This window comes from Neodiprion fabricii, chromosome 1 (assembly GCF_021155785.1).
Source record: "Neodiprion fabricii isolate iyNeoFabr1 chromosome 1, iyNeoFabr1.1, whole genome shotgun sequence".
NCBI lineage: Eukaryota > Metazoa > Arthropoda > Insecta > Hymenoptera > Diprionidae > Neodiprion > Neodiprion fabricii.
In genome coordinates, this window is record NC_060239.1 from 15,860,398 (window position 1) to 15,932,486 (window position 72,089).

The 72,089-nt window shown below is 39.7% G+C and overlaps 2 long non-coding RNA genes across 2 annotated transcripts; one reads left to right on the top strand and one right to left on the bottom strand.

Annotated features, from left to right (window-relative positions):
• Positions 1–26,587: 26,587 nt before the first annotated feature.
• LOC124188027 lies at positions 26,588–41,513 on the bottom strand. Its single transcript, XR_006872223.1, has 3 exons — positions 41,363–41,513; positions 40,282–40,291; positions 26,588–26,597 (listed from the first exon to the last, which is right to left on the bottom strand). It is a non-coding gene; the product is annotated as an uncharacterized LOC124188027 (long non-coding RNA).
• Positions 28,041–51,283, top strand: LOC124188028. The gene is made up of 5 exons (XR_006872224.1): positions 28,041–28,051; positions 32,271–32,273; positions 50,118–50,122; positions 50,697–50,701; positions 50,957–51,283. It is a non-coding gene; the product is annotated as an uncharacterized LOC124188028 (long non-coding RNA).
• The last annotated feature ends 20,806 nt before the right edge of the window (positions 51,284–72,089 follow it).

Sequence of the window (72,089 nt, forward strand, 5' to 3'; positions counted from 1 at the left end):
ATATCGATTGTTTTTCGGTGTCATTTAAATGATCAAGATGTAAGCCGCTTTTCAGGACGTCCAATCTTTCTGACTTACTGTCAGTCAAGAGCACTGTTGCGGCCACGGGACAGGGTGTACTGTCGTCAGCGATAGGAGGATCGGATTGCAGTTGCGTGAGGTCAATGGACTGGATAGGGGAGGGGGAGATTAATAGTCGGTCGCGATGTACGCTTGGCGGCAGAAAGAATTATTGAGTTGCTGAGGAGAGGGCCTGGGTGCGAAACGAGGGTTTTGGCGCGGGCATCGCTGTGGTGGTTACTCGGTACAGTGGGCGTAGCGTTGGACATGACTGTACTCAGTGGCTCGTTGAAGTCGTCTAGGGTTAGTGTTGGGAGTCTTATCTCTACGGCAGATTCGTTACAATTGAACGCGTACGAGTAAGCGATGCCGTTCTGGTTTTCAACTAACGCTTCACTACATGAAACATTGTTGCCTGAATCGATGCGTTTAAGGTAACCTACTTTAGTGTCTGGGTTCGCAACTGTTGGTGAAATGGCTTTCACGGTACGGGCCTGTATTGTAATTACGCGCGTTTTTTCGGGTGCGGACGAGGGTTCATCAAATTTATGAAAGTAAATTGGCGATGAGGATCCAAGCATCACCGAGTTTGAGTTAAAAGAAATAGTTGCTTTCTCTTTTCGTAAGACGGGCTGGCCTAAGATACCGTCGTGCGGAATCGGAAAAAAGTCAGGAAATAAGTGAAAGGCATGGGATTTATTATCAGAACGTATTCCAGATTTTGCGATAGTTTGAGTCTTTTTGTCTGTTATACCAGTCAGCGTCGAACTTTCATCGGTTGTTCGTCGTACGAGGGGCCTAACGGAACGTTCTTTGAACAAGTTGACGTCTGCACTGGTGTCAATAATAAATGTAGATATTTTCATTAGCTCGGGGGTGTCGATCGGAATTAGTGGAGGGTCAGCTGAAGCTGTTATGAGGATATGACTCAAAGATCGGAACGCTAGTTTTTTGCATTGCTTGCGGGCGCGTTCTCCCCGCGGGCGATGTTCCCGTTCAAATGTTTGTTGGAGCCCGCATTGCCTTGATTATTACGCGGAGAGGATCTACATCGGTCTACTGTGTGGCCTCTGCGATTACAATTGTCGCAGTGTAGTTCTTAGTTTATGTTGCATTCATTGTGGAAGTGGCCCATTCCGCGACATTTGGTACAATATCTTTTACTTTGCAGACAGTGACATTTCGTGATGGAGTGACCATGGTGGTTACAATATTGACAACTGCTGGGCAGAGCATTAACGTAGTCAGAAGAACAGGTGTTCGGTTCGAGCGCTTGGGCGTAAGGTCTGGGTTCGGTAGGAGGCGCTGGTTGATGAGCGTATCCAGGTGCAGGCAATGACATCAGGGGGGGGGGATAAAGGAGGCCGCGGTGGGCACCTGAGACGAAGGAGCAGTATGGGGGGGTAACGGCAGGCACAAGGGTGTAGCGGGGGTAAAATATTGTGCAGAGAAGTGCATCTGACGGTTGATTAGCTCGGCTTCTTTACCTTCGGGGATAGTAACGGCAGTTTCGAAGGTCGGTAATGGTCCGACAGTAGCGATTCTCTACTCCAATTCTGGCCGAAGCCCTCTCATAAACGATCTAGAGGTATCCTTCTTCTGATCATTCAAAAGAAGTGTTGCTCAGTCTGGTGGGTGCTTGGCTATGATTGCTGTGCTTATTTCGTTTGATATTGCTCTTATTCTGCACGAATAATCTTCTATGCGCTCATATGGTTGTTGTGTAATTCCATCCAATTGAGCAGATAACTTGCGTATCGGGATATCCGGGTGGTATGCTCGGCAGAGGGCAGTTATGAGGCCCTCGACGTCATCACAGTTAATGCCTATTAAATATTGAGAAGCGGGGCCTGTAACCTTTGATTGCGCAAATTTGGTGAGAGTCATTTCATCCGAATTTTTTATAAGAGTCTCTACGTGACGTAATTGTTTTACAAATGAGTCAAAGGGCATGTTGTGGCCGTCGTAAGGGGGGATTGTCGGCCAGACATCTTTTACTGACCATAAATTTGAACCGGTTTCGTCCGTTCCTGCCATGTTGAATTGAGCAGGGTATTGCAAGTAAAGGAATAAAAATATCAACTCAACACTGAGACTTAGAATAGACTTACAGGACGAAGGTAAACGCAGAAACAGAATACAGCATGGTTGTAGGCAGCTTGACGCAGGTTAAACTAAAAGAGGCGATGCACGTCATGCGTGGGCATGAGAAGGGTATAGATGAGGTACTCCGTGGCGTGTTGATAAATAATTGTGGTACTCCAGGTCTTAGGGCGATGCCACTTTTGGGTCCAGATTCTCGTCTGAACAGGGTTGCAGGAGTCCGAATGAGCGAGAAGGGTCCATTCAATATTTGTCGGTTCGAAAGGTGATGTGTTCAGATGCGGAGTGCGGCTTAACTTGGCTATCGCACTGGATTTCCACTCGATACACAGTTATTCGACGTCGTAGGTATCGATGAATTTCAATAGTACCAAAATGTGACGGAGTTATTGAATTGGGGACTCTTTATAGAGCCTATGTCCGTGGCGAGTTAAATAGGTTCTGCATGCCTATCACAGTACTTTGTGGGCTAGAGTTCGTTCGTAACACAGCTATCACTGATTGTTACGGTGTTAAAAATTTTTATCAATGAACACCTTCGTAGAAAACATGCAGCACTGCACTGACGGGCAGGTCAAAGGGCGAAACCGCTGCCACCACTCACTAACGTCATCATGCCCCCCCTTCCCCTGTCGGGCCTCCGCGTCCGGCGAGGAGACACCCCCGCTACTTCCATGCCGACAAACGCTTCCTTACACTCCTTTTCCCCTCCCCCCTCGCATCTCCCGCCCACCTCTGATAACGACGACAGTTCCAACTTGCTCACGGACACTGAATTCTATACGTGCACTCAATAATTCGACTCATATACGAAAATGACTGACCTTAATCATGACAGTGCTCTCAACACTAATGATGATCAAATTATTGACCCTTACAGTTTCGCATGTTTTATTGAGAACTTGGACGACATTCCAGTATCAGACAATGTCAAAGATACCAATGATGGACTTTTGATGCTCAAAACCAACTATGCGCACGTCATATCAACAGACTGCGCTTGGATTGAGGGTCTACTAGCCCAACTTGCCGACGAGAATATCGTTGACCCACAAATAGTAATGAGGCCTCGTCTGAGAAAATTGATTATCATTGAATCTGAGCACTATAGTCGACGTATTTTCACCCTTGTATTGAAAACAAAACGCTCAGATGAAAGCAACCTATACGATATCTTCAAGCTATTGTCCAAACTCAAACCGGCTTCAGCCGATTCAAACCTAAAGTCTCTTGCCCTTCCGATAACCGATGATAGTTTAGACGCTCTGGATCCCGGCGTTTTTCGAAAACTTCTATCCTATATTTTCGCAGATTTAGAAATTCAAATCATGCTCTGTCAAAACACGACTGTCATCCCAGACGAATGTTTACGAAAAGAAATAATCAGATACTGCCACGAATCGTTAGTCGGCGGTCATCAAGGTGTCACTCAAATATATAACCGCATCAGACAAAAGTATTTTTGGCCCCGTATGGAAGAACAAATCCAAGAATCCATAAGAACTTGCGAGAGTTGCCAAAGAGAAAAATTGGTTAGAGTAGAAACCATATTGCCATTGATGATAACGGACACGCCTGTCGATGCATTCGACAAAGTGGCATTAGATATTGTTGGACCTCTACCCCTTACTCAATCGAACAACAAATATCTTTCGACGATACAATGCAATTTGACAAAATCCTGGACGCCATCCCTTTACCTGAAGCCACCGCCAAAACTATAGGCGCAGCATTCGCAAAATAATACTTGACACGTTACGGTGCTCCTCGAGCAATACTTACAGACCAAGGACAAAATTCTACGAGCACAGTCATCAATCAACTTTGTAAACTTTCCAAAATTAAGCAAATATGAACCACAGCTTACCGCCCACAGTCTAACGGATCGCTAGAACGCAGTCACCTTGTTCTGACTGAGCACATCAAACACTACACGGATGCTGATGAAGACTGGGACGATTACATCCACTTTGCAATTTTTTGTAATAACACCGCGAGGCACGAAGGTACTAACTTCACCCTCCACCAACTAATTTTTGGCTCTGAAGCCAGACTCCCAACAGATGCGAACCCTGCCAGCTCGTATACTCGTTCTTACGATTCCTTCCTTCTAGACTCGATCGCTACCCTATCCAGCATACTAAAACACGCCGCGTTCAACCCACAACAAGCTAAGCATCGTTCCAAGACGTATTACAACCGTAATGTCGTCAACAGCCAAACTTTCGAAGCAGGTCAAAAGGTCTATCTACTAAATGAAACCCGATTCAAATTCGACGACAACTATGAAGGAGTGTAAACGATTGAACGTATAATTGACGATATTAACGCTGATATTTGGATTACCCCTCGAAAAACTAAAATCGTCCATTTCAATAAACTGAAATTGGCACACTGAACCGACTAATTGACCTGGACCGACGCTTGAACGAATACGAACTTGACCTGTCCAGCTTCGTAGACGCTTTCCCCTTCGCCCAAAAAGGTATCGTTCAACCTAAAATTCTATCACCTGAACAAATTATTTCCGGCCTTGAACATATCCCTCACCAGCGTCGTACAAAACCCCAAATTCCTACGCGCCATGCCATCCACCACCCGCACCTAGAAACAATACCATTTCCCGATGACCTGCGTCCTCGCTCTTCGTCGCTGCTCCGGACCCAATCGGAAATTGAAATGATGGAACTAGGCATACCTAAGCCGCGTCAATTGCTCCCCAAGCGAAGCCTCAACGATAGCTCCGAACCACTCTAAGTCTGGCGCTAAGCCCTCTGCTATTAGCAATCATATTCTTTTATTGCCTAATTCTGCCCGTGATAATCTGCAGCCATAACATAATCATCAGCATGTTGCATAAGTTTCGTTTATAATATACACAATATCTATCATAGATACCACCACATTTATAAGATGTCATTCAGAGAAACATTGTTCAAATGTATACTAACCCACTTAAACGCGCACTCACATCTAGGCGTTATATTTTGAGACTCTTCTTTGTAATATTCTGTGAGTGAGTCAGTACAATAAGATGTCATTTCGAAATTTTTCTTATTCAAATGTATACTCACCCACTTAAACGCGCACTCATATCTGGGCGCTAGATTTCACGACTTTTTTTTGTAATATTCTGTAAGTCGGTCAGTACGTTTCATTGCATTTCACTTCCTTTTGAACATCCTATTCCGTACCCTCTCGGAATGTTCTTCCCCAAGGGGGGCATGCTACGTCCGCCGGACTTCTTATTCCTTTCCCACACTCTTAGTAAACTTACGCTCTGTGGTCTAATCTAATCGTCCGCGAGTCAGCAGATTCTTCTGTAACTCGCGGCTAGCTTGCCTTCTACATCCCGCTCAACTGAGCAGATCCATCTCAGCGCTTGAGCAAGACACCAATCCCTCTAAACCAAGACCATACCCTTTTTCCCCGACCGATACCGTTGCATTGACTACTAATAAACAATCATATACTTCAAATCGTTTATCTTTAGTTAATACCGATCGCTTTCTATTCCATTTACTTCCTTCATTGGGAGTAGTAGCACGCTAGTGCATAGTCGATGTGAACGAACCCTATAATAGCCAAATAACACCTTCGCTGGGCGTGGAGTAAGCTCTGATTACCGCTTATATGAGCCTACGCAATCTACCCCGTGACAGATTGGTGTCAGCGGTTTTGCCCGTCGACCAACCCGTCAGTGGAGTGCTGCATGTTTTCTACGAAAGTGTTCAGTGCTCAAAATTTCTATCGCCGTACCAATCAGTGATAGCCGTGTTACGAACGAACTCTGGCCCACAAAGTACTGTGACAGGCATGCAGAACCTATTTAACTTGCCACGGACGCAGGCTCTGAAAAGAGTCTTTAATTTCAATAACTCCGTCACATTTTGGTTCTATTGAAATTCATCGACACGTACGACGTCAAATAACTATGTAGCGAGTGAAAATTCAGTGCGATAGCCAAGTTCATCCGCACACCGCATCTAAACACATCACTTTTCGAACCGAGAAATATTGAATGGACCCTTCCCGCTCATTCGGACTCCTGCAACCCTGTTAAGACGAGAATTTGGACCCGAAAGTGTCATCGCCCTACGACCTGGATTGCCAGACTTATTCATTAGCACGCCACTTAGTACCTCATCTATACCCTCCTCGTGCCGACGCATGACCCGTATCGCCTCTTCCAGTTTTACCCGCGTCCAGCTGCCTACAACTGTATGCTGTACTAAGTTTTTGCGTTTACCTTCGCCCTGTAAGTCTATCCTGAGTCTTAGTGTTAAGTTGATATTCTTATTCCTGTACTTGCAATACCCTGCTTGAATCAACATGGCACCAACTAACGAAACCGGTTCAAATTAGTGGTCAGTAAGAGATGTCTTGCCAACAATCCCCCCTTTCGACGGCCACAACATGCCCTTTGACTTATTTGTAAAACAATTACGTCACGTAGAGACTCTTACAAAAGTTTCGGATGAAATGACTCCCGCCAAATTTCCGCAATCAAAGGTTGCAGGCCCCGCTTCTCAATATGTAATAGGCATTAACTGTAACGACGTCGAGGACCTCATAACTGCCCTCAGCCGAGCATACTGCCCGGATATCCCCATACGCCAGTTATCTGCTCAATTAGATAGAATTACACAACAACCACATGAGCGCATCGTAGATTACTTGTGCAGAATAAGAGCAATATCAAAAGAAATAAGCACAGCGATCATAGCAAAGTACCCACCAGACTGAGCAACACTTCTTTTGAATGATCAGAAGAAGGATACTTCTAGATCGTTTATGAGAGGGCTTCAGCCAGAATTTGACTGGAGAATCGCTACTGTCGGACCATTACCGACCTTCGAAACTGCCGTCACCATTGCTAATGGTAAAGAAGCCGAGCTAATCAACCGTCGGATGCAGGTCTCGGCACAATATTTCACCCTCGCTACACCCTTGTGCCTGCCGTTACCCCCCCCCATACTACTCCTCCGTCGCAGGTGCCCGCCGCGGCCTCCTTTATCCCCCCCCTGATGTCATTGCCTGCACCTGGATACGCTCATCAACCGGCGCCTCGTACCGAGCCCAAACCTTACGCCCAAGCGCTCGATCCGAACACCTGTTCTGCTGGCCACGTTAATGCTCTGCCTAGCAGTTGTCAATTTTGTCACCACCAGGGTCACTCCATCACGGAATGTCACCGTCTGCAAAGGAAAAGATATTGTACCAAATGTCGCAGAATGGGCCACTTCCACAATGAATGCATCATAAACCAAGAACTACACTACAACGATTGTAATCGCAGTGGCCACACAGTAGACCAATGTAGATACTTCCCGCGTATTAATCAAGGCAATGCAGGCTCTAATAAACATTTGAACGGGATCATCGCCCGCCGGGAGAACGCGCCCGCGAGTAAAGCAAACAACTAGCGTTCCGGTCATCGAGTCATATCCTCATAACAGCTTCAGCTGACCCTTCACTAATTTTGATCGACATTCCCGAGCTAATAAAAATATCTACATTTATCATTGACACCGGTGCAGACGTCAACTTGGTTAAAGAAAGTTCCTTTAGGCCCCCCGTACGACAAAGAATCGACGAATGTTGGACGCTGACTGGTATAACAGACAAAAATACGCAAACTATCGCAAAAACTGGAACACGTTCTGATTATAAATTCCATACCTTTCTCTTAGTCCCTGACTTTTTTCGGATTCCGCACGACGGTATTTTAGGCCAGCCCGTCTTACGAAAAAAGAAAGCAACTATTTCTTTCAACTCAAACTCGGTGATGCTCGGATCCTCATCGCCAATCCACTTTCGTAAATTTGATGAACCCTCGTCCGCACCCGAAAAAACGCACATAATTACAATACAGGCCCGTACCGTGAAAGCCATTTCACTAACAGTTGCGAACCCAGACACAAAAGTAGGTTACCTTAAACGCATCGATTCAGGCAACAATGTTCCATGTGGTGAAGCGTTAGTTGAAAACCAGAACGGCATCGCTTACTCGTACGCGTTCAATTGTAACGAATCTGCCGTAGAGATAAGACTCCCAACACTAACCCTAGACGACTTCAACGAGCCACTGAGTACAGTCATGTCCAACGCTACGCCCACTGTACCGAGTAACCACCACAGCGATGCCCGCGCCAAAACCCTCGTTTCGCACCCAGGCCCTCTCCTCAGCAACTCAATAATTCTTTCTGCCGCCAAGCGTACATCGCGACCGACTATTAATCTCCCCCTCCCCTATCCAGTCCATTGACCTCACGCAACTGCAATCCGATCCTCCTATCGCTGACGACAGTACACCCTGTCCCGTGGCCGCAACAGTGCTCTTGACTGACAGTAAGTCAGAAAGATTGGACGTCCTGAAAAGCGGCTTACATCTTGATCATTTAAATGACACCGAAAAACAATCGATATTCAGCTCGTAACAGAATTCAACCATCTCTTTTATCTTCCAGGTGATAAATTAGGCCACACCAATTCATCTTATCACACTATCCCCACGACGGACAATACGCTCATCCATACCAAACAATACCATTTTCCCAAGATTCACAAAAACGAAATCGAATTCCAAGTTGATAAACTACTCAAGCAAAATTTTATTAAACATTCCTCATCTCCGTATAATTCCCCGGTGTGAATCGATCCCAAAAAACCGGATAGTGACGGCAATAAACGATGGCGTATGGTAATCGACTACAGAAAACTTAACGAAAAAACAGTCAGCGACGCATACCCCATGCCCGATATCACGGAAATCCTTGACCAGCTTGGTTCAGCTAAATACTTTTCCACATTCGACCTTGCTTCCGGGTTCCACCAAATTCCCATGCATCCGGATCACAGCACGAAAATTGCATTTTCAACACCTAGAGGCTATTATGAATTCTCTCGTATGCCCTTCGGACTAAAGAACGCCCCCGCCACCATTCAAAGGCTCATGGACCAAGTCCTCCTAGGCCTACAAGGCAACGAGATGTTCGTATATTCAGATGACATAGTTATTTACGCTCGAAACTTGCAAGAACACGTGATAAAATTTCGGAAATTATTAAAGCGACTAACCGCTGCTGGTTTCACTCTACAGCCAGTCAAGTGCAAATTCTTGCGCAAGGAAGTCGTTGACCTTGGACACCTCATAACTAAGTCAGGAGTAAAATCTGACCCCGGTAAATTATCAGCTGTAAAAGAGTATCCTGTCCCCAAAAGTCCCAAAAATGTTAGACAGCTCCTTGGCCTTTGAGGTTACTACCGAAGATTTGATCCAAGTTTTGGAAAAATTGCTTAATGCCTTAACAATTTAACAAAGAAGGATACCCCTTTCATCTGGACGTCTAAACACCATTCCGTCTTCGAAACCTTACGCGATCGTTTATGCAAAGCACCAATTCTACAACACCCGGACTTCAGCAAACCATTTGCACTCACTACAGACGCGTCAAAATTCGCGATGGGTGCAGTTTTCAGTTAAGATAAAGACGGTTGCGACCTACCGGTAGCATACGCGTCCCGAGCCCTCAAGCCCGCTGAATTAAACTACTCGGTACCTGGTAAAGAATTCTCAGCCGCCTACTGGAGTATGAATCACTTCCGCCCCTACATCTATGGTCAGAAGTTCATTTTAACAACAGATCACGAGCCACTCAAATGGGTGAAAAGCGTCAAAAAACCTAATTCCCGTTCAATACGGTGGAGCTCAGAACTGGCAGAGGACGAATTCGGTACGAAATACAAGTCCGAAAAATCTAATACCAACGGTGATGCTCTGTGCAGGAACGCACCGCCCGACACCGCTCAAATTCTTTTTATAGATGCAAAACGCCCCCGTCCAACGACTGAAGCCTCTATCGATAAACCAAAAAAACGCACCAAAAAGACTCATTAGTACTCCAGACGCCGTCGACAGACCACAGACGAGTCCAACAACCCAGCTTCGCTGAAACACCCTCATATCTCACAACCCTCTAAGATGATATACTCCTCTGATTCCTCTGATTCCTCTGATCTCTCCGACGATGAGTTCAGCGATAAAGAAACTCCGTTACTCCTTGAACTCTCCCTCGTTACCCCGGCACCGATCCCAGTACATCGCCAAACTAAACGCCATCGAGATACAAATTCTTCAACAAATCCTGCGCCTCATAGAAGACCACAACTGACCTATTTTTCAGATTCTTCCCTTGGCTCGGATAAGTTACAGATCCCAGAAACTGAATCCGGAACTGATGACTTTTGTCCAGCCACTGATTTACCGGGCCCTTCTTATAGCAATTTCCTCATAGAAAGCGAAACTTTTCCTTCCATGCGTATTCGACATATCAAAGAAATAAAAGCTGACCTTTTACAGCAAAAGGATAACTAGGCTCATTGCATATCGGCTGACTGCCAACTGTCAAAAGGAAAACTTCAAAGTGACAGAACGTAAATTCATAAACCTCGAACAACTTAAAGAATTCGACCCGACTGTGACCGACGTTATTTCTGTGGCACATGGAAACCGGAAAATCTATAACCTAGTCACGCAGCCCAAATACAGTGACAAACCTTTGCCCAACGTTTTCTTCAACACCTTGGTTAACTTTAGGAAAACCTTGTAAGAGGATGGCGTAACATCCGTCTCGATACCATTGATGGGTTGCGGACTCGACAAATTAGAATGAAGCGCGGTACGCAGAATGATCCATCATGCTTTTAAAAATTTGAAAATAAGTATCACCGTTTGCCGCCTCGACCCTTCGCTTCCTGCCGCTGCGCGCCCCTGCATTACACCCCCACCCGTTCATACTTACCCCCCTGACCCTGTCCCTTCCACATCTGAATTACCCTCCCCCCTCCCCCCTTACGTCATCTGCAAAAGAAATCGGAACGTCCGACTAAACCTGCAGCACCTCGTCCGATACCAGGAACATTGGAACATCTATACAATGGATTGAGACTTATTGAAAAGTTCAGAGAAAACATACAGATAAATTAATAATTGATTATATAATTTAATGTTTTCAATTTTTAAAATAAATCACCCATTTATTGAGGAGAATGATATATTGAAATTGATAACTTTGTTTATCATCAAATTATTCAATTTAATTACTTCCATTTATGTTCTACTATATTAATGTATAATTTATGTATCGTAACCAATATTATTAATTTTGTGTGTAAGGGTTGAAGAATAAGTGAGATTAGATTGGTCACCCTACGGCGCAGTTACCAACCTGAATAATGAGATATTCGGAGATAATAAGAGAAAAAGATATGATTGTTGGGCGCCAGACGCACATGCGTCAGAAAATAGATAATTAGAGAAAAAGACATAGATAAAGACAAGATCAGGTTCTACGACGGTTTTGCACAGCTTGCTCAGTGTAGACAAGATAATGGTAGAGGGGAGGGGTTATATCCAATAGATAAAATAAGAAACAGGTGAAGCAGAAATAGTATTGAATATATTGGCTAAGAAACGATAAATCCTAATAACAAGCAATTAACTAAAGAGATTGAGATACAATTAAGATAGATGACATAATTAATTTACAGCCGGAGAAAAGTTAAGCGAGAGATTTTACAAATAACAGAACGATTTCAGAATAAACGAGAGATATGCGTAGGCTCGCGATACTATAATTCGAGATTACAATTAACACGGTTTCATAATGAATATGCAGAACAGAGAAAGATATACGGTACTGAAATTAAGCATTGATCAAGCAAACCATAAAATATGAGAAGCGATTATGAGGAACATGCGAAATACAAAAATTGTAATAGTTATCACATTATCAGAATTATCAGAGATATGACAGAGGCAGGGAATCATTAATAACGAGGTAAATTCAAGTAGAGAATCATTACAAATTAGGAAGGGAGATAATATTCGGTACGATGAAAGACAATTTCGGAATTAAGACAAATAATACTCAAGAGAATTAATACGCAACATACGACAAACCAAAGAGACTACGGACAACTACGATCAGCGGTACTAGCGGAGAAAATAATGAAAAAGATGTTATTGGATACGGCGCAATACTCCGAAGTCTAAAGAACGACGAGCGAGACCGCGCGGCGATGTGAGATCGCTCACGCGGTACACTCACTAAGATAAATTAATCAAAGATAGTAGGTAAGGGAACAGTTATGAATTAATCAGAAAAAGTATAACAAAACAGTAATGCCCAATAGCTAAGGTTAGAATTGATAACTCAACAGAACACGCTACTATACAGCGATATTAGATATTTAGGTATTCTAGAAGATAGAGATAATAAAATAAAGCAATAGTCACTAACAATGCGTAAGTAAGAGTCAATCAGTCGCGAAGTTACTTGCAATAAGAAATAGAAATTGACAAGATAAGAAATAGTAGAGAATAAGGTACGAGCGCAAGTGGCTCACGCAGACCAACTGCAAGATAGAGAGAGAGACACTGAGAGAAATTGAGTTCGATTTTCGGGTATTGTAAGCCCGAAATCAAGGTTTTCATTACCCAAATTTTTATGGCAGTTGAGGGACACATAAATATTCTGGTAACATATGACATACACGCGCAGCCATATTTCCATCAAGGTTTTAGCGGATTGTCCTTATATGTATGGCAAACGATGCATTGCAAGACATCAGACATCACTTGAATGAGTATCTGAAAGTGTACAATGCGTACTTTACCGAGATGTAGAACTGTGAGGGAATGGTCACATATTTGATTAGCATCATTCACTGGTTTAATAGGATATACTTCGCAGTAGTGTATGTCATTACACAGTATATAAGTATGTGACTTAATACGTCTCTCACTTGCAGCAATTGCCTTCCAACGGTGAACTATCCGTACCCACACCTTGTAAATATACTTTACGTTGCATGGAAATATCTACGTCATTAATATATGAGGCAACACATTTCTGGTGATAGTAAGATTTGCTATATGTATGTGGAGTAGTTCCTCATATACGTAGAGTGATGATTGATATTCTTCGAATAGATATTATTAATCGGTCTAGTAATTACCATTTTTCACTATTCATATTATTCAAAATTTAGTCATCCAAGTCTAAACAAATATTCGATTGATGTATATTTCATAATCATCAGAAGTTTCAATTGAAACATATATCAGCAAATATTTAGTTAGAAAATTTATTTCTTGACGTGTTTCCAATCGCAAGCGTTATCGTCGCAGACAAAAACAAAACTTGTAATTACATATGCCTTAAGAATGTTATATTTTCTCTTATATAAATTTGAGGAAGTGAAGGCAGAGATCAAAATACAATTTTTTTGGCGTAGGGTTCTATTTATTTATAAAAAAGTCCGATGCGTCCAAAATAGAACCATTATCTATTGAACAAGCTGTATGTGTATATATACTATGCAGGTACGTGTTTGCAATACTTATACTATTTTTAAAAACTAATACCAGTTCTTTATAACATAGGAACTGCCATTATTTGTCGCAACTATATGCGATATTCGAAATGCATACCGAAACTGTGACCATGTAGTACAACACCATGAATCTTCATCTGTAGGTATGGCCTTATAGGCTTGATAATGTACATCGAAAAAGCATTGTTCTAAAGTTTTAGCCACCGCACAGTGGTCCGAAAGCCCGAATTCCTGGCCAAAACCCCCAAAACCGAAAGTTATCATCCGAGGTAAAGCTTCACATATTTGTCAATAGAAAGCATTAGAGCTTTGAAATCCAAAACGACAGATGTTTATATTCATTCTATGGCCTGTGGTAAACCCTCGAAAGTGACCTTTGTCAAGACTCGCGCGGGACTGTGGTGTGTGCACGCTTTCGAGCGCGGGATAAGAAAGGCTATAGTTTTTTCAATTTGCATCAAAATCGAGTCAACCAAAATGGATATTATTCCTCAAGGTAAGTGAATTACATAAATTTTGTGAAAGAACCAAGTTTCGGAATTTATGGCGATGATATTAATGATGCAATACGAGTGCTGCAAAATAACCTATTTCATTGAATTGCATTACTATCTGTAGAGAATTAGTTATGATCCCCGGAGATCCTGCGGAGATCTCAACGATTCCTAGTGTGAAAAAGTATAGAGAATGTGAAACCGTTGGCATCGCCTGCTCGTTTTTGCTCCATTGGTCAAAAATAAGCATTCTCTGAAGCAGTGTTTTGTCGACTCGGTCGGAGCCTCGTGTCCCGCCTCGTGGGATTAGTGTAGCGCGGCGATGCCGACTTTTTCTTTTGTTTACATATACCTGAGGACTGTTACAAATGTATCTGATGTAATGTACATAGTGTCCAATTTGAATTTCATTGGACTCGCACTACTGAATATTATCACGAAAGTGAATAATTCTAATTTATAAATTATTAAAAGTAAGTAAAATATTTGCATTTTCAATGATAGGATCCAAGATGGAGGTTGTGCAGTGGACACGACAGCAACTGTTTGATGCCGTGCATGAGGAATGGGACGAAAATCTCGATGATCTTATCGAAAATTTGGGCGTTAAACTGCTCAATAAAGCACCACATTTTTTTCGCATCGAAGATCGTTCGCGACAGGCGTTAAAAAAAGTTATTTGCAATTTCAAAATAAAATGGCAAAATGCTTGCCGCATTAAGGATCGTTTTCTGAAAAATAACAAAAGCTGGTTGGATCAGTCGATAAGCGTTACGGTAAATATTGATTATATACAAAGTAATGTACCTAAGTGTAACAGCATATGAAGTAACTAATTTAATTATTCACAAAAATAGGTCACCTTTCTGGATCAAGAAGCAACTGCAAATGAAAGTGAGGATTCTACAAAACCAAGACACAGTGGTGGGCGTCCGCAAATTTCTTTTTCCGAATCGAGCGACCGTTCCAAACGGAGAAAAACGCAGAAATTGCGTGAGAGTTACAGCGCGGGCGAGCTCTCCTACGCTGCCAAAATGAGTCTTCGCGAATCTGGAGCTGTCTCAGCAGCTAGAGTCATCGACGATGTAACCTCCAAATCTCCCACGCGAGCAGTAAAGTACATATCTGCCATGCAAAAGGCCTCTAAAACGGAAAAACAAATGTCCCCAAACACTGCTTTAGCCCTCGTTCTTGATTCAAATTTAACTAAGTCGCAGTACATGAATATCAGGCATACTACACAATTATGCAATAGTAGAGTTTTTCCAAGTTACAATTCCGTTTTGGAGGTCAAAAAACTTTGTTATCCACCAGATATTTCTATTTCTGAAATCTGCGCTGAAGTTAAATTACAATCTCTTCTCCACCACACAAGCAAACGAATTTTGGAACTTGAAAACGATGTTTTGGATTTAATGAGCGGCAGTGTATTGCAAAATTTGATACTCGTTGTTAAGTGGGAGTTCGACGGAAGTTCTGGACAAAAGGAATACAAACAAAAATTTTCGGACGAAGGTAGCTCCGATTCGATTGTTCTCCTGACTTCCCTCGTTCCCTTACAACTTATCGGCCACGACGGAGATGAAAATTCAGAAATTGTAATTTGGAAAAACCCTAGGCCTTCTTCTCCATGGTATTGTCGACCGATTAGGCTTCAATTCAAACCCGAAACGGAAAAATCAATAATCGAGGAAAAGCGCGTCATTGACGATCAAATTGCAACACTTGAACCTTTGCAGACGACAATTGACGGCAAAGATTGTAAAGTGAGTTGCAAATTAACTTTTACGATGATTGATGGAAAGGTTTGCAATACTGTAACTGGTACGAAGTCCTCAATGAGATGTTACATTTGCAATGCAACGTCGAAACATTTTAACGACCTGCAGGCTATGCGACAAATAAGAGTCGATGATTCGAAATTGATACACGGAATATCAACTTTGCATTGTTGGATACGATTTTTCGAATGTTTACTGCATGTTGGATATAAACTAAAAACCGAAAAATGGCAGTCTCGTGGTAAAGAAGCTAAAAATGCTTTGAAAGAACGTAAAAATTCCATCCAGAAAGCATTCAAAGACGAACTGCACCTCCTCATAGATCAACCAAAGCAAGGCATGGGCAACTCAAATGACGGCAATACGGCTCGGCGTTTTTTTGAAAACACTGAAACGTCTGCTCGCATTCTTGGGGTCGATGCTGAGTTAGTGAAAAGATTTCACGTAATTTTGCAAGTTATTTCATGCGGGTTTAACGTCAAAGTAGATTCGTTTGAAAAATATTGCAACGAGACTGCTGATCGATTCGTTGAATTATACCCATGGTATTGTATGTCCACAACTGTACATAAGGTACTTATGCATGGCCCACGGATTGTCGAATTAGCCATTTTGCCAATAGGACAGCTCTCTGAAGAAGCTCAGGAGTCGCGAAATAAAGACGTACGGAATTACCGTGAACGTTACTCACGAAAATGCTCGAGAGAAAAAAATATTGAAGATATATTTCTCCGACTTCTAGCTTCTTCAGACCCGCTTATTTCGAGTTTGCGAAAGGCACATCCCAAAATGGGAAAAAGTTTGTTTCCTGAAGCGATCGCGCTTCTAAGTTATGAAAAGTTTAGTTTTGAAGAAGGCGACGCAGACAACGTCATTCATCAAAATGACGTCGATGATGAGTATTCAGATAGCGATTAGTATGTATCTTTAAAAATTAAGTTATTTTGTTTTATAAAAAAAAAATCTGTAAGAATTAAAGAAATTAATTTACAAAATATCACTTTTAACAAAGTTGTATCATTTTTCACGGAATGTTCCCGCCATTTTCGGTCCACCATTTTTAATTTCGCATTTTTGCATTCGTTTTCGGAATCAGCGACCCCAAAAACATTACTAGTATGAATTTCAGCGAATTGGTATCATTTTTCGCGAAAAACATCCGCCATTTTGGGGCCGCCATTTTGAATTTTGCATTTTTGTTTTTTTTTTCGGAATCAGCGACCCCAAAAACATTACTAGTATGAATTTCAGCGAATTGGTATCATTTTTCGCGAAAAACATCCGCCATTTTGGGGCCGCCATTTTGAATTTTGCATTTTTGTTTTTTTTTTCGGAATCAGCGACCCCAAAAACATTACTAGTATGAATTTCAGCGAATTGGTATCATTTTTCGCGAAAAACATCCGCCATTTTGGGGCCGCCATTTTGAATTTCGCATTTTTGCATTCATTTTCGAAACCAGCAAGCCAAAAAACTATAGGTATAGTAATACTAGCAATTTTCACTGAGAAATATTTGAGTTATTAGTTTTGGCCAAGAATTCGGGCTTTCGGACCACTGTGCACCGGAACAACTTGATTTTCTTTTTCCAGGAAAATAGTTTTAATAATACAAAATTTCGGACCAGTTTTGGAAGCGCTCACTAATACCGAATTAGTCTTTAACCGTTGGCCTGAAAATTCTATCCATTCGGTAACATTCACATCTTGACTGATATTTAATGGCAATGCGGGACAAAAATCTGCATAGTTGGGCAACTTGGTCAAAAGGACATTCTGCGTCAGGCCATGGGCATATTCAGCGTAGGGAACATAATTCATTAACCGATGATTTAGTTGAAGTTGATGTTTAATAGCTATGGTTCTACAAACATCAACCCGACTGATCGAAACGTGAGATGTGATTTTTCCCTCTCTATGCTTACTTTCGTACCGCATTGAAGCCAGTTTCCATAATGGACCCATTTGAGCATTAATCCGAGGGTAATGAAGTAGGAAGTGGTGTTTTGGTGTCAGAGAATTCGGAAACAATTCGGAAACTAGTCTCAAATATTCGGTGATCAATGTTTCCAAATAATCGTGTGTTGTCGGTTGGTGTGCTTTGCTCAAAATAATTTCAATTATGGCTTTTAATTGTATGATTATTTGCCAGTGTATATTTCCTTCCGGAACTAAATCACCGATAATAAGTGGTAAATTTCGAATAAAGATGAACATTTCTGAAGAACTCATCGGCAAAGAACCGCTCTTCAAACGTGCGAGAGTAATTTAAGGTGGTTTGTTTGACTTGTCGTGAAAACTATAATGGAATCCATTAATTCTCGAATGGAGTTCTTCCAAGGTAAATAATTTGACAACACATACGAAGTAATGTAATACCTTTGAAACGTCACGTGGACATATACCTTCACCAAGATCATGCATTGGATCTACAGATCTTTTGCGAGTTGAATGAAAATTACCTAGTTCGTGAAAAACACATTCCTCCACGATTCCTGTACGACTTACATCATTTAATGTCAAACCATACTCATAATTACAAATATCTCGCAAGGCGCAGGATCGTTCATCAAAAGTGCTGTTGATTTGATCTCTATGAACCAAACAAAACCTACACGGAAAGTTCGCTCGGAAGCACTCCACGAAGCCCAACATCCCATGCATACCAAGATTGTCACCTAATATTAATGCCAATTCAAAGTACATGTGTATATTTCCAATTGGAGTAAACACCGTTATACCCTGCGCTCTAAGAAATTTAAGTTCATCAATAGCTCGAGAAAAAATTGTTTTGTTTTTGAACACTTTTCTGTCAATGGTATTGAATAGAATGAATAAGAAAATATTTTCAAGTTTCGATTGATATTCAGCTGGCAAACAAGGTATACTCAGATACACAGCACCACACTTTCCTATCCCAGCATGGCTCCCGAGAGGATTGTTATTTTCATAATCATCAAAGTATAGGAACAGAGGTAAAACAATTTTATTTTCAAATGCTGACATTTTCTCTTTTCAAAATGAGCCTTGCACAAAATTTGAAATTATGTCCGAATTTTCGTGAAGACGTTGAAGGTAATTCACCGTGTCCCGAAACACGTTTGGCATCTCAAAAAACTTTTTGAATACTTGGTGAATGGGTACGAACTCGGCAGTGACAGGAATATGTACCAATTTTTGTACACCGTTCTCTTCTCTATATTCATTTCTTTGACCAAGTAGAACTTGTTCCGGTAGAATTAAGTTTCCAGATGAAATAAAGTATTTGAAACGAAAGTACTCAGTTTCGAAATTTTTGAATGGATTTGCCAGTTTATCGAACAAAGCAGTTATTTCGGATAAATTTTCAGGATTTTCATTCAGAGCTTTCAAACGACTTAGTACATGGTCTCGTACCACATATGCAGCACTTCCATCGGCTAGGTTAGTGACTTCCTCTACTATGAACTGTACTCTCTTTCTTGGTAAATCGGACAAATTGTATAACTTGCTTACGAAATGACTTGCTTGTTCCATTAAATATTTATATAATTTCTCTGTGAGTGTGTCCGTAGATATACTAGGAGTGACAGAATTTGAAGGTACTATCAAATCGGGTTCTTCATCATCAGACGTTCTGGATGAACAGTCTGAATTGTCTAACGCATGCAATACCTCCGCAATACTATCATCACCTAATTCGTTCGACGCACACTGTGACTGGAAGTTCAAATTTTTTGAATCAATCTTTGATGTGGAAATTGAATCGTTATATTGATCGATCGTACCTTTTAGGCTACTGACTGAAGGAAAGTTATTGCGCACTGTTACAGATGAGGAAGGCGTACTTGCCAAAAAATGTGTTCTATGTCTGTGTTTACGGAATGAATTAAATAAAGAAAAACCACGCTGACAAGAATCTTCGTTACATCTAAATACAGTGGACGCTGGATGTGAAAGTCTTGTGACGTTGCACCTAGAGTGCAAGTCATAACAAACCCCAAACCCGCGGGGAAGAGCCGAACGGGTGAGTCCCGTCCCGTCGGGAAAGACCCGAAGGTAACCGAAGCCCACCGACGCTCGGCAGAGCCGAGCGCCAGGAGCAATACGATCACGGCCTTCAAAGCAGCAACCACGAGAAGCCAAGAGGACGAGCGAGAGAGAGAGAGAGAGAGAGAGAGAGAGAGAGAGAGAGAAAGAACGAGAGAGACCCATAACCACACACACCGATACACCCCGTTACACACACGCCGACGACACCAGGAGAGAGAACCAGAGAGACCCAGTTACACTCCGCTACACACCGATACACACACACACACGCCGACGACACCAGGTTAGCCTGCAATCTACAGCCGATCTGCTCCTCCTCTCGCAATACCAACCCTTCCTACCTCACATTCCCCGTCACCCTACACACTCTCCCCCCCCCCCCCCCCCCCGCGCGTATCTGTAAGTTAGTATTAAGCAGCGCTAAGGGCTGAGGCGTGATCAGCCCCCGTTGACGTCTACAACCCCTCTGTACCTTTATTAGTTTTAAGTCAAGCCCCCACCCTCACAAATATATACACCAAGTTTTACCTATTCTATCCGCCCCGTCTCTAATTGTCTCCCCCCCCCCCCCACATTATTAGTGCGGACTCAAAACCCGTCACAGTCTTATGTGCCGAAGTAGTTCGGAGTTACTAGGAAATATACACTGGCACACAAAGCACGACATTACGGTATGTTAATCTAGGGGGCGTGATTATAAGAGAGCACTTCTCCAATGAGGATATTTATATTGGTACCAAATTTGTCACCCGTGTTTGTGATGTCATATGCTACCTTTTGAATGAAGAGCCAAATGTGAAACGCATGGATTGGATACTGGCAATCAGTAGCGTAAAATGTTTTAAAGGTAAGATCTAGTGCCCTCAGCGGAGACGTCGTCGTGTACCTGACATCATCTACCACTACATAGCTGGCTTGAATATTATCCAGCGGTCCGACAAGCACTATGTGGGGTTGCGCCGTTAGTCTTTGCTGTAGTGGCTGTGCCTTTTTATTGGCTATTGCCGGCTCGATGGACGCAGCATTCTGTAACCCGTTATAAATGAAAATTAATAATCAAGGTAATCATTACTTATAAATGACATGTAAAAATCAACTGCCTCAAATTTGTGAGTTACACACACATTATAGCCAAATTCATAAGAAGCACTCGTGTGTAAATTCAGTAACATTCCATGTCCCGGTAAACATCACAAATGCTTGTGCCATGACGTTGTTGGAATGTACCCTTTCGTGCGCAGCAATATACTTACATAGACATGTAAAACAAATGCTTCCTGTGACTCCAAGGTTGACGGTTTTTTGTCTCGTCCTTTTCCTACGCTGTTGCAACTGCTTTCTGAATCCGCGATTTTTCATTTCTTGGTCACTGGCTGGTATTTAATTTGTGTCGCTTTAACCAATGTTGGTAGAAGGTATAATATCACGGCATCTTGATGCTCTGCAAATATTTATAATAATATGCTATTTGGCGAATTCCACGCTAAAACGACCTTCCAAATTGAAAAAGAAAATTCAGACGAACACCAAAATACGTATCTAATGGTTTTATATTATACATTTCATGTAAAAAAGAGTGTGAATCGATATAAAAGATATACCAGGTCATTTCTTCGACGATTTGAAGTGAAATTCCCCGCTTATTATACCTATGTATGTGTATACACCTGCATCGTATAGTGATTCTATACAGACTTTTAATTCCACACTTGACTAATTTCACTGTCCACGTACCATTTAGATACATTACTTACCAGGACTCAACGTTTTCAGTTTATTAACCAGCAGTTCGTTATCCAAACCTTTCGGTTTGCGGGGACCCTGTGATAATTTAGAAAGCCGTGTGCGAATAGCATCCCGTCTGTTGAGCAGCGAATCACTTTTTCCAGGATAAAGTTTTTCAAAATCACGATGTATCTAAAAACTCATTCGATATTTATAGTTGTTATGTGTGCAGTTCATAGATATATATATATATATATATATATATATATATATATATATATATATAGCGTGACTCTTATAACTTAAAAGGGTTGCGGAAATAATAATTCCTGAGTCTCAACGACTTGGGTTGATGTAGAAACGATACTAGAACATTATATTAACACCAATCACAAATAATTACATAAATAATAACAAAAATAATTATAACACTTATAGTCACCTAAATCAACAACAATGTCGGTTTTGACGATCGGGAATGTAGGCTTAGTTAACAGTGATGAAAAAGAATAATTTACAATATAATTTGCAGAGCATTCACTATGACGCTAGTGGATGTCTCGAGCGTCTGTCAATCACTCCCCTCTCTCCCGAGGCGATGACTCCGCGATGGTCACTCTTGGTTATCCTTTCAGTAACCCGTTCAGCGTGTTTGTTGTTTTTCATGGATAAGTTTGGGTAAACAGGCCACAAACTTACATATATATATATAGATAAAATATAGGTGTATATATATATATATATATATATATAGATCTTTGCGTAATGTAATAGATATAAATCGGATTAACGTTTTGGCTTTCCAATTGATTCATACTAATTCAGCTCCCAGCTCTTGCCGCAAGCAGCGGTACGTTTTCATATAATCCGCAACGGATGTATTATCTTTGATTAAATTGCGCCTTCTGATGTGATAAGTTTTGTCCCAATATTCCACCACGTGACCCCACGGTTCAATATAAGTTTTCAGCCAGCTAAGTTTATCATTATCCTCATCTACAACAATTTATAAAATACATCTAGACGTATCACTCACACAGAAAAATTATGTCAGTAATGGTGCAAAAAATTAATTATTATTTAAATCAAAGCACCTGTAATTTCGCATGTTTCTTCGACGTTTACTTCGGGTTTGGTGTATTTATCTTTGCGCTTATTGCGTAACAGGCCACTCTTATGCAATAAAGTTTTGGTGTAGTGGAAATGTTCCCAGAGCTTTCCGGATGCACAGATACGATGTTCTTGTACTTTTGCATAAGGGATGTAATACGTTGCTATGGATTCAGTAGGAAAAACTTCGTGGATTTCTTTTGCCCAGCTTTTAAATTCATCTGTTATAATTCTGTCAATATAGAATTGTATTTATATGGATTTGTCCAGATCAGTCTTTTCGTACATCATGTAGCCTGTATAAACACGTGAAAATCCCTCATCTCCGCAAAATGCCCACAAGAAATCTAGAGTAATGCACATTTTAGACTGCTCAATCTATAGGAGAATTGGTTTACAAGATTTCGTTTCAGGAGTGGTGGACTACCCCATATACCTACATTGCAATGACACCCGAATTAAAAAATATACCGTGATTAACAATTCAATGTACCTGAACTCAGGAAGTACTTCACCAATCGAAATATCTTCAAAGGCTTCGTCTTGTTTGCATTTAATTATTTTCTGAACCAAGAGATTTCGAAGGCGTGATGCTAAATATCCTGTTTTACGGTACACCGTTAAAATAGCTTTTCCATCGCTGTCCTTTTGCAATAATGTTTGTAGATCCTATAAAAATTGGTATGTAAAGCAGACTGTGACAATTCCAAAATTAAATTTAAAATCATCTATGAACGGCGTACAATTGTTGTACGAATATCGATTCCGTAGGACGTAATAATTTCGGCATATTCGAGGTAAATACCATAACGTTATATGAGGGGAATATTGATTGATAAATATAAAGCGTCCAGCGTCTCCCTTTAGAAAGGTGAACATTATTCTGCAATTTTAGATACCTAACTAGATATTTTTGATAAGGTCTGTGAAAACATACCAATCTTTTGACCGGGTCGGAATTTGACGTTGATTGTGCCGAATCAGTAGCTGCAATACTTACTGTGCCGCTTGTACAGGGTATTTGTTTTTCACGCCGTTCAACTGATTTTAGTTCCAGAAGAGTGGGAGATTTACTGGTAGTGTTTTGCGATAACTCTAGACCTTCAGAATTGGGTACTGCATTCGTTGCAATATTTTCCTGCATTACTATAGTGGGCTCTAGCCCTGTACATATTGACTCGCTTAAGTCTACACAGAAAAAAAAAACAATATCAAGTATCTCGAAATCAACCCGAAAAATAATGTGGATCTGCAGCTATCTATCTCAACTAAACAGGGTGATTCCGAATTCTTGACGAATCTTTCACAGGCTCACTTGTTGTCAAAATTGAGATAAAAAAAACAATTCCTCTGAAAGGCGACTATTTTTTTAATTGAAAAAAAAACAATACTAATCATAATAATTTTTCTCAATTTTTTTTCCAATCCTCATCAAAATTAAGATCCTAAATTCCGTTTCAATTTTTTCATTTCATCATTTTCAACTTCAAGGATTGACACTGTGAAACGTTCGTCGCGAATTCTAAATCACAGTGTATCATATATATAAAAATATGAGCATGACTCGTGTACCTGGCAGTGTATCAAAATTCTGCGGGTCTATTATTGATTCGGTTAATAAACAATTTTCAAAATGAAAGGATGGAAGGCTTCCAGCGCTCCACTTTGACACCCTCTAGTTAATCTGACAATAATATGAATAACACACTCAAATAAATGCACCTTCAATTAAGTACATTATCTTATTCTGTGGAACATCAATTATTCGTACAGCTTGACGTATGCAAATATTACGACGATGGATATCCCACCTCACATGCAATAGAACATTCAGTGCGTTTTTAATTTTTTACAATTATACCTAAGTATATAGACGTGTGAAATGATAAAAACACCTATTTATAGGATAACTCAGCAACGACAGTAAAGAGTAGCGTATAAAAGTATGAGAGGACAAGGAGGATTAGTAGTACCTGCGGTTCTGAATTAATCTTACGCCACCCTTCTGGTTTTTCAAAGAAGTATACGAAATCGTTGACATTCGTTGAAACGTGTTTGAGGTCGCTGAATTTTAGGGTCGGGAAATCGGATAGGGATATTCCCGCAGCTGAATTGGAAAATAACACAAGTAATTGAAAGTAAATAAGAAATTGACAAAATCATGCAGATAATGACTGATAAATATGAAAACAAAAGTGTAATTTCAAGACAATGTATGAAAACTATACGTCAATCAAATAGTATTCGCAAAGTATTCACATAACTAACATAGGCAAAAGAATCAATATGCAGAGGCCAGCAAACTGGAAACACCAATATTCATTACATTCCGCGAATGAGCTATGTATATACAAATATACGAAAAATATACAATCAGTGAATTTTACGATTCATATAGGAAAAAATCGATAATTAAGGAAAAATCTGACAATTATTTTGTATAATTGTATTGTACATTGTATATCTTTCGCGCAGCAGATGATAATACAGGGTGTCCCTAAATTGCCTCCCACGGACTAGCCAGCATAATACCTCGTTAAAATCCAACCGAAAATTTCTTTTCCGGAACTCGTCCGACGCATAGTTTTTGAATTATAAGCGATAGCGTTAGGCCAATCAGAGTGCACCATTTCATCTAGATTTGCCGCCACGGAAATTGCTGTTTTATTCGTCTGGGTAAATTATCATTATTCTTTTACGAATTAAATATCGGCACCTCCCCTCTCTCGCTGCTGTATCCGTTCTAGGGCGCTGACCTCGGTATTGTTGCCGCGGCACACGCTGCCGACCGCACATCCATTGACGCATACTTGTGTGTGTAAACAGAAGCGCATCCTCAAGCATAAGGGGTGCAGCAGCGAGAGAGGGGAGGTGCCGATATTTAATTCATAAACGAATAATAATAATTCACCCAGACGATCAAAACAGCAATTTCCGTGGCGGCAAATCTAGATGAAATGGTGCACTCTGATTGGCCTAGCGCTATTGCTTATAATTCAAAAACTACGCGTCGGACGAGCTTCCGGAAAAGAAATTCTCGGTTGGATTTTAACGAGGTATCATGCTGGCTAGTCCGTGGGAGGCAATTTAGGGACACCCGTATAAATGCACATGTTTTACTATACTGAAAATGTACATATGTATACATTATTTTACAAACTTACCCGTGGAAAGCTCAATTGAATATACTAACAAAGAAATTGGCACAGCTTTGTGTTTGTACCTATAATATGTATACAGCAAAATGAAGAAATCTATAGATCATACTCTAATAGAACTGCATATATACGTATACATAGGTATATGAGACTTGTATATCCTATTAGGGTGCACATATGAATAATGGTACGTCTATTAGGTATTCAAGATAGCTGCACGAATTAGTGAGTTAATATGCTTGTGGAAATATAACGAATGTTGTGTTCGAGGTGTACGGTGAATATGAAAACCCAAACTTTTAAACTATAAATTTTAAACTAGGAACTGCGGATCGTATTCGAAAAAGGAAATATGAAATTAAGCACTTGCGTACGTTAATAATTGATGATAAAATAATAACAGTGCTGTACTCACCTTTGAGAAAGGATACGATGTGTTCCAAGCCCCACTCAGCTAACAAGTGATCCATTTTGATGCTCTTCTTCACACTGTTCCCACAAGAATGAGAAATACTTGTATTTCGACCGTTAGAGAATGAAACCGAACTGGCACTGCTAGCCTTTTATTTGGCACGCGATACTATTCGCTTAGCAATTAGTACCCATATGAATGGCAAGAATCGCCATACAGCTCAACAGCAGACGCTTTTCGTCCGGGAAAAAAGACGTCGCGCGTTAGCTTAATTCGACCAATAGCGTGGCAACGCCAGCCACATTCGATTGACAACGTTTAGTCTAGTCACAAGCACCTTTTTTTACGACTTACAGTTACGGTTTTCCTAAAAATATGGTTGAGGTGTCATTCGAATCGAAATCGCGTCTAGAAACTTTTTTAGAAAATTCAAGATCCGCAACAAAAAATTACAAATGGTATAAAGAATTAAGTAACAAAAAGGGGTTTTTGTTTTTCGCGAATATCACGAGAACTATTTCAGATATCGCAAATGTAAAAAAGATTCATAAAGAGCAGGAAATTTTCTGCGGGAAAATCCCAACTCCCGGAACTCTACCACCAATATTTATAATTTTGATCTGGAGGTAAAAATAGGGCTAAAAACGGATGATGTGACAACCGTGCGCTCGGCACGATTCGTTCATATTTACAACGAAAAATCTTTTAACCCATTAAGTATGAATATGCAGGATCGAAAAAATTCAGGTACCAATTAGACACATAAATGAACACTGATCCTTAAAAAAATAATTTTCCCCAATTTTTCAATAAATCATGCTCTTGTTAATCAAGTCGTTTCTATAATTTGTGAATCAACATGAAAACTCCTGTCATTTTCAAACTAAGAACCTGAAGGAGATCCCCATTTGTAAACTTTTTCAATACTCACTATACTTCATTTAATACTTGGTATCTGAAAGTTATGGTTAGCTTGAAAAAAATGGCTACCTCGAAGACATGAGAATATTTGAAATGATATAAAAAATGGGAAAAAAGTATTTTCATCAAAAAGTTGTGCAGGGTTGTTTTCGTGTTTTTGGTAGTACATGAAAAAAATATAGTACGGATATTCATTTGTTTATAACAGCTTGTTTATTAAATAAACAATAGGGATATAGACAAGAAATTGTTTTTTGTCAGAATATGAAAGAGCACTGGTAATAATGATTTTTGAAGAAATGATGGTTTCTTAGCATCAATTTTTAGCGACGAAAAAAAGGTGTTAGTTAAAAAATGCGTTTTAAAATTATAGGGAATTAGTTTTATGAAAGAATTTTATTCCTAAAAATCATTGCTTTTATCGACTATCTATTCGTCAAAAACCAATTTTCGATAATCTCATAAACAGTGCACTTGTTTATAACAATATTTCAAATAATCAAAGTGAAAAAAATTTTTAATTATTTTTATATATTTTTCAATGATTAGAAACTGAAACAATCAAAACATTTTAAAAAAAAGTTTTTTGGTAGCTCTGTTTGATTTTTAAACATTTTAATTCTTTAAATTTTTGATTAAAACAAGAAAAATCGAAACTGAAAAAGTTTACAAATGGGGATCTCCTTCAAACCCTTTGAAGAAAGAATTCCAAAAGTTAAAAAAATTTTCTGGTCTTAGTTGGAATATGACAGGGGTTTTTATGTTGATTCACAAATTATCAAAACGACTTGATTAACAAGAGCATGATTAATTGAAAAATCACGGAATTGTTTTTTTACGGATTATTGTTCATATTGTGTCTAAATGGTACCTGAATTTTTTTCGTCCCTGCATATTCATATTTAATGGGTTAAAAGATTTTTTGAAATATGTAAATTTGAACAACTGGTGAATTTTGAAAAATTAACGACGGAGCCAGGAATCGAACCTGGTATCTAGAGATGCTTTACCGGAGACTTACTCCACTAGACCACCTAGCCGCCCTGACTCTGTTATCATTAATTTCTCTCATAACCAGTGAGTTCAAATTTGTTTTCATGTGCCAACTTTATGTGTTGAGTGAGAATTTCATCTCTGTGTGCACGATGTAAGGAGACTGTAGTGTGTAGATGTTATGTTTACCCTTTCAATCCTTTGCTTCCGATGACAAGCCCGTAAGACGGCAATGCCGTCTAATAAATGAGATGCGGGTGTGCAAATCATTAATCTACGAGAGAGTTTTGTTGAAATATGTAAATTTGAACAACTGGTGAATTTTGAAAAATTAACGACGGAGCCAGGAATCGAACCTGGTATCTAGAGATGCTTTACCGGAGACTTACACCACTAGACCACCTAGCCGCCCTGACTCTGTTGTCATTAATTTCTCTCATAACCGGTGAGTTCAAATTTGTTTGTCAAAAAAGATTTTTTGTTGTAAATATGAGCGAATCGTGCCGAGCGCACGGTCATCACACCGTACGTTTTCAGCGCTATTTTTACCTCCAGATTAAAATTATAAATATTGGTGGTGGAGTTCCGGAAGTTTAGACTTTCCTGTAGGAAATTACTTGCTTCTTATGAATCTTTGTTTAAATTTGCGATATCTGCAATAGTTTTCGTGATATTCACGAAAAACAAAAACCCTTTTTTGTTACTCCATTGCTTACAACCTTTGTAATTTTTTGTTGCGGATCTTGAATTTTCTCAAAAAGTTACTTGATGCGATTCTGAATCGAATGACACCTCAACCATATTTTTAGGAGAACTGTAATTGAAAATCGTAAAAAAGTTGCTTATTGACTAGACTGGTTCGCTACTTTTGTACTAATTACTACCCTGCGAACAGCAGAAATTGCCATGCAGCGTTGTAGCAGACGCCTAGTGACGATTAACATGGGCATTAAATCAAGGCAAGTATCACTTGGGCATTAAAATGGCCTTATACATGTATCACGCAATCCAAGAAGATAGTCAAGGATTGCCATACAGTATCGTAATCAGTGCTTCACACTGGCCAAATATACTATTCACTATCGGTTACCTCTCGCCTTGTATACCAGAATCGTACCTATACCAGCATAGAATCTGACAAGTGTTATAAAGGAGCACATAATGGGATTCCGAGTTTTGAAAATTATGATTGCTAATGGAAAATATGCCACAATCAGTAGCAAAACTAATTAATGCGTAAAACATCAGTTACTGAATAAACAACAAGTAATTCGAAGAAGCAAGTAATTCGACTTGTTAGTATTTTCTACCATACTAGATTAGGTTTCAAACACTGCAAAGAACGGGAAACCTTCCGAGTGTTACATTATGTAATGACAAACGTGACTAGCGATTTACGTCATTTATAAATATTGCCATACTACAATCATTATTCTCTATTTTTTTTTTGTACGAAGTCATATGCGTAGAGCGTATGTCAATAGAATTTAGCATTAGGTACCAGAATTCTGAACTTCATTTCTCTCAGTGGAGAGAGATGAAGATACGAGATACTGCAAGTAATTTTGTGGCTTCACAAAATAGAAAAGGAACCTCACTTACGTAAAAAGAAGATAGAACAGGCACCGAAGATGCGGTAATAAAGCAAGAACTGAATCTATGGATAGCGATAATTATTCTGGGTACTACAAGAGCACGTCTTGATTGATGGAAAACTGAACGTAGAGTGTCGACACGAGAGATGAGCCTGATTTTCGTCTTGCTGCTGTCACGTGATTCTTCCTCAAATTTCCGTTATTCTAATTGGGCCAGCAGGTCGCGTAGGTCTGGTCCACAGATAGGCGGCGATAATCCCTCGCCGCTTGTTTTTCTTCCTCCTTGCTGACAGGTATCGAGGTATCGGGACGTCGAAAGGTGGTCGGAGATGCTTACCCTCAGCTGTGCTGCATCGTTGGTGAGAGGGGAGGTCGTACCGCTCATGTGTTGCGATATTGCGACCGATCGTACTTCACTCCTTGCTTTACTGGTACTCCCCGTTGTAGCTATTTCGTTTGAACTGCATCCCGGCCCTCGCTCATCGGAGCCTTCATGCCGGAACGATCTGGTGGTGATGACCCTCGACCCGGATCCCCGCACTATATCCACCAGATGCACGTGGTCAGCATAGTCTAGCCTTTTCCACGCCACAGCCCTTAGATAGGACGGTTTCTTAAGAGAAAACCGTCCTCTATTTGATAGACAACGACTTAGTAGATGTCGTGGTCGGTTCACTCCAGGCTGATAAGTATCGTCGACGGGAGGCTTTGTTGTGTTTCTGATGCACAGCCCTGTACGCCGTCTGGCGATGAATCCGAGCGGTAAAATCATTGATCCGTGGTTCGGCTCCTGGCTGATAAGTCTTACATAGTTGGAGGTACTGTTTGTGCATCACGCACGACCCTGTTCACAACTCAGATGCGCATCCATCGGGAGTGGTTTCAGCGGTATTCGTTCGTCTGTAGTCGGTGGTGGTCGGTGTTGAGCTGGTACGTGACCCCTGTCAGGCAGTGTCCTGGTATCTTGAAGCGCAAGTCTCGTAGATGGCTCTCGTAGCGCGTTACAAACTTTGAAAATAGAATAGAATTAGCTTAATAAAGATAATTTCACTTAAAAATAACTAGTTGTTCGTTATGGATTATTGGCCTTAGACGTGCTTTTGTTATTTTTAGCGATATTCGTACGTCGGGAAGTGCGTTAATTAAACCATGTGACGGGGAACGAAATACCACGTCACAACTCCCGCCTCCTTACGGAGGACCGAGGAGGTCCCTTGCCATTCGGAAACCACTATGTTGACTACTTACTTCTGCATGTGACTAGATGACCGTTAGAGGTATTAGAGGTAGTTGCGATAGATAGGATGTGATTGAAGTTCCATGCGATACTTGACTTGGCTGCGAGACTTTCGAGTGCGACTTACTGAATCTTGGCGAAAGTATGATTTTTGAAGTTTCACCATAGAACTGATCGGCTGTGAGTGAAGGATGGGAAGTGATGAGCTAAATTTTCGCGGGAAGATAGAAACGGGATTGATTCGTTTGTTTATTTGGGGGGGTGTTGTTGCAGAGGAGTTCAGACAATTTATGCGATATAGGGCGATAGTGAAATTGAAGTCGACCTCATATAGCGTGTTATTTTGGATGAAGCGACAAATAATTTGTAACCGTTATTTTTGAGATAATTGCGACAAAGAGGAGTTTTGACTTCAAGTGGTTATTGCGTCAAGTGGCTAGACGTGGTGATGATGACGAGGTAGAATTTAGACGTTTTACCATACCGAGAGCGGGTCTCTTTAGTTTTTAATCTCTTTAGTTCCTGGGGCGTCATGAGGTCGAGTTTGAGTGAGGCTTAATTGTTGGGCGCCATTTTGTAACCAATTTTCTTTTCAGAGTGAGGATTAATTGACTCTGTATCGGTGGATCTGACAGAATTCAGGAGTGGGCTCGCGGGCACAAAGTGAATTATTGGGTCCATGTGATAAGGTGGTTCACTGTTACTATAGTAACGAGAAAATAATTGCGTAGTGATAATAATGATATTTATTTATAGGACCGATATATAAAAAAGAAAAATAAAAATTGTTTTTTTTTTTGTGAGCTTAACGTTTTTGCTTTTGTGAGATATAACGTACGAAATTAGCTGTTTGCTTTGATGCGGAATCAGGTGTTAAAAGTTTTAGAATAACCGGTAGTCGCGGTAAGGGTGGATGGTGCACTGCTGTTGTTTTGGCTATTGGATCTCGGTATTTTACCACGTGGTTGCGCATTTCGAATGTTGGGTCTATTACCCTGTGTGTCACGATTAGGTGTCGATTGAGCAGACTGGGTCGCGTTGGCTAGTTCCGTTTCGGGTTCTGGGTCTTCCTCAAAAAAGTTGAGTGTTACGAAATTATTGCGAGAAGGCCTTGGGTTTCTTTGCCCGCGGTAGGCTAATTCGGGTAGTACCGATCGTTTCGGTGTTGGCGGTGCATGATAATTACTTGCAACTCGGAAGCTGATTTCTACTCGCCTCGCAAGGTCTTCTAATTCATCGAGGTCCTGCAGTTCGTCTCGTCGAATTAAAATTTGTGATCGCGGCAGTAAATTGCGATATGCGTAATCTAATTGCTCTTCTTCCTCCCACGCGGGTCTCAATCTCCCGAAATACGCCTTTATATATGTTAAATAATCGGACACTGACTCGAATTCACCCTGGGTTCGTCTACGAATTTCCTCCCTTAATGCGATCTGTAACTCGGGATTGACAAACCTACGACACCACGCGGCGTTAAACTCCGCGAAAGAATGCCACGTTTCGCGTTTGTTGCGGAACCAATAAATTGCGACACCTGACAAAAAGAAGGGGATGCTATTCAAGATATCCTCGTCGTGAATGTTAATGAGTGATCGCCCCTCGTCTATACGTGCAAGAAATGCTTCGGCGTCCTCGTTACGCGCTCCTGAAAACTTGAGGTTCCATCTCCTCATAACTTCGTATGCTGCCAGAGCTGTCGGCCTAGACGGTGATGCTGAGCTGCTATTCACGCTCGGTCGCGGAAAGTTATACTGGCTGTCTTCGAAACCTTGATTGCGGAAGGCAGGTCTCCGCAGCAGTGGTGCGTCGCGATATTTATAACGTGGGAAATTCCCTGTGTGGTAGTCGAACGTTTGCGAATTCGCCGGGTGATACTCCCGTGGCTCTAACGATGGTTGCTGAACGAGCGCCGGTTTAGCCGCCGCGTTATTGCTGGGAAAGAATTCTGGCGGTATATTTCGCGGGCTAATTCGGCTAGGTTGCGGTTTCGGTGGTTGTTTCCGAATCGCGCCGGTTGCTGAAGAATCGGGGTTACTTTTCGAAGGCGGTGTCACGTCACGAATTTCGTCGTCGGTGTAAGACACGGGATCAACCGGTTGTGTCTGTGTAGGTAACGTCATATTATCGCTGTCGTCTGTCGATGTTGTCATGTTAGCGTCGTCGAGAGTAGGGAGGTCGTCCATGCTTAGGCCGTATCGTTTACAATAGTTCGTAAGCCGTTGACGACGGACTGGCAATATACCCGTTATTGACAACGAGCGTCCTTCTAATTCGGTGTTTAACTCGACGTCGGTCAAGGAGTCTACCCACGCCTTGGCGGACGTGTGAATTGACATAACAAACGATTACCAGCGATAGGTGACCTGAAGAAAAAGAAATTTCGATATTGACGGATTGTTGAATCGGTTAAGCTAGCGTGATCCTTTAAAGCCGGAAACTGCGATATAAACAACGGGAGATTATACTACCCTACAGAAGCCAATGGTTTCACAATAAACTTTGGGCGCGCCAGAAAGTCAATATGGTAACCTTTTTTAAGAAATAAAAACACAGCGATCTAGCGAATCGATAACAAGTTTAATTACAAGAGGGGATTACCCCTGCCGTACTCTAGACTGAGGAGTTTATAGAGTTAGAATGTTGATGTCGTATCGTATTATTCCTGGGTTTTTTTATTGTTATTATTCAAGAGGTATGTCGGTTAATCTGTGCAGTATCGAAGTGGTTTCATGCCTGCGATTTTTATGGCAGTTGAGCCGTGCGATATTAAAAGTTTTCAAATTTTCTTTATTGGTGGCGGTTAAGCCGTGCGATATTTAACAGTTATAAGTTTTCGATATTTTTAATTGAGCGATATTCATGCTGTTCTCAGTCACGATGTTCAATTATAATATTCAAAATTAGGTTGATATCCAATGACGGTTGCGGCAATAAATTATTTCAAATTCGCTGCCCAATTGTCTGAGTTCCTCGCATTTTTACTGATTTTTGGGGCTTGTGAGTTCGTGTTCGGTCTCTTTCTTTTCTCTGGAGCTTTGGCGATATAAGATAGACTTTGCTTTCACAATTAAATGAGATACTCCCTCTTTATTGGCGTGGCCCCACGTTGGGCAACATTTTCTAACCAATATCGTTAATTTTGTTTGTGAGGGTAAAAGAATGAGTGTGATTAGATTGGTCACCCTATGACGCAGTTACTGACCTGAATAATTAGATATTGAGAGATATATTATAGATATATTAAGATATACATATATAGATGTACCAAGAGAGAAAGATATGATTGTTGGGCGCCAGACGCACATGCGTAGTAGATGTCGTGGTTGGTTCAGCTCCAGGCTGATAAGTATCGTCGACGGGTAGTTTTGTTGTGTTTTTGACGCACAGCCCTGTACACCGTCTGGCGATGCATCCGAGAGGTAAAAGCATTGATTCGTGGTTCGGCTCCTGGCCGATAAGTCTTAAATAGTTGGAAGTACTGTTTGTGCATCACGCACGACCCTGTTTACAACTGAGATAGGCATTCATCGGGAGTGGTTTCAGCGGTATTCGTTCGTCTGTAGTCGGTGGTGGTCGATGTTGAGCTGGTACGTGACCCCTGTCAGGCAGTATCCTGGTATCTTGAAGCGGAAGTCTCGTAGATGGCTCTCGTAGCGCGTTACAATATCAGGAAATAGAATAGAATTAGCTTAATAAAGAGAATTTCACTTGAAAATAACTAGTCGTTCCTTTTGGTTTATTGGCCTCAGACGTGCTTTCGTTATTCTTAGCGATATTCGTACGTAGGTAAGTGCGATAATTAAACCATGTGACGGTGTACGAAATACCACGTCACAGTATATATGAATCAATTTCATTAAATAAGAGGATAAGGAAAAAATTGATCATTTATGTTTCATTCATACATACATACATTTTATAATTTTTAATTCACTTTTGAAGACAGGAAAATTTTTGAAAAAAAAAAAATATTTCACATGATAAAATTTTCCAAAAATGAATATAATCATCAAGAAAATCTTGTATATTTTCTGATTATTTGCTCACATGATAATTAGAATAAGAATATCATTTATTAAAAAGATGCCATTCAATGTACTCCATGTATTGTAATTTGTAGCATCTATACAATGGATTAAAACCTATTGAGAAGTTTGAAGAAATCATACAGATAAATAAACAATCAATCATTCAATTACATATTTTGAATTTTCAAAAATTAAGTATCCATCAATTTGAGATAAAAAATTTATCGAGATTATTTGTTTTTTTTTCATCACAAATTATTCAATTCAATAACCTCCATTTGTATTTAATTATATTAATGTATCATTCATATATATATAAATTAATTTTATTAAATAAGAGAATGAGTAAGAAATTTATTATTCATGTTTTATCCTGATATGTATATATATATATATATATATATATATATATATATATATATATATATATATATATATGTGTGTAAGCCAATAATTATATTGTTAGGAAGGAATGAAGATTAGGGTGATAATCTACACATGTAAGATGCAGTTAACAACTGAAATATTAAAAATATGTACAAATTAGTGAAATACAGAGATATTACCATTTACTAATAATCTTATAGCTAACCTGAATCTATACAATTGCCGATAGCAAACCCTTGTATACATCAATATAATAACATTGATGCTAACAGCTCGGAGTCTTGTTACATACTGACTCTCACACGCGTGTCAATAAGCGACGCAGCCAAGCTTGATTACGCACAAGCTTACATATATATATATATATATTGTGACGTGGATTTTTACCGCTCTTCGGTCACTCGGAGAAAATTACCGAGACTTACCTCGTGCACAATAAATCGGCGTCCACGATGTACCCTGGACCTAAAACAATATCGCGAAATCTGTTGGGCGCCTGGCGTGATTAACACGCCTCGAGATCGGTAATGCGAGATACCGCGACCATATACTCGATAGCTCAGTACCGCGGAGAGGGGAGGGGTAATTTTTGGGTAGAGAGAGATGTAACACAAGTAAGCCAACGCGTGGTTTGGCCAATTCACTATAAAATTCCAATAATATATTTCTCGTCAGCGATATTACAAAAAAAAAAATAAAAATAAAAATAAAAATACTCATACGACTGCGTAGGTCGTCCTTCGCGATTCCAAATACAAAGGTTTAAATTTAATCCAAAAGAAATAAGCAAGGGAGAAACAAACCAAATAATAAAAAAAAATGAATAAATCTAGGAGACCTCTACAGCCTACGGGCGCTAGTCGCCGTCTTAATAATAACCCTAACTCGCAAAAACCAAAAACACAATCGGACTCGATGCGCTGCTCGCGATCGGCCTCAACTACGACGCTACTCGTCACTTAATTATAAACCGCTAAACAAACGTAATCTAGATCATACGCGACACGCTAATCGCAATTCTGATTAAATCTAGCTGGTATCCTATTTCTACAGGCGCTAGTCGCCACCTTGCTGATGCACCATAATTCATAAACTAAATCAAAAGACGTGCCTCGACGCGCTAATCGCGACCAAATTAATCACTCTAGGAAGCTTTTCTAATCGCGCGAGTGTATAGCGTATTATGACGCATCCGAGCTCCAGTCGTAGTCTCTATTCCCTCAACGTTCACCACCCCTTTTTCGTACGCAGACTCGACGAGACCCTGTGCAGCGGAATTTGGCCGCACTCAATTTCACTCCGAAATTGTTCCCCACGCGAAACCGTGACTCGACGCGAGACTTTACAGGGATCTCCTTGACTATACGCGTTATCCCGAAAACTCAGGCTACGGTCATCCTCAAGGAGATCGGCAAACAGATTTCGAGCGCTACTCTAACTCTAAGATTACGTGGGCCGACCGTTTATCGGTGTGCCAATTTAACTTGCGCTCGAAATATGCCCGCAAAGAATTATAAGCGCTTACCGCTCCGCAGCCACACTAGGAATTCTCCTACTCCCGTCTCAGCCATCACACACACAGTATCTTTTCTCTTTTTTTTTTCTAACTTTCTCGCCACGCAACTGTCGCTAACTGTCGCCAGGACTCAAGTGACGAGTCCTGCTAATCGGAGCCGCAATTCGAACATGCCCCGAACATAGGCGCCATCCATAGTCAAAATTTTCCCGCTCGCATTGGGGTTCTCGTTACGCAATTCTTACAATCTAGCGTATCGCTATCGTTAAATTCCGCTGTCGCGGGGTGTTGATTGGCTGACCAGTCTCGTGTACCCCGTAGCTTGGCAGTGGCGTGGTGATGACTTCGCGAGGGTACCTGTCGTCAGTTGGGCGACGGAGGGGGGGGGCTACGGCTCGCCGGCCACCAACGGGAATCTCGTCCGCCTTGGGTTCCCTCGCGGCAGAGCTCTCCGTTGACGCTCTCTCCGTAGCCTCGTGCGAGGCCCTCTTTTCGTCGCGATCCGCCGCGATTGCCATCCAGTAACGTCGTTCTGACTTGCTGCCGATCCCCTGTCCGAAGCCGCATTTACTCGCCACCCAAAAAAAAATAAACAAAAATCCTGAAAAATCTTATTTGCTAAACCGGCGATGGTCCCCTCTTAGAGTCTCGGATGCGTGACTGTTGTCCTGGCGCTCTTTTTCGAAATGAGCCGCGATCTACTCCGCGTGCTCCCTAAGTCTGTGGTCCGTCTAGAGTTCGGGGAGCCGTGCGGAACGCGCAGTAAAACTGCCACGTTACAATATATATATATATATATACACATTATAATTTCCAATTAACTTTCGAGAAAAGAAGAATTTTGGGATAGAAGAATGATTCACATTATTGAATTTCCGAAACATGAATATAATTATTAAGAAAATTTTATATATTTTTTAATCATCTGCTCACATATTATTTGGAATGAAAATATCATTCATTGAAGAAATACCATTCAATGTACTTTATGTATTGCAATTTGGAGAATATATACAATGGATTAGAACTTATTGAAAAGTTTGAAGAAAACATACAGCCAGATAAATAATCAATTATTTGATTTCGTGTTTTTAATTTCTGAAAATTGATTATTCATTAATTTGGGAAAAATAATTTATTCAGATTAATTATTTTTTTGTCAATTGATTATTGAATCGAATTACCTTTATTTATGTTGAATTATATCAATGTATAATTCATATATATATACATTGATTTCATTAAATAAGAGGATGAGGAATAAATTCATTATTTATGTTTTATTTTGATATGTATATATATCAAAATAACAGAAATAATATATTTCTTCCTTATCCTCTCAGTTAATAAAGTTATATATATATATTATAATAGTAAATATTGTGATTTTCAATTAATTTGAAAAGAAAAAATTTCCGAAAAAAAAATATTTCACATCAATTAAATTTTAAAAAAATAAATATGATTATTGAAAAAATTTTATATATTATTTGATTATTTGCTAAAATATTATTTAAAATGAGGATATTATTCACCAGAAAAAATGTCATTCAATGTACTTCATGTATTGTAATTTAGAGCATCTATACAATGGATTAGAACTTAATAAAAAGTTCAAAGAAAACATTAAAATATATCTCATTAAATGAGCGGATAAGGAAGAAATTCATTATCTATGTTTGATTTTCATATTTATATTAAAACGTTTCGAGTTTGTTCGCGGGCTGAATTTCGTCATAATATATATGTCATACGTATATGTGAGGTGACGTGGAGATTTCGCGCAAGCTCGAATGTTATATTATCTTTACGAATTTCCTGTCTCTTGGATAGAGCTGCAGGATTTGGTCTCTGGACTTGAGAGAAAGGTGAAGAATGATTACATGACGATGATTTGATGAATTTCTGAAAGAGCTTGAATAATTTCACCGTTTCAACTTGGTTTTCGAGATAGCCTCAGAAGTTGTTTCCTCACCATCACGTGCAATGGCACGAGTGGAATAAACCCATCATCACAGCCCGTGTAAACGGTTGAGGGTCAAACTTGATCTGTGTGTGTAAAGCACGCACAGATCAAACGCTATGAGTGGTTGACTCGTGATGCGAAAAATTTGTTTCCAGAAAGAAAGTGTTTAAATAACAAGTGAATGTTTCGTTCCCGGGGGGCAGGATGAGAGACAGGATGTGAGGTTTTGAATTTATTTTCCTTGTGATCTGTAATAAATTTGTGGTAATTTAGGAAGGAATAGCTCTTTCTTATTGAATTTGATAATAATTCGGTTTACCTACGGCAAGACTAAATATTATTTGCGTGATAGCATGGTGGTCAGAACGACGCTATTCGACAATGCGGGATCGTCGTTGACAAGTCGGTTTCGATATTGATAATGATTCGTTTAGTTAGTACTAAGACAGAATATTATTTACGTGATAGAATGGTAGTCAGAATGGCTTGGATAATAGTTCGGCTTCCCTATGGCAAGACTGGATATTATTTGCGTGGTAGTCAAATGAAAGTGAATTCTACGCGAACATGCCGTCACCTGTATCAAGACATCCAGTCGCAATAACAGAGACTCTCTACAGGTTCAAGTGCCCTACCTATGGGTCAGAGGATTGTGGGACGATCACCGTATATGAGCCATGAGGTGAGACGGAATGCTGTTCTTCACTCAGACACGGCTCCCTAATACCTAAGGACTTTTATTCAAAACAGATAAAATGTTTAATACGTTGAATGCCCCCCTTGATGGGGAGTAGTGTTTGAGGAGTCCTGGAAGGACGACTCCACGTCTCCTGATCGTGGGTCGTGTCGATATCTGACTCCTCGTAGATGTGGGATGCTCCGTCAATATATGCAGGGATAGGTCCTCACGTTGGACGATTCGTTGATCTACCTTGGTGTATGATACAATAGATGATAGATCTCGAGCCACATTTCCGCTCGTCTTTTATACTTTCTTATTGTCTAGTTTCGCGGTTTTCGGGGATAGAGATTGGCCGTGTCCCATATAGAAGGGGCACGGTAAATCGTGTGATTTGGTTGGTTTACCGGTATGTGGTGGTGTCATCGAGTATGTAGTGAGATTTGGGCTTGTCACCATCAAGCACAATATTTGGGGGCACGCGTTGAACTTCAGGTGCCAGTACTCTAGCCAGGCGTCCCGTCACATCACCCTTTCAGTTTTCTTTCACTATAATTTTTTTTGTATAACCTTGGAAGGCTCATGCATTTCAGGGGGAAAAAAAAAAAAAACTTGTTCGTCTTTACTTATGTATTTCGAGGTATGGTACACCGTCCCGTAGGGATTTTACCGCGCATACGCTCACGGATGGTGGCCTCGTTGACTTCTTCCGGCTGCACGGGTCCACGTTTTTTTATTTTGGGGATCTGGATCACCTGCGTGTGATCACGAACGATATTCCCATATCCCGGGTAGGACTTGACCTGCCCTAAATCCGCGATATTGCTGAGATAACCGGATCCCTTTTTCTCCCCCGGTGTTATTCGAGACGAAATGAATTTAAGAAAAATCTTCGTCGTTGTCCCGTGATAGCCCACCGATTCTCGTGTCCCAATGCCGCGTTCTTACTTCAGTTTCTCCTCGTCTCTTTCCAGGTCATCAAAGTAACATCCCTCGGTTTTGGTTTGCCGCGAATTACGTTTGATTTTATTGTAAGCCCTTTTCCTTGTTGGAATTTGGGTAGGAGAGTATGTATGATGTCTTTCGCACCTTTGCCTTAACATAATACGGACCCTCATAAAATGGTAGAAATTTTGCTACCGATTTTGTTACAGGATTCAAGATAGCCAAGGCCCTAGCTAAGACGGGATCGCCGACTTTGAAATGTCTGAATTTGTGTTTTTTTTTTGAATTTTTCGGCACTCTTCTCTCTTATTCGCGAGATATTCTTGTGCACACGGAAGATGAGGTTTTCATGTGGAAGAGATTTTTTTTTTACATTACCCAATGAACACATGACCTCCATATGACGTCATAGATAGGTTACATAGAGATCGTCGACTTTTTACATAGATATGACATAAAAATGACTTTATTGATGACTCTGATATGATGTCATGTAGTATGACATCATTATGACATAGTGCTGACCTAAAATTTGACTTTTATATGACGTCATGATTGTGACTTCAATATTACGTGAATATTATGTCTTATCCCTATCATATGTGTGACGTCACATCAAAGTCATAAATTCATATATTATTTACTTAAGAAATAAATCATACAATTACATAAATTACAAGTCATATTCTGACGTCAAAAGGATATCATAATACCGTCATATTCTTACGTAAGAAACAACCCACACTTTTACGTAAAATTGATGTAAGATGAACGTCATACTTAAGCATCAGCTTCCGGTCATTCTTTTACATACGAGTGACATAATACCAGAGATGAGTAGGGAGATCTCCAACGCTCGGCTTTTCGTGATACCAGCTAGGTTGGAGCGTCGACGTGACACCTAGGCGGCCACGCACCGAAGGTGGCCCATTTCCGACCTGACACCTAGGCGGCCATGCACCGAAGGTGGCCCACAATCGTGCATATATAGATATACTCGGTCGCTCGAGCAAGCGGTTGCCAATCGCATCCTTGTCCCCGCTCGCACAAATCTTTCCAGGAATGCAAGAATTGGGATTTTTTTGTTTCAATTATGAATGTCAGCGAATGAAAGTATCTCCAGATTTGATAAATTTTGGATTCAATTAGCGGACGCTGAACCAAAATAATTAACCATTCCCAGCCCGAATACTTTTTTTTTAATAAATATTACTTTTTTATTGATATGAAAATATGTGACGCCTGGTGTTCTCGAATATTTGTATACGCAGTCTATGGAAAAATATACGAAGCCAGCTCGATAACATTTATGCAAAATGTGCAATGGGCAAGTTGTTGGAGGAAATTTTTTTTTTCTCGAACTGAATCTTCCAGAGAACCATCAGCGAATTCCAAGCAAGCTCCATAAACATACTGAGCAAACGCGCGATCACGGACGTAGCTGTGGTGTGGCTGAGTGTATACCACATGAGGATGAATTTTCAATCACAGGTTTTTGCGCGAAGTTTTCCTGTATTTAAGTTAATTACTGCTGCCTCTGCTATAATACTGCATTCAAGTCTTAAACAAAACACTAAAAAATAAGTTAACCACTTAATGTAAAACGAAATGTTAGATTGAGCTTAAAATTTAAGCCGGAGTTACATAAACTAAGATAATTACAAGTGCAATATTGTAAATATTGAACATTTATTGTTCATCTAAATAAATATGGTTTCCTCCTCAAAAAAAAAAAAAAAAACATGAGGATAGAGTGATGCGGGATACGGGTTCGATCGCAGTTCACTGTCTTTTTTTTTTTTATTTTTAAATTCAATCCCGGCTTTTTTTTTGTATTTTCGGAGAGAAAAAACAAATCAAAGAAAGAAAATTTCAAGAGCCGGTCGATTTTTTCCTTCTTTCCTTTTGCTTTTTTTTTACTGAACCCATCTTTTTTGTAGTGGGGGTAACCCGGAAGAGAACAAATAATTGAAATAATAAAATTCCGAGAGCGAATCGATTTGTTCCCCGTTTTTGGCGCCTCTTTTTTGATATGGAAAAGTTTTGACAGTAATGGAAAATAGAGATTACTAAACGCAAATGCATTGTTTTTTAATAACACCGGCCCACAAAAAGAAAAAGTGGCCTGTACTTTTGACCGGACCTACCTATCTTTATGTATTTTGACGCGCTGAATCTGAATCTGAAGTCAGTTTTGCCCGTACACCCTCAAAATTTTGAGTAAATTGCAAAAAACCATAAAAATCGCCAAAAATTAGCATTTTTGGTAAGAAAAAAATTTATGGAACTATAGACCAAGTATGATTTTTATTCATTTTGGTCCGCTAAACCCAAATTTGAAGTTTATTCAACCATAAGCCTTTTAAAATTCAATTGGGCCGGTGTTATTAAAAAACAATACATTTGCGTTTAGTAATCTCTATTTTCCATTACTGTCAAAACTTTTCCGTATTAAAAAAAAAACGCCCATTTTATATCAGTCTTGACGAGCATTTCTTAAGAAGTTTGAGAGATGCGAGATCGGAACGACAAAATTATTTCAGTAGCAACAATGTATGGACCCCTCTCCTTTTCTGATATTGGCAGCCAGTTAAGAGGCTTCACAGTGTTCAGTTTAGTACCAGCAGCTCTCGTGGTAGCAGGATGGTAAGTGAATCACATAATTATTTCACATGTATGGAAAAACCGGCAGGTTTGACGATCGTCTATTTACTTTATAGATTAAGAATAGAAAAAAAGGGAAGGACCTGTAGTCGTATTTTATACTTTATTTAATTTTCCTTGAATTGTCAGACGTTTTTATTTTTGATTGTATAGGAAGAAGATGTGTGGGGAATTCCATTCTAGTGCCCAAGAATATAGTACACATTTTCGATCATTTTTTCTTTTTTTTTTTGGGAAAACATTTTCCTCAATTTCCAAATTTCCTTAATTTTTTGGTATTCAAATCGATTCTTAACAATTTTGCGCACAGCTGGGATTTCTTTAATTATTTTTTCCTTAATCCTGAGGATATTTCTTATCTGAGACCACTGTCAATAGGCGAGATTCCGGAAATCATAAAATTACCTTTTTTTCTAATTAAAAAGAAAATCACATAAGGCCACTAAGAGCTCGAAATGAAAATCTGAAAAAATTAGAGATGTTTTTTTATATTCGAAGCCATTAACGTAAAAAATCCGTTCAACGACCATCCTAATAGACATACATTGTATATGGGGCATTCCGCGTCAAATTTGCAACCCATGTACCTCACCCTCTTCGATTTTAATATTATTTTTTAATTTTAATATTATTATTAGACAATAAACAGCAATTTTCATTTTTTTTTCAACTCAAAGTGAAGCCCTTAAACTCTAAAGAATTAATTTTACCATTATCTGATTTTTTAATCACTGGATATGATGGGAAAATATGTTTCTTTAGTGGCAAATCATCTTCTTCATGAACACGGTTAACTACCTGTTCTAAAGGTTTTGGTGCATCCTTAACTTTACTTTTGATGTTTGACATAAAATTTTTAAACTTAAAAGTACTAAAATCATCTAACGGCCCAAATTTTTTGCAATCCTTGGCAAGATGTACTAAATTATGTACATTGTACGATATTGAATTCTGACCGTACAAATTTTTATGCTTATCAATGAACCACCTTAACAATTCATCAGCATAATCGTTATACACTAGGTATCTTTGAGGATCACATAAAATTCTTATAGCAACACTTTGAGCCATAAAGTGATTATAATATCGTGATCTCAAGATATTTTTTAATATGATTGGACCTGTATATAATAGAAACTGACGACATTCTGTGGCCTTCCACTTTGCAACGGTATCTAACAGTCTCGGCTGCCGTGCAAATTCAGATGGAATACAAGTTTTGATGGCCTTTAGCGCTTCATCAACATCTTCTTTTTGATCCTTTGTCAGTCGATGTGCCTTGGAACCATTAGCCAAACGAATTACATATCGTTTTGCTACACCCAAGCATACTAAATGCTGATAATCTAGTGGAATTTGAGATACCATCCCAAAATCTAAATCAAGCAGTAAAGATTCACCTAAGTGATGTTCTTCTTGCAGTTGATTTTTGAATGATTCGTCTGTACGAAGCGGACTATTAATCTCTGGAAAATAAACATAGTTTCCCCATTCTCCTTGTTGGATACATTTGGAACAACCAAAGTACCCACTATGAGATTTGGTTAAAGTTAAATATGCTCTAGCTGGAGCATCACAAATTATAGCACTCAGTCGTACATTTATAGTCCTGTCATTGATTTTCAAACCTTCATTTTGTATATCTTTCATGTCGTCAACGAAAGGATTTATATATATACATTAAAATCATTTGGCTTAGAGTGACCGTGGAAAAGTCCCACTAACAATGGTTCAGTATGAAAGTCATCCTGAATTGCAGCCAGCAAAGGCCAAAATTGACTGCTAGACGACTTACTGAAAGACATCCCATCACAATTCAGTTGAATCAAAATAGTTGTAGGGCAAACATTATAGTATTTATTCAGTGAGCGAATTAATCCATGGGCGATTCCAAAATGGAAATAAGAACCCCCATTGCCATGAATAATCTTTCCTGTCATATCACGAGGAGTTTTCATCAAAGTACGAACGTCTTTCTTCAGTTCATTTTGGTGTCCGTGGTTACGAAAAATACTTATTAATTTATTAGCAGCTTGTTGCGAAATACTATTTTCAGATAACCAAAACCGCAAATCTTCAGACAATGTAGTCCATGAAGCAGACCCAGTTTCTTTATGAAACTGTACATTTTTTAAAGTTTTCGGCCGTTCAATTTTATCACTTTCTGTGATTTGCTCCATTTGTTTATTCAAATCGTGACTAGATTGGTCACTATTTTGGTCATAAATCTCAAGGTCATTTTCAACATCATCTCGTGAATCATCAGATGTTGCCACTGAAACACTGTGTAAGATCTGTGATGATTGAATTTCCTCTGTTGTACTTTGTGCATCTTGAATGTTTTTTTTGCAGTCTGAATTTCCTCTTGAATAAGTTGATTGATTCTTCGTTTTGTCATAAATCGTATTGGCTTGTTAGGCATTTTCAATTATATTCAAAATAATGCGTGAGCTGAATATCGTCTGAAATAGAGAAAATAAAATTTTTTTATGACATTAAAGGAAGTAGAGTTAATGTCAGACAATAGAAACAAATTTTTTTAATTTGAAAAATTATATCGATAATTCGTTTATTCTTTCTTATATGTTAAAATGAAAAAAAAATTTTTTTTTAATTATATATTTATTTAAATAAAATCTGAATATTGTCAGATGTCTGCTTATTTCACTTGAAATACTAGTCAGTTTTCTATTGTTATTTTTTAACGTCGATCATCTTTCAAATCAACATACAGACATAAAAACTTTGAAGGATTTTGATAACATGCAATTAAATAAATTACACCTCATAAAATATGTCAAATCGAAACTCATATAAAAACCAAAAAATACAATATTACTATTAGGTTAATTTTTGAATTAATAAAAAAATTGGATACTCACTATTAAATATAAAAGTCAAGATCTTTCTCGATTTTTATATAAATGAATACACTCATTTCACAAACAATACAAATTAAATATTCATTATGAAAACTATTATTTATAAGCAATAAATTAAAATTTTAATGTAATGTATGTATATAAATGTAAACATAAACTACATGTGATTATGAAGGCTCCTTTAGATTTTTTTTCTGCTTAGTTGTTAGGCAGCCATTTTGCGCAATTAACCGCGTAATTTAACAGTGAAAAAACTTTTTTAATCTTTTATAAATATAACTCACTAATAACATCATTACAATTAATTACTATCATAATACTTTGTAATAAAAAATTATTTCTATAGAAGTTTTTATTTAAAATTCGCAGGCACACAATAGGAAAATAAATAAATAAATTTGTGGATATATAAAAAGCGCGGGCCGCGCATTGCGCAGTAATATTGACCTCCCTTCTACTTACTGTTAGCCCACGGCGTGGGCCTCATGCTGATAAATAAAGGGGCGGTGCATTTAGTCCTTGGTCTGCATAAATTTTATAAACAGTGATAAAAAGTGATTATTTTTCAAAAACAAAGTCAATTATATTTGAAAAAAAAAAAAAATTTTAAAGATGAGCAAGATGTAAGTATATACTAATACACAACGTTTATCATCAACAGTTACAATAAAGCAAAACGTAACCTAAAATTTTAATAATATTCTTTTAAAACTATTAATTTATTATTTTCAATTTTTAGTACAAGTATAAAGACAACAAAGGATTACGCTGTCGTATCATTCATCAAATTTGATACGTATTCAGAAATACCCACGAATTGGCTTTTGTACAATGAAAAGTTCAAAGATAAGATTGCATGTTGGTGGCCGAAGGAAGGGAAAAAAAATATTGCCCAAAAGATTAAGAACAGAGAAACACCACCTAAGGACTGGCCAGTTTACGAGATACAAATTTTGAGATGATGCAGTAAGTATTAAAATTATTAATTATACTGAAAGCAACAGATATCTACATCTGTATTTTTTTTTAATTGTTTACTGATGAAAAAAAAGTCAGATTTCTGTTAGCCTCCGCGTTAATTGTTGAACTTTGCAATTTATTTATTTACATTTTAAATTCTAAAATTGAATAATTAATCTTATAATTATCTGATTAATTAATAAAATTTTTAATTAGTTTGAAACTCAAAAAACTATATATAATTTTTATGATGATCATAGGTACTTTGGAAAGCGCAAGAAAAGCAGCTGAAGACTCGCAGTATGACTCTCAAATATCATCAGCACCGGAGCCTCGCGGACGGGGACACAGAAAAAGGAAAGTCACTTCGCCGGTTCGAGATGTTTTAAAAATAAATGGCAAGAACAATAAAATTTATTCCAGTAGTTCCGATGACGACGATCGCCCGGGTAAAATTTTTCAATACATTAAATAATTGGTGCTTCTTTATTTAAAAACTATTGCACATAAATGCATTGTATGTATTGACGTTCATGAATATAAATGGTGTAATTCTATTTTTTAGTTCCTGCATTGCCTCAACTTCCCCAAAACTCCCCATCGAAGAGCCCCAGTCACTTGAAAAGAAATAATCAAGAAGACTCTAGTTCGCAAAGCTCCCATGAAGTTCATGACGATGATTCAGACGGCTCGCTTACTAGGACTATGGATCGTGCGAAGGCACTTTTAAACAATCACAAATCAAAACAGGACGAACCAGGAGCAACAGCTTCAGGAAGTAACGGCGTTAGCGATAAGGACTCAGATGTGCAAGTCAAACACGAGCTCAGCGTTTTTGGAGGTAATATTATCATTTGAATCTTTATTAGCTGTCTACTCACCCTGATTAAAAAAAAATATTGAGACAGAGAAAAAAGTATTGAAAAGTATTGGTTTTCTTGTCAATCCAATAGTTTTCAATTTCAATACTTTTTTCTCTGTTTCAATACTTTTTTTATATTCAGGGAAGTGAATGGATGATTAAAATGATGAAATTGTTTTATTTTTACGGCATTATTATTATTATTATTATTATTATTATTATTATTATTTTGATTTCAGTAAAATTAGATACTTGTGTTTTTTTACTGGGTAAACTACTAACAGACGTAAAGGACTTGAAGCAAAGGAATGTTCTTAACAACAATGGGAATTCTAGTTTGGACTCTGCTATTTCTGCTGAAGTAGAATCCCATTTGAAAGTTGATACTCAAGCAAGGGTGGCAGCCTTTGAAGTACGACTAAAATCTTGCAAGACGTTCGAAGATGAATTCGTGAGTTATTTATAATTACATTAATCAATTAGGTTGAAAAATTTTAATCTCAACATTTGAAAAATTTTCATACTTTTGCGACTTTATCTACTTTTTGATCATTAAAAATTGAATTTATAATCAACATAAATTGTTTCGCAGTACATATGCACTCATTTTTTAAACATTATTGAACATAAAATTTTATAAAGGTAAACATTTTTGTAAAACTGTCATTTAAAATATTTATTCTCAATTGCATGCCTTAAGCGCGAATGCGCGTAGGCATATTTCTGGGGCCTGAAAATCAAATTTTCTATTTCTTCTATTATAAAATTACTTTAATTGATGAAAATACTGACTGCTGCAAGATAATAATCTGATTATATAAATTTCAAGAAAAACATACATCTTTTAATTAATACATTAAATTTAAATTTTTATGGCTTTCCAAATTGATACTGATTTAATAACTGACAAACCGTTGAAAAAAAAATTAGCCTTAATTAGAATAATTAACGACTGAAAAAATAATTTGAAGGATTGATTTGATAATTTTACTGAAACTTAAAAATTTGTCCATTGTAATAATTAATCATCATATAATCTGAAAATTTTAAATATTTATTTTTTCCTATATCCTATTCAAGAACGAAAAATAAATCAAAAAAAACTTATTCCAATATTTTATGGTCAAGAATAGGTATTGCTGCAATTTTAACGTTTGTATATTTCAACATGAACATTATTCATCATTTTTTGTACAAAAATATATTCTCTAATATTTTAAAAACCCACGATGCTGAAATTAACAGATATTTGAGAATTTCCTAAATTAATAAAAAAATTAACTATTAAAAAAGTTCCATTAATTAATATTAATAAAAAAATATAGAAACAAATGTTTAAAAATATTTTTTGAGTGATATATTACTACATTAATAAGTACGGGAAATTGACAAATTTTTGTTGATATATAATCTCATTTTTGTAACTATTGGTCATTTTCTTTTTATTACATTATCGCGTACTAAATTTTTATCTAGGTTCGGAAAGTCAAACAAATTGGAGGAGCTAATGGTAAAGATTTCACTGAAAGGGCATTAGCTTTTATATTTTCTGACAAATTTGCAAAGGAAAACACCTGGGAAGGTAAAATAACCAAGTACAAAGTGAACGCATTGAAAGTGATTGACATTTGTGAAAGTAAGAAATGATTTTAATCTACAAATTTTAACAACAAAGCGGCAAAATTTTTATACAACAATTATATGTCAGAAGTTATTCTTGAAAAATTTCCGACGTGGGACAAAGCTGAATTCGGCAAAGCCGGAACCAATTGGTTTAGGCTTGGCAATCAAAGAGCAGGAGAACAAGCGAAACAGGTCATCAAAAAAACTATACCGATGGATAAAAAAATTCAGAGCAAATAATGCGTAAATTAAAAAAATTCACGCAAATATTCATATCATTTATGTGTTGTCTTATAATCTAAAAATGAAAAATGACAATTACCGACAGATTCTAAAAAAAATGACGTGCATTGACTGCACGAAAATCTGTAATTGTCATTGTCACTTTTTGGATTTTTTTATTATTATTTAATGAAAAAAGAGATCATAATAATTACCAAATTTTATCGGAATAAGTCAAAGTTTAAGTTGCGCAATCTCATTTATAAAATTGAGATTCGTGAGCTAGTTTGCAATTCAAAAAGTGAAAATGAGCAATTACTATCTGGATTAACAATAGGTATCAATGTTTAATAACTATGTTAGAATGTGTAATTGTCATTTTCACTTTTTGAATCTTTTTCATTATTATTTAAAAAAAAAGACTAATAATTAAAAAATTTTATCATGATAAGTTGTAAGCTGCGTAATACTATTTGATAGTTTTAATGTTTATCCGCTAGTTTTTAACTTAAAAAGTGAACATAGATAATTACAGACTTAGATTCCAAAAAAATGATGTGCGTTGGCTACACGAAAATCTGTAATTGTCATTTTCACCTTTTGGATTTTTTTTTATTATTATTTAAAGAAAAAAGAGATTATAATAATTACCAAATTTTATCGGAATAAATCAAAGTTTAAGTTGCGCAATCTCATTTATAAAATTGAGATTCGTGAGCTAGTTTGCAATTTAAAAAGTGAAAATGAACAATTACTATCTGGATTCACAATAGGTATCAATGTTTAATAACTATATTCGAATGTGTAATTGTCATTTTCACTTTTTGAATCGTTTCCATTATTATTGTTACGCCCCGACGTACTGCCTTGGCGTACCTTTTTCAAAATTCCATTTCATTTCATTTCTTTAATTATTTCATTACAATCTCATATTCTAATAAGGTCACGTACAGTCCTCGGCATCCGCTGACATTGTATCTTATTTGCTGACACCAGGAATTGCGCTATAAAATTACTGACCTAGTAACAGTGGCACTCAGCCCGGGAATATCTCTCTTTTTAAGTCAAAATTATCATCAATAATTAGGATAAACCACTACCTTTGGAACCACCAAATTAAAATAGATTATTTGTTAAGATGTGTGGATGAATGCGTGAGAATTATCTTAAGATACCTTCTGTTAACATCTTGTACGTATAAGTGACGAGATTGAGAATCGTTGGAACACCGTCGAATGGCGCGAACTAACGCTGACCGTGTAGATTTGGACACCGGGAGGTCGCCCCCGCACTTAATTGGCTAATTACTGTTGCAACTTGTTGCAACTGCAGATTTTTCCCTATTAATACCCTCTGGCCCAAGCAGCCATGTCTTACGTCTGTCAAGTCGCGAAGTGCGTGGACGTAAACCCGGATTAGCCCTCTCGAGCAATAGTAGCGTTCGGAAAATCTTAGTTGTGACCGGCCTAAAGTCTCGCGCTAATTCGTCAAATTCGAGCATTCAGTTATTCTATTAGCTGCAAGAGACTCACTTTCTCCTACATTTCCATCTTTTCTGTTCTTTACTAAATCTCATCTTTTCTGTGAATAGACATTTTTATGATATTCCATTTTCCATAATTAAATTGAGTTCGGCCCTGATTCAATCGAATCAGGTAATCTTAAATATAATTCCAAATCTAAAAGACTAAGTGACCGACGTTCAACACCGTTCGATTGATCAACTCTTCCAAACTTGAGGTGAGGCTCCTGGTCCAGCATTCTATCGACGCAGACCGACACGATCCGACGGCTCTCAATCTCGTCGACCGATTCACCTAAAGCTAAGTCAATCCGAGTGTTAATCTTCGAAATTAAACGAATTCTTGTTTCACCTTTATAATCAAAATCTACTTCAGTAATTTTCATTCAAAATCAAGTCTAGAATTGGTGGCTAGCTTCACTACCCCCAATTAAATCGTACTTATTGTTTCCAAGAATTAACGAATAAGACTTAACCAATATGTATATATAATTGATTCAAGATAATCTAAAAAGAGAGATACAATCCAATAATCACGACCAACTAGTTAACCATCGTTCAGAGTAGATGTTCCTGGTACCAAATATTAATATCCTTTAGAATATTATAACACACGATTTGTATGAACTTGAACACTTTATCAATTGTTATTTTCGGCTCATATACAGAAACAGAATATACTTCATCTTTTACCAGTTGAATCATATTAAACATTTATTTTGAACGACCTTCTTCCCACTTTCTTTATTATAAAATTGCCTCAACAATTTAAACGAACCTCACAGACCTGTACAGGACTATAGCAACACGATCCTACAAATTACCGGCTTATCGAAAGGTAGGTCTTCTCTTAGTTTTAATAATTATTCATTGTCGTTACGTGGGAGCTTGATTATTCAGTTAATCATTAACTACCACCGCTCAGTACACCCTCACCCCCACGTAACATTATTTAAAAAAAAGACTATAATAATTAAAAATTTTTATTATGATAAGTTGTAAGTTGCGCAATACTATTTGATAATTCAAATGTTTTTTCGCTAGTCTTCAACTCAAAAAGTGAACATAGATAATTGCAGACTTTGATTACAATAAGTATTAAAGTGCATTGACTGCATTAGAATCTGTAATCGTCATTTTTACTTTTTAGGTTTTTTCTAGTATTAAAAAAATCATTGATAGTTATTATTATTATTGTCAATTAATATAAGTAGATTTTGTGAGCGCAATACTATTCTGAAATTTAAGCTTCGTCTGTTTATTTATACTCAGAAAGAAAAGACAATTTCAAATTCTTTAATTACATGCATCGAACTACAACGTAATTACATTACAGGCCTGTAATTGTATTTTTTACTGTTATCATTTTCGTTAAATGATAAAAGAAAGATTGATAATTCTTATTTGTCAACATTCAAACTTGAATTATTAAAAAAGTGCAGTACTACCAAAAATAAAGATAATAAATTATTTTTTCATTTCGAGTTAAACAGGTGGTTAAATTTTTTAACTCATATTTTTTACAACTACAAATTATTAGTCATTTTTCTGATAATGTAAATTATTTCTTATGTCAGTTGAATATCACATTATTGTAAGCATTCTCAAATACTTTTTATTACTATGACATCAGAGTTATGTCATCGAGACGTCAGGTAAGTTATAATCATGTCAGCCAGACGTCACAATTTTGTAAGCAACTTTACATCACTATTTTACCTTAAATTTAAGTCATCTTGACGTCAGCTAAATAACAAGTACGTCAGCTGGACGTCATATTTTTGTAAGCTTCCGGTACCGACTTTACTTCTCTATGACATCAGAGTTATGTCATTTTGACGTCAGTTAAGTCATAATGATGTCAATTGGAGGTCATATTTACGTCATTTATCTTACGTAAGAATCTTACGTCAGGAAGTGGGAAATTATGAGTCATATGTGACTCATATATGACTCACATCTTACGTAAATCATGACGTGACATGACGTCATTCTGACATCAGTTTGACATAATTGTGTTCACTGGGTATGAATTAATTCTTGCCATGGTCTCGGAGGCTTTTTTTCCGTGTGTAGTTTGATAGGCGAAAAACCTGTGGTTTCGTGATGTGTATGATTAATACAGTCCTCAACTGCACTCAACCACCGATACCATGTATTATGCCTTTCGGTTGCTAAGCTTCGAAACAATCGTGCTAATTCTCTGTTTGTTTGTTCAATGGGATTGGCCTGTGGGTGTCGGATTGACGTGAGAATTTTCTTTATATTATGGTTTTTTAGACGGGTTTCCCATTTTTTTTTTAAGTGAATTGCGTACCTTGGTCGGACAATATCGCGGTGGCTTTTCCGAATTTTTCAAAGTAATCGTCAATGAGACATCGCCAGCTACTTTTCGTGGTAGCTTTTCGCAGACCATATAGTTTCGTTATTTTTGAGAACACATCAATTACCGCTAGAATTTATTCGTACCCATATTGAGCAGGCGAGAGAGGCACGTAAAAATCTATTGATAAGAGTTCTCCGTGTTTTTTCGGAATTATGCATTTTTGTTCAGCGATAGACCCTGTGGTGTAAACCTTATTTCGCTGACAACTATCACAGGTGGAGAGAGTTTTTCGTACCTGTCGATTGAGATTTGGATGATAAAAGTCATCTCGCAAAATAAGATAGCATTTCCTCGCACCGGCATGCCCGTATATTTCGTGGCATTCTTGTATAATGAGACGTAGATGATCAGTGGGGATCACGAGGGCCTCGCGCTCGTGTTGCCTATGATATAGTACGTTCTCGCGCAGGACGTACTTCTGAGTATCAGTGCCTGACAATAGCGTTTTTTGTAAATCCTAACAATCGCGATCCAGTTTTTGTTTCTCGATGATTTTTGTCAGTAAATCACGGAACTCGTCAGACATTTCTCGAGCGAGTATTGCAATTACAATTTCATCTTTGGGTGGTTCGATGATGGGTCGACTAAGAATATCAGCTACGATATTGCGTTTTCCGGGGCGATGTTCAATTTCTGGAAAATAGTCTTGGATAGCTAAAGCCCATCGTGTTAGCCTTGAGTGGGCTAAGCGACATTGTCGGAGAAAGGTTAAGGGGTTAGGTGGGTTTCAAAATTTCAAAAAATCGAATTTTTTTTTTTTTGCTTATCTTATAATTGAATATGTTGAGAATATTCCTTTAAAATTTTAAAACGATCCGAGTCATATTCTAAGAGATATAGCCTTTGGATGTTTCACCCATCAGGCTATAACCGAGCGTGACGCAGGTATATGGAGGCAGATATATCGAGGCAGCTGCTTAGCTATTGTTCGTTTATTTTTGTGATGCGAATACTAGGCTTAGGACTTGCCGGATGTAAAAAATTCTGTGGTTTGATGGATGTAAGTTCCTCATTCTTGAATGCATCAACGTACAATTTTTATATTGATAAAATACATGAGTGCGTCATAACTGTTGCCGAATCAATTGTGTTGTCTGCTGCAAATCAAGAAAAAAAATTAACGTGTGATGAAAATAATGTTGAAGATACGACAGATGTTACCGTGTCAGGTGATGGCACGTGGAAAAAACATGGGTTTGCATCATTATACGGTGTAAGTACGATTATTTACATGTTATTTAAATGTAAATCTTCAATCGCGTTTTTCTCGAAACTACATTTTTGAAATCAGTAGTCACGATTTCTCGAAAACTTATGAACCGATCTCTTTCAAATTTTGCACACTTCTTCAAAATAACATTATCTCGTACTTGAACGAAGGAATTTTTTTTTTTCTATTCCAAGTAATTTTTCAAGGCCATGAAGGGTGCAAATTTTACTCAAAATAAGGGTTTTTTGTTTTCAACGCCGCCAAAAATGTAATTTTTGTTTTTTTTTTTTTCCTTCTCCCAAGTACGAGTTTTAAACATCTACTAACAGAAAATTTTTGGTTCTTGCATTTCAGATAAATCTGTCATGAGTTATCCTGACTACGTCGAGAGAACTTTTTTTTGAGAGGCAGACGACGTATCCACGCCTCAATTTTCAATATTTTTCAATGAAAATTTCACAAACTACTTATAAAATATGTATCTTTCATGTGTTAAATTGATGGAATGAAATATTCTGTTGATTAAGTAAAAAAAAATTCATAAAAATGTACCTATTTTGAGCTTTTGAAACCCACCTAACCCCTTAACGCGGCATGGTCAGTCACGATTTTTACGCGTCCCCCTAATAGATACGTTCTAAATTTCCCTAGCGCCCATACGACAGCCAGAAGTTCCTTTTCCGTGGTAGAGTAACGTAGTTCAGCATTTTTTAGTGTGCGACTTGCAAAGTGGAGTACTAATTCTTCCCCGTGTTCGATCTTTTGGAAAAGGACCGCACCGAGTGCAAAATCACTCGCTTCTGTTTGCAAGTGGAATGGTTGATCTTTAAGCGGATGGTAAAGAATTACGCTTTCACAGAAAGTTTTCTTGATTGCTTCTAAAGCCTCGTCTTCCACCTTCCCCCATTTCCATCTTGTGCCTTTTCGCAGCAGATGGAGAAGGGGTATAGTTGTATTGCCATGTTCCTTGGTGAATTTACCGTAAAAATTTACAAGACCAAGGAATCCTCGTAATTGCTTAAGGTTTTTCGGAGTGGCAAACGCGTGGATTGCCGGAAGTTTGTCTGGATCCGGCTTAATTCCTTCGCGGGTCAAGATGTGGCCCAAAAAGCGAATTTCGTCTCAGAAGAATTTAGACTTTTCGAGCTTCAAGGTGAGACCATGTTTCTCAAATCGTGCCAACAATTCGTTGAGGTTTGACAAATGCTCCTCGAACGACTCTGATGTGCATAATATGTCATCTACAAAATTTATAACCCCCTGCAATCCCCTTAATACGAGTTGGAGTCCTCGAACGAGACTCGCCGTGCTTGTGCGCAGTCTGAAGGGAGTTACATTAAATTCGTAGCATTTTCCGAGATGGAGAAATGCCGTATACTGACGTGATTCTAATGTTAGCGGGACCTGCCAAAAGCTTGATCGCATGTCGAGCGATGTAATGTATTGCGCGCTGCGACATTCCGTAAATAAAACATCCAGCGTTTCCATCTGTTCATGGTCACGCTGAAGTATTTCGTTGATTCTTCTAGCGTCGAGACATAGGTGCACACCCCCGTCTTTCTTTGGTGTTATCAACAGAGGACTACTGTATGGACTTTTGGATCTGCTTATTACGTTCTGTTCAAGTAGTATCTCGATTTCTCGATCGACCGCTTCCCCATATGCTAGAGGCACTGGATAATGCATGGCTTTGAATGGATTGTCTGGCATTACTTTCAGTTCGTGCTGATATGTCTTGAGGAGTCCCGGAATTTCGGAAAATACACCTTTGTGTTTCTCAAGAAGTTCCTGGACTTTTACTTTTTGTTCGCATGATAATTCTTTTAATTCATTTGTTTTTGTTTTTATTTCGTCAAGGGTTGTCTCTGACCTGGTGTGCGGGAGGACTTGGATTCGACGAATCTGAGCAGACGTACTCGTTTGGTCGTCATCAGACGCTACTATCTATTTGTTTCGCAAGGTATCTAGTGACTCGAGCGATATACATTGCTTATTGAGATCAATTATGGATTTATTCTTGTATAGAAAGTCTACCCCAAGTATACATGACTGTAAGAGTTTCGGTACAATTATTCAGGTGACTTTCTCTATAAGATTTTTTGTTTTTACTGTGACAAAAATTTGGTGTGTTACTTTTACTGCCCTTCCAGATGTTGCACCTCGAACTGAAACTCCGGTTAGTGAAAGAGTGGGACAGATTTTAAATTCCTTATGATGTTCTAGGAAGAATTCTGACGACATAACGCTAATCTCACTCCCTGTATCAACGAGTGCTTTTGTGGGAATGTTTTCCACAGTAATGTTAAAGGAGGGGCAAGTTACGCATGTCGAGACTGTAGTGTCGTTCTCTTCTAACAACGCTTCTCGTGTATTTTCTCCGAAGCCTAGCGTCACCTCACGGATCGCGGGATCTATTGAGGCGACGCTTGCTCGTTTCCCTCCTCCTCTATGGGTTCTTCGAATGTGAGATTGTCATTTAAATCTACTGTTTCATCGAGTTCGCGTATGTTTTTGGTGACTTCTCTTGGCAGAAATGTTCTCTTTGAGTTATCACGATGAGGTTGATAAGTCCTTTTTTCATTACTTGGGTGATTCGTAGCTTGATGGTTGCTATTTCTCTCTTCCGGTTTTTTATACTGACTTTGGAAGCGATTGAAGGTTTCGGGTTTTGTTCTCTCGCGATTTCCCGGCCCTTCCTCATCGTATAAGAATAATAAATCTAAGAAGTCCGCGATATTACTGATCCCGAGCGTCCGCGTTGATACTCTAATGTCCTCGGGAAAGTGTATTTTTATTTTTTGTATGATTTCGCTCTCGCTAAGCAGAGGGCGTAACTCTCGCGCTAATCCGATGATTGACAGTGCGTATGCTAATCTCGACATTTTTTTAGTTGAGTCATACCAGTCAAATTCTAATTTTCTTTTTACCGAATTTTGTCGCTCTTCGCTTCAGAATCGACGACCGAATTGTCTCTCGAATTCTCCCTAGTGTATGATTCCCTCTCTGACTATCTTCCACCATTGCAGACATAGTCCCTGCAAGCATTGATTTATTAGTGTTTTGAAGTGATACCGGGGTAAAAATACGTCCCGGTAATCCCTCAAATCGACGAGAAATTGCATGGGTAGCTCGGAATTTCTTCCGGAAAGAGTGGAAGGTTCGGTCTTCAAAGAGTTACTTATCGTGATTGTATTCGCAGGTCCTACCATATCATGGCTATGTTGTCGTAATAGATGGAACCGTACACGCGCTTCATGTTCGTTGCGCGACAGGTGTTGTGTATCTTCGATACTGTCCCCCCTCTGAATATCCTCATGAGACTCGCGCTCTCGTCGATCTGTTTTACGCGTTTCGCCGGGTTAGAGGGATTCTCAAATTCCCGCATTCTTCTCGTGGAGTTAAAGGGCTATAGCTACTACCGATCAGTGGATCATGTGTTTCATGATATGTACTCATGGATGAGAGCACGAACTCTCGCATCGTCTCAAGACCTGTGTTTAGGCTCTCATTGAGATGGCGAAGATTTCGCAGGTGTGTGCACTGATCTATTTGTTGTTGCTTTTGCATTTGTTGTACTATGTCCATAATTGACTGTAACGTTGTGTTTTCTGTATCTATTGGAGAAGGGGAGACCTGAGAACGAGGACCGACGTTTGCTCTCCGCGGGTGACGCTTGTTCGCTAGTGCGGCATCGTTCCTTTCGCTGTTGCGGAGTGACTCAATATTGCTCTCGTCGCATACCGCATCGTTATTTTGATTATGGCTATTTGTCTCGATCGCTGGTTCGAGCGATGTGAGACCTGACGGCTCTGTTGTTGACATGTTTTCAAAATTTTCGAAACACGCGTTATTGATATTTTGATATTTCGCAAGATTGGCGTGTGATGATCGACGACCTTTTTTCTTTCTACTTTCGGTACAGTTATCGTTTCTTATCTCGGGTTTCACCTTGAGAGGTATTTTATTTATATTTCTTCTCGAGAAGAATATTTTCGATTTAACGGGAAAATTCTCCAGCCCAAATTCTCGCGTCCTGTTACGGTCGCCAATGAAACGTTTCGAGTTTGTTCGCGGGCTGAATTTCGTCAGAATGTCATACGTAATAAGTAAGGTAATGTGGAGATTTCGCGCAAGCTCGAATGTTATATTAATTTTAAGAAGTTCCTGTCTCTTGGATAGAGCTGCAGGATTCGGTCTCTGGACTCTGAAGGAAGGTGGAGAGTGATGACTTGTCGATTATTTGATGAACTTCTGGAAGAGCTTGAACAGTTTGACCCTTTCAACTCAGTTTTCGAGATAGCCTCAGAAGTTGTTTCCTCACTCTCACGTGCAATGGCACGAGTGGAATAAACCCATCATCACAGCCCGTGTAAACGGTTGAGGGTCAAACTTGATCTGTGTGTGTGAAGCACGCACAGATCGATCGCTATGATTGGTTGACTCGTGATGCGAAAAATTTGTTTCCAGAAAGAAAGTGTTTAAATAACAAGTGAATGTTTCGTTCCCGGGGGGCAGGATGAGAGACAGGATGTGAGGTTTTGAATTTATTTTCCTTGTGATCTGTAATAAATTTGTGGTAATTTAGGAAGGAATAGCTCTTTCTTATTTAATTTGATAATAATTCGGTTTACCTACAGCAAGACTGAATATTATTTGCGTAATAGCATGGTGGTCAGAAGGACGGTATTCGACAATGCGGGATCGTCGTTGACAAGTCGGTTTCGATATTGATAATGATTCGTTTAGTTAGTACTAAGACAGAATATTATTTACGTGATAGAATGGTAGTCAGAATGGCTTGGATAATAGTTCGGCTTCCCTATGGCAAGACTGGATATTATTTGCGTGGCAGTCAAATGAAAGTGAATTCTACGCGAACATGCCGTCACCTGTATCAAGACATCCAGTCGCAATGACAGAGACTCTCTACAGGTTCAAGTGCCCTACCTATGGGTCAGAGGATTGTGGGACGATCACCGTATATGAGCCATGAGGTGAGACGGAATGCTGTTCTTCACTCAGACACGGCTCCCTAATACCTAAGGACTTTTATTTAAAACAGATAAAATGTTTAATACGTTGAATGCCCCCCTTGATGGGGAGTAGTGTTTGAGGAGTCCTGGAAGGACGACTCCACGTCTCCTGATCGTGGGTCGTGTCGATATCTGACTCCTCGTAGACGTGGGATGCTCCGTCAATATATGCACGGATAGGTCCTCACGTTGGACGATTCGTTGATCTACCTTGGTGTATGATACAATAGATGATAGATCTCGAGCCACATTTCCGCTCGTCTTTTATACTTTCTTATTGTCTAGTTTCGCGGTTTTCGGGGATAGAGATTGGCCGTGTCCCATAAAGAAGGGGCACGGTAAATCGTGTGATTTGTTTGGTTTACCGGTATGTGGTGGGGTCATCGAGTGTGTAGTGAGATTTGGGCTTGTCACTACCAAACACAATATTTGGGGGCACGCGTTGAACTCCAGGTGCCGGTACGCTAGCCAGGCGTCCCGTCATAATATAGATATGTCGCATCGCCAAGGAGTTCGAGGTTCTCAAGCGACGCTGCGTCCAAACAGTATTCTCGATTTCCGGCCGATGCTTATGCAAACCCAAGTGCGAGGCGCCAAGGGATCGGGCTCTATGGCTGCAGAAGAGATTGCGCCTTACGAGTGCATTCTGGGAACAGCCTCACGCCCTTACGGGTAGTGTGGAGGGTAAAAACAACGAATGGCTTGCGTGACGGAGGGACGGGGATAATTGAAGTGGAAAAAAAGGAGACTTTGGACACTTCTTTTGGGACCACGACCGAGAGAAGACGTTTTAGATCAGTAAACCGATATCTGACTATTGTACCATTGATCTGCATATCCAATAAGAACTGTATTTAACCGTGTCACTGCGGCAGTCAGTGAGTTAAATTTTGTGCAATCTGACATCAGAAGTGGGATACAGAACTTTTAATCGACTGTGTTTTGAGGGCGGTATAGATTGTAGGTAAACCGTATTAGTGGGTTACGTTGGATAAAACAATGGAAAGAAACGGTGAACAGAGTGCAAGTGTGGCGAGAGACGCTGGAAAGAGTGTAGGTGTAACTGACCATGAGACAAGCAATGTAAAATCCCGAAGTCGGAATAGAAATCGGTCCCCGACGACATCAGAGTCCGAGTACGAATCTGACGATTCAACGCGAAGGAAAAATAGGCGCAGAAGACGTGAAGCGAGATTGGAGGAGGAGAATCTGCGACTTCTTGCGTTGCTCTCTAGACGAGAACGTGCTCCGATGGATCTCGTCAAATTCGATGCGAAAACAACAGACGCAACCGGTTGGGCGAAATGGTTGACGAGTGAATTCGTCGACATAGCTCCGATGATTATGAGGTGGTCCAGCACTTGGCGAAAGCATTCAAGGGCGAAGCAGCTGAGTGGTTCACGGATATGGATCCCTCAGGGAAAACCTGGGTCGGAATACGTGCTGAATTTTTAAGCGCGTATGCAAAAAATAAGAACGTCGCGTCGGAGCTACACACGATGTGGACAGAGGACGCTGAGTTCACGCTAGAGAACTTCATGAAGAGAGGGAGAAAGGTAAAAGCGTGGCTCAATGAGAGGAAAACGGTTGAAGAAACGGCCGCTCAACTTGCAGGATCATCGTATGCGGAGCAAAACCGATTCGTTCGCAACGTATTCGTGCGTGAATCGCCAAAAAGTTTGCAGGAAGCGATGTCGTACCACGATGGACGAACGACCGACCATCATCGACCGCGTGCATTTATCGGAGCCCCTGGTCCACATACTAAGACTTCAGTGCCGCGAGATGGTAAGTCGTATCGTTTGGACATCGAGTGCTATAATTGCGGAACCAATGGACATCACAGGGCCGACTGCCGATCAGCCCCGCGGTCACAAAGAAGCAGCCATGCAAGGGGCAAGGGTTCGGACAGCAGAAGCTCGGACTCTAGGAGACTAGTGAACTGCTGCAGCTGCAAAGGAGAGGGACACATTGCCCCACATTGTCCTAAGAAGAATGAGAAGGTAGTAAGGCTATGTAATTTGACCTCTTCTGAGAATACTTTGAGGCTGGCCGATGGTAAGGTATTGACGTTCATCCTTGATTCTGGTTCTGAGTGTTCGCTTGTAGTTAAGAGTTTGGTAGAAAGGTTGCCAGGTAAAAGGAAATCAATCTTCACACGGTTGAGGAGTATTGGAAATGGATACGTAGATTGTTGTGAAAAGATCTCTGTGTTTGCCGAGCTGAATGGAATAAATGTTGAAATTGATTTGTATGTGGTACCGGATAAAAGTTTACCCGCGAAATTAATTCTGGGAAAAGAGCTGTTGGCAAATGGTGTCTCAGTCACGTTGGACGGAACCATGGTTAAATTTGCAAAACCTGGAAAATTTGTTGGCGCGATTAGCTCAACGATTGATATCAATGCTGTTGATTGTGATGTGGTTGAAATGAGAGAACCACTTGTAGAATTGTTGAGGCTGTATGCGAAACATATGAGCGTTGAAATTCCAAAGATTCGAGTAACATCTGGCAGCGTTGAGATTAGGCTAAAAGACGAAAATAAAATCGTACAGAGAAGTCCCTATAAATTGGGCCTTGTAGAACGGGAGACTGTAAGAGGTCTGATTGATAAAATGCTCGAGGCAGGAATCGTTCGGGAAAGTAGAAGCCCATTTTCCAGTCCAACAATCCTAGTAAAGAAAAAGGATGGATCGGATAGATTATGCGTGGACTTTCGGGAGTTAAATTCGAACACAGTAGCGGATCGTTATGCGTTGCCGTTGATTCAAGATCAATTAGATCGCTTGTCCGGTGCGCATTATTTTTCGTCATTGGACATAACAGCTGGGTTCCATCAAATACCCGTAGAAAAACACTCGATCGAGAAACTCGCGTTTATTACACCCGATGGACAGTTCGAATTTTTAACAATGCCGTTCGGGCTGATGAATGCACCTTTCGTGTATCAGAGATTAATTAACAACGCGTTGGGAGAATTGAGATATTCTTTCACGATTGTTTATTTGGACGATGTTCTCATACCAGGCAAAACTGCACAAGAAGCTCTAAATAGATTGAAAATCGTAATGACAAAATTAGCCGAGAATGGATTTTCGTTCAATTTGAAGAAATGTAAGTTCTTGAAAACTGAGATTGATTATCTGGGGTACACTATGTCGCATGGAGAGCTGAGGCCCAACCTTCGAAAAATCGAAGCTCTGGTACAATCGCCCATCCCCCGAACGCAGACCCAGGTAAGGCAATTGTTAGGATTAGCATCTTATTTTCATAGATTTATACCAAGATTCTCGCAGGTAGCAGCTCCTCTCTATAAACTTAGTGCAGGTAGCACCAAGATGATAACGTGGACAGAGGAACACACCGACGCTAGAAACAAGCTCGTTGAATATTTAACATCAGAACCGTTGCTGCGAATATTCGACCCTAATCTTCCGATCGAACTGCATACTGACGCTAGTGCCCTCGGGCATGGCGCTATATTACTCCGACGCATTGTCAAAGAAAAACATCCGGTCGCTTATTATAGCAAACGTGCCATAGACGCTGAAACTCGTTATCATTCGTATGAACTCGAGCCCCTTGCAGTTGTAAATGCAATAAAGCACTTTAGACAGTACCTAGTTGGACGCAAATTTCTAGTTGTGACGGATTGTAACTCACCGAAGGCTGCAAGCCTTAAAAAAGATTTAACGCCACGAGTTTACTGTTGGTCGGCATTTTTGCAATCGTTTGAATTTGAAATAGAATATCACGCGGGTGAACGTATGAAGCACGCTGATTTTCTATCTAGAAATCCACATGGAGAAAAGAATGTACTGCAAGTAGTCAAAGAGGACGTGAATAAAATAATCAAATTAGCTGATGATTGGTTGATCGTAGCACAGCAGAAGGACGAGGAAATAAAAACTTTGTATCGCGAGGTAATGGAAGGGTCGGAAACCGCAAAGACATACTCAATTAAGGACAAAATCTTAATGCGAACGATAGAAAGAAAATCTAAGCAAATCACGTTACCTGTGGTGCCAAGGCTGATGGTATGGTCACTCATACACCACGTACACGCGAATATCTGCCATTTAGGCTGGGAAAAGACTCTAAATAAGTTGTATGAACTTTACTGGTTTCCTTATATGTCAAAGCGGGTTAAAAAATTTGTAGAAAATTGTATTTTATGTCAAACTTGCAAATCAGTATCGAGACCAATGCAAGCGCAGTTGCATCCAATAGAAAAACATAATAAAAAGCATCTCTAGATACCAGGTTCGATTCCTGGCACCGTCGTTAATTTTTCAAATTTACCAGTTTTTCAAATTTACATCTTTTCAACAATAATTCTCTCGTAGATTAATGATTTGCCCACCCGCATCTCATTTATTAAACGGCATTGCCGTCTTACAGGCTTCTCATCGGAAGCAAAGGATTCAAGAAGGGTAAACATAACATCTACACACTACAGTCTCCTTACATCGTGCATGCAGAAAAGAAATTCTTACTCATACATGAATCGGGCACAGGAAAACAAATTTGAACTCACTGGTGATGAGAGAAATTAACGACAACAGAGTCAGGGCGGCTAGGTGGTCTAGTGAAGTAAGTCTCCAGTAAAGCATCTCTAAATACCAGGTTCGATTCCTGGTTCCGTCGTTAATTTTTCAAATTCACCAGTTTTTCAAATTTACATCTTTTCAACAATAATTCTCTCGTAGATTAATTGTTTGCACACCCGCATCTCATTTATTAGACAGCATTGCCGTCTTACGGGCTTCTCATCGGAAGCAAAGCATTCAAAAAGGGTGAACATAACATCTACACACTACAGTCTTCTTACATCGTGCATGCAGAGAAGAAATTCTTTCTCAGAAAAACATAATGTTCCGTGGTATACGATTCACATAGCTATATGGGGGAAAATATCAGGTCCTTCAGAAAAAAAAGAATACGCTTTCGTGATCATAGATGGATTCACAAAATTTGTGACATCAAATTGGATAAACCGTCTGGATACAGAAACAGCAATTAGTCAGATAGAGAAGCACTCGTTCACTTTTGGGGTACCGAAACGAATCATTTGTGACCAAGGTTCAGGGTTTACAAATGCGCGATTTAAGAAATTTTGTGAGGAAAAGAATATTGTGTTACATCTAATAGCTTCAGGGACGCCGGGAGCTAACGGCCGGGTTGAAAAGGTCATGTCGACCATGAGGAATATGCTATCGGTAAGCAAGGCTCAGGGAAAGAAATGGCAAAATGAGTTAGGCAGAGTGCAGCTTGCGATAAATTCGACTGTTCACAAAACAACAGGGAAGAGTCCCGCTGAGATTTTGTTTGGTACAAAAATAAATGCAATTGAGATTGAACGCGTGAAGCATGGTAGCGTGGAAACCGTTAACGATAATTTGCATGAACTCAGGGCAGAGGCTACAAGTAGCATGACAGCAGAAGCCACGAAGTAGAAAGAGAGGTTCGATAGGAAGAACAAACCGGTTAAGCCATTCAAAATTGGAGATTTTGTAATGGTGAGAAACAATGACAGGATAAAGACGAAGTTGGACGCGAAATATCGCGGTCCCGTAGAAGTCGTTGCGGTGCTTCCGAACGATAGGTATCTGGTTCAAAAAATTGGCTCTGGATTGAGAGGTCGCAGTAGCATTAAGGTATCTCATGATAAACTGATCGCAGTTCCAGGGGATGAGGCGAGTCAGGACAGCTGTGTCGCAGAAAGTGAAGAAGACGACCACAAAATCGTGTAGCGATTCGTGGGTTTTTGTAAAATTGTGGCGGCACCAAAGTTGTGGTCATGAACGCAAACATGGGGTTTGCAGAGAGATTGTGCCCACGTAGGTCGGGACAATAAGTGATTGTGCATTTTTTTTTGATTTTCTTGGTTTTCGAATTCTGCTGAGAATTCGTAGAGAACATGTGGTTCTGGTTGAGTCGGATTTATGTGGACAAATCCGAAAAAGAGCAGGGCACGCTATGGGTTATCGTTGTTTCAATTCGTAAGTGCAACTTTGGCTTTCGATGCTTGCTGGACTTGATCACCCAGAAACCTCGAACCCAAAGCCTAAATATAACTTGAGAATGATTCAGCATGTCGCAATAGTTAGAAATTGTACGGATGCACAAAGCATGCCTGCAGAGCTATTGTAAGTGTAGGGCAATGGTTGGAAATTGTACGGATGCGAATAAGGCATGCCTACAGCGCATTTGGCGCCATGGATATGGGATTTTTGGACTTCCATTTGAGATTTGGCCAAAGAAGGATGGCAGACTTGAATGGTCAGGAAAGCCGACCGTGAACTTGTTAGAGTGGTTGAGAAAAATGAGGCTCCAATAATTCTGTAGAGATACTATACTACATTTATTGTATAGAAATACATATGGAGTTAATAATTAATGATTTACGACAACACCAGACATGGCGTGGCGCTTTGCCTGCGATCTTGTTTTCGACTAGCTCTGTTCAAAAACACACTCTTCGTTCTCACACACTCACTCGGTATTAGGATACATATGTGAAAGTTGGATTCTGTTTCCTCAATGTCAATATACAACACACAGTATAGATATATGTGTGTACAATGTAAATGTAAAGTACATACATAAACAGAACTAATGTTAGTTCGTTCGATGCTGTTTTATTGTTTCAGTAGTAAATTGGACAAATGAATATTTGTCACTCGGGACACATGCTAGTCAGTATAGCCGTGTCGCATCGCCAAGGAGTTCGAGGATTTCAAGCGGCGCTGCGTCCAAACAGTGTTCTCGATTTCCGGCCGATGCTTCTGCAAACCCAAGTGCGAGGAGCCAAGAGATCGGGCTCTATGGCTGCAGAAGAGGTTGCGCCTTATGAGTACATTCTGGGAACAGCCTCAGCCTCTTACGGATGGTGTGGAGGGTAAAAACAATGAATGGCTTGCGTGACGGAGGGACGGGGATTTTTGAAGTGGAAACAAAGGAGGCATTGTACGCTTCTTTTGGGACCACGACCGAGAGAAGACGTTTGAGATCAGTAAACCGATATCTGACTATTATACCATTGATCTGTATATCCAATGAAAACTGTATTTAACCGTGTCACTGCGGCAGTCAGTGAGTTGAATTTCATGCAATCTGACATATACAGGGTGACCACGATAGGGTGGCCACCCCCCTCCAAAATCTAGCCGTGTGATAATTTGAGAAATTTTTTGCTTGATTTTCAAAGGATTTGCGACGATCTCTCCGATAGTGAAGTCGAAATTTTTTTAGAAACAACCGTTTTTGCGCGCGAAAAAAAAATTTTCGATTTCGAGACCAAAAATAGGGTTTAATTTTTTTTTCTGAAAATACGCAAAATCCTGAACGCGGATGTTACGGGGTAGATTGCGTAGGCTCCGATGAGCGGTAATCGGAGCTTACTCCACGCCCAGCCAAGGTGTTATTTGGCTATTGTAGGGTCCGTTCACGTCGACTATGCACTCGCGTGCTACTACTCGCAATGCAGAAAGTGAATGGAATAGAAAGGGATCGGTATTAAGGGAAGGTAAACGATTTGAAGTATATGGTTGTTTATTAGTGGTCAATGCAACGGAGTCGGTGAAGGATTGAAAAGGTATGGTCTTGGTTTAGAGGGATAGGTGTCTTGCTTGAGTGCTGGGATGGATCTGCCTGCTTCTGCCGGATGTAGCAGGCAAGCTAGCCGCGAGTTACAGGAGAACCTGCTGACTCGCAAACGATAAGGGTAGACTACAGAGCATAAGGTAACTAAGAGCGTGGGAAAGGAATATGAAGTCTGGAGGACGTAACACGCCCCCCCTTGGGGAAGAACATTCGGTGAGGGTACGAAATAGAATGTTCGGAAGGAAGCGGAATGCCATGAAACGTAGTGACTCACTTACAGAATATTACAAAGAAAGGTCTTAAAATCTAGCGCCTAGATATTAGTGCGCGTTTAAATGGGTTAGTATACATTTGAATATAAAAAAAAAAATTTATAAATGACATCTTATCGTACTGAATCACTTACAGAATATTACAAAGATGAGTCTTAAAATATAGCGCCTAGATGTTAGTGCGCGTTTAAGTGGGTTTGTATTCATTTGAATGCGGAAAAAAAAAAATTTATAAATGACATCTTATCGTACTGAATCACTTACAGAATATTACAAAGAAGAGTCTTAAAATATAGCGCCTAGATGTTAGTGCGCGTTTAAGTGGGTTAGTATTCATTTGAATGCGAAAAAAAAAAAAATTTTATAAATGACATCTTATCGTACTGAATCACTTACAGAATATTACAAAGAAGAGTCTTAAAATATAGATTGTTTTTCGGTCTCATTCAAATGATCAAGATGTAAGCTGCTCTTTAGGACGTCCAATCTTTCTGACCTACTGTCAGTCAAGAGCACTGTTGCGGCACCGGGACAGGGTGTACTGTCGTCAGGGATAGGCGGATCGGATTGCAGTTGCGCGAGGTCAGTGGACTGGATGGGGCAAGAGGGGGGATTATTAGTCGGTCGCGATGTACGCTTGGCGGCAGAAAGAATTAATGAGTTGCTGAGGAGAGGGCCTGGGTGCAAAACGAGGGTTTTGGCGCGGGCATCGCTGTGGTGGTTACTCGACGCAGTGGGAGTATCGTTGGGCATGACTGTACTCAGTGGCTCGTCGAACTCGTCTAGGGTTACTGTTGGGGGACTTATCTCTACGGCAGATTCGTTACAATTGAACGCGTACGAGTAAGCGATGCCGTTCTGGTTTTCAACTAACGCTTCACCACATAGAACATTGTTGCCTAAATCGATGCGTTTAAGGTAACCTACTTTAGTGTCTGGGTTCGCAACTATTAGTGGGATGGCTTTCACGGTACGGGCCTCTATTGTAATTACGCGCGTTTTTTCGGGCGCGGACAAGGGTTTATCGAATTTATCAAAGTGGATTGGCAATGAGGATCCAAGCATCACCGAGTTCGACTTGAAAGAAATAGTTGCTTTCTCTTTCCGTAAGAAGGGCTGGCCTAAGATGCCGTCGTGCGGAATCGGAAACGAGTCAGGGACCAAGTGAAAGGTATGGGATTTATTATTAAAACGTATTTCCGTTTTTGCGATAGTTTGCGTCTTTTTGTCTGTTATACCAGTCAGCGTGAAACGTTCGTCGGATGTTCGTCGTACGAGGGGCCTAACGGAACTTTCTTTGACCAAGTTGACGTCTGCACCGGTGTCAATAATAAATGTAGATATTTTTATTAGCTCGGGGGTGTCGATCGAAATTAGTGGAGGGTCAGCTGAAGCTGTTATGAGGATATGACGTGAAGATCGGAACGCTAGTTGTTTGCATTGCTCGCGGACGCGTTCTCCCCGCGGGCGATGTTCCCGTTTAAATGTTTATTTGAGCCTGCATTGCCTTGGTTATTACGCGGAAAGGATCTACATCGGTCCGCTGTGTGGCCTCTGCGATTACAATTGTCGCAGGATAGTTCTTGATTTCTGTTGGTCCTGTTGCATTCATCGTGGAAGTGGCCCATTCTGCGACATTTAGTACAATATCTTTTACTTTGCAAACGGTGACATTCCGTGATGGAGTGACCCTGGTGGTTACAAAATTGACAAGTGCTGGGCAGAGCATTAACGTGGTCAGCAGAACTGGTATTCGGATGGAGCGCTTGGGCGTAGGTTCCGGGTTCGGTACGAGGCGCTGATTGATAAACGTAACCACGTGCGCAATGACATCAGGGGGGGGATAGAGGAGGCCGCGGTGGGCACCTGAGACGGAGGAGCAGTATGGGGGAGTAACGGCAGATACATGGGTGTAGTGGGGTTAAAATAATGTGCAGAGAATTGCATCTGACGGTTAATTAGCTCGGCTTCTTCACCTTCGGCGATGCTGACGGCAGTTTCAAAGGTTGGTAATGGTCTGATAGTAGCGATTCTCCACTCCAATTCTGGCCGAAGCCCTCTAATAAACGATCTAGAGGTATCCTTCTTTAGATCGTTCAGTAGAAGCGTTGCTAAGTCTGGTGGGTGTTTGGCTATGATCGCTGTGCTTATTTCTTTTGATATTGCTCTCATTCTGCACGAGTAATCTATAATGCGCTCATGTGGTTGTTGTGTAATTCTATCTAATTGAGCAGATAACTGGCGTATGGGGATATCCGGGCGGTATGCTCGGCTGAGGGCAGTTATGAGGTCCTCGACGTCGTTACAGTTAATGCCTATTACATATTGAGAAGCGGGGCCCTGCAACCTTTCATTGCGGAAATTTGGCGAAGGTCATTTTATCCGAAGCTTTTGTAAGAGTCTCTACGTGACGTAATTGTTCTACGAATGAGTCAAAGGGCATGTTGTGGCCGTCAAAGGGGGGGATTGTCGGCAAGACATCTTTTACTGACCAAAAGTTTGAACCGGTTTCGTTAGTTGGTGCCATGTCGATTTAAGCAGGGTATTGCAAGTATAGGAATAAAAATATCAACTTAGCACTAAGACTTAGAATAGATTTACAGGGTGAATGTGAACGCAAAAACAGAGTACAGCATGGTTGTAGGCAGCTGGACGCAGGTGAAACTTGAAGAGGCGATACACGTCATGCGTCGGCACGAAGAGGGTATAGATGAGGTACTCCGTGGCGTGTTGATAAATAAGTGTGGTAATCCAGGTCTTAGGGCGATGCCACTTTCGTGTCCAGATTCTCGTCTTAACAGGGTTGCAGGAGTCCGAATGAGCGGGAAGGGTCCATTCGATATTTGTCGGTTCGAAAGGTGGTGTGTTCAGATGCGGTGTGCGGCTTAACTTGGCTATCGCACTGAATTTCCACTCGCTACACAGTTATTCGACGTCGTATCTATCGATGAATTTCAATCAGACCAAAATGTGACGAAGTTATTGAAATTGGGGACTCTTTGCAGAGCCTGTATCCGTGGCGAGTTGCATAGGTTCTGCGTGCCTGTCACAGTACTTTGTGGCCCAGAGTTCGTTCGTAACACGGCTATCACTGATTGGTACGGCGTTAGAAATTTTGAGCACTGAACACTTTCGTAGAAAACTTGCAGCACTGCACTGACGGGTAGGTCGACGGGCGAAACCGCTGCCACCAAAATGTTACGGGGTAGATTGCGTAAGCTCCGATGAGCGGTAATCGGAGCTTACTCCACGCCCAGCCAAGGTGTTATTTGGCTATTGTAGGGTCCGTTCACGTCGACTATGCACTCGCGTGCTACTACTCGCAATGCAGGACGTGAATGGAATAGAAAGGAATCGGTATTAAGGGAAGGTAAACGATTTAAAGTATATGGTTGTTTATTAGTGGTCAATGCAACGGAGTCGGTAAAGGATTGAAAAGGTATGGTCTTGGTTTAGAGGGATAGGTGTCTTGCTTGAGTGCTGGGATGGATCTGCCTGCTTCTGCCGGATGTAGCAGGCAAGCTAGCCGCGAGTTACAGGAGAACCTGCTGACTCGCGAACGATAAGGGTAGACTACAGAGCATAAGGTAACTAAGAGCGTGGGAAAGGAATATGAAGTCTGGAGGACGTAACACGGATATCAAAAATTTTCCGGAATTCGTCAAACCAATCACCCGGAAATAAATCTCAAAATTCGAACTTTTTGTCGAAAATTCGGTACTAACTGGCGGAACAGGTGGAATTGAAATATCTGGCAAAATCGACCAGCGCCAACTTCACTCGAGTCCAGGTAGCGGTATACGATATGTCATTGACGATTCTGCGCGATGAGTTTCGTTGGACTGACTTTCTCTGTTTGCAGCTAGGCGAGCAGCAAGATTAGTAGTTTGAAAATATCTGCATTGAGAGAAGCGTGACAAAAACGTCCGCATTTAAAATTATCAATGACAATTAACACGAAAGCAGCATAACGGGAGGTTAACAAGCATTTTGTTATCATCGGTTGCCAGTGACAACCGTTGTAGCACGGAGGTTAGCGAACGCTCGCGCGTGGCCGATCCGGCCGATCTAGATCCCGCTATTACCGTTTGACGACGCGGCGACGTCGAGATGATGTAGCGCAAAAATTGAAATTCTTTCGAAAATGATCATCGAATCATCCCGATTCCGTCAAAGTGCAGCATTATTGACAAAGGCTTATCACTCTTATTTTACACAAAAATGATTTGAAGAAACGAACAGAATCCACCCGAATTTTGACAGTGTATTGCTTGTTCGTCGCAAAATTCTAGGTCAGTTTATTTATA